This window comes from Sus scrofa, chromosome 8, assembly GCF_000003025.6.
Source record: "Sus scrofa isolate TJ Tabasco breed Duroc chromosome 8, Sscrofa11.1, whole genome shotgun sequence".
Classification (NCBI taxonomy): Eukaryota; Metazoa; Chordata; class Mammalia; order Artiodactyla; family Suidae; genus Sus; species Sus scrofa.
Genome location: NC_010450.4, coordinates 58,540,748 through 58,612,836, shown reverse-complemented (window position 1 = coordinate 58,612,836; position 72,089 = coordinate 58,540,748). Strand labels below are relative to the sequence as shown.

The 72,089-nt window shown below is 35.7% G+C and overlaps 1 long non-coding RNA gene across 1 annotated transcript; it reads left to right on the top strand.

Moving 5' to 3' along the window:
• On the top strand, positions 34,243-63,685 carry LOC110262011. Its single transcript, XR_002346494.1, has 3 exons — positions 34,243-34,362; positions 60,038-60,107; positions 63,304-63,685. It is a non-coding gene; the product is annotated as an uncharacterized LOC110262011 (long non-coding RNA).

The window sequence follows — 72,089 nt, the reverse complement described above, 5'->3', positions numbered from 1 at the left end:
GTGAGAGTAGTTACATAGAACTACTTTAGATAGTTGATAGATACAGAAAGATGTATAACATATAATAAAGTCTATATCTTTATTATATATAGGTGTATAGATACAATAGATATAGATTTCATGTACCATAATGAAACATCTATATATATTTGAGTCAAGCTATAAGCAAGGTATTTGCAGTTACACTGAGATTTATTGTTATAATACTGCAGAGAGTCCCAGGACAATAATTTGCTGCACAATTCAGCCTCTTTATTTATAGGGATTTGTTTTAGAGTTATTGACAGTTACAAAATACTGTTAATCCTAAACTGAGGAATAAGGAAGTTCAATGCTGAGCCTCAGGAATCACATAAAATACAATCACCAAATGACAATTTGAAACTTCCTATAGAGAGGAAGACAAAAAAAGGAGATAAACAGGGCTCCCACTTTATCTGCTTTGATCAGTCCTCACAGAGACATGTATAACATTTGAGGCCTTTCAGATGGACTAAAACACCAGAGTCTTATTCCTGTCTTGTCCTTCTCCTGTTCCCCCATTTTTCAAGTTTCTTTCATCCTTAGTGTTCAGATACTGCTACTTTTACAAGGTGACAAGGAGAGGTATGCCTGAGGCTGTGATAGGCAGCATATTGAATATATTTTTAAAAGGAGAGAGAGAGAGTAACAGTGAAATGTCATCATAATACATGCTCATTCCAAACTGAGGTCTATAGCTTGCGAGAAAATAGCTGCTTTTGCTCATCATTGGAACCTGTGTCTAGTACAGTGCCTGACATGATGTATTAACCAAAATATCTGTGATATGAATGAATAAATCCATGATGAAGAGCCTGGGTTAATGTATCATAACTGTGTACTACATGTAGACACCCCCCGCCCCCCAAATCTTAGCAATTGACAACAAGAAAGTTCATTTCTCACATGTTCTGCAAAACTATCCTGGGCTGGCTGTTGGATCTATTTTGCATTGACTGCTTCTGGAAATTAGACTAATAGGAGAAGTTCTGTCCTGGAAAATTGCTAACTGATAAGGTAGAGGAAAAGAGTGCTGATGATTACAAATTTCTGCCACATTTTTATTATCCAAATCAAGCCGTAAGGCCAAAACCAACAGGTGGAAAATAATAATACCACAGAAAAGGCAGAGACTATTTGTGAATGATTATATAAAACTCCATGTTTGTCTTGGCTAATACTAAAACTCTTTGAAAAAAAAATCAGAAAGATTTGGGTCCTAAAAAAGATTATGACTAGAAAGTCATTTTAGGATTTATTTTAATACTTTCAACTGCACAGTTATGAGAAAAGCTGAAGGATCATTTGCAGGCATTAATAGATTAAAATGAGAGTCTTTTAAACTGTGTATAATCACTTGCATGATAAGTAAATTTGGGATTTAGTTCTTTTTTTTTTTTTACATTTTTGGAAAAAATTATATGATCCTTTTCTATATTCCCTGTAAAGCTGTACAAGTAAGAATGACAGAGTTCCAAAGCTTAAAGTTTTGAAAAAAATTGAGGAAATGAAACAGAGCTAATTTGAGAGATTGAAAACACAGATATCCACAGATAACCTATTCAGTATGCATATAGTTCAAAAAAGTTGCATCCTATTACCAATATAAATACCTCCCAATATTTAAATCATGACAGCCTGTCTGGGCATCAGTAAAATTACTGTGAATCTGACACATTCAATAAAACTCTGTCAGTCTTTCATAACTACAAGTGGTGAAGGATAAAGTTTTAACCAATTTGAATTTTTCATTCTTGCTGCAGGTAACAGTCATTTTCCCATAAGGCAATTTCATGGGTGACACTTGTGTTAAAGAATGAGCATGTCAGTGAAGGTTGTTTCAGGTGAGCTTAATTAGCAAGGTGTTTAACAATTATTCAAGTTTGCCAGTTTGAAGAGAATGCATTTATGTTGCTTCTCTTGCTGTTAACGATAAAAATGCTGTGTTAAATGGCTGCCTGTCTCCATACAGTGCTCATCCTTAAAGATCTTAAGAAGCTTTCCCTTTTGCATTATGTCCTTTCCATTTATTCTGAATCCCAATGATCTCTTTTATCTGCACAGCACTTTAGTGTGTGAACTACTGATTTGTTGTTTAATAATATGCACCAGCTGAAATTGTTCCCAGGGTAACCTAGCTTCTATAAAATTTGTTTTGGCTCTCCCTACCTTTATTCATGCTAGTTAAAGCTAACAGTTGTAGGAAGAGCAGCCACCATAACCTTATCACCTACCATGAGGAATTCACTAGGCTAGACCTTTGATTTCATTAATTATTAATAAATCTCAATGAGACATGCAGGTCCAAGCATAGTTCTAATCTCTTGGAATATGGAGGTGAACAATACGGACAAAGTTGTTATATTTATATTCAATATTAATATTTAATAGGCACAAGAGCTTTGTAAGATTGGTGTTATCTTTTTTTTTTTTTTTTTTTTTTTGTCTTTTTGTCTTTTGAGGGCCTCACCAGCAGCATACAGAGGTTCCCAGGCTAGGGGTCCAATTGGAGCTGTATCTGCTGTCCTATGCCAGAGCCACAGCAACATGGGATACAAGCCGTGTCTGTGACATACACCACAGCTCACAGCAAAGCCGGATCCTTAACCCACTGAGTGAGGCCAGAGATCAAACCTGAGTCCTCCTTGATGCTAGTCAGGTTCGTTAGCTGCTGAGCCATGATGGAAACTCCTCCTTTTTGTTGTTAATGAGAGAAAGTAGTTGGGTAAGTAGGGCAGGAGTGAGTGACTTTCTCAGGTCAGCTACTAATAAGTGCATTAGTTTGCTTGGGCCACCATCACGTTTGTTTTCTCACTGTGTTAATATTGGTTGGCTGTGGTCTTCCTTTTCTGCTTTCCCACTTCCACCTTCATTTACGGCATGTTGGCCTGTGAGTCTCTTCCTCATGAAGGTCGTTTTCTCCTGTACTTTTTTTTAAAAATACAGTTTTATTGAGGTATAGCTGATATACCAAAAAAAAAAAAAAAATTGGGCATGTTTAATATATACAATTAGATGAGTTCTGAGATATGCTTAGACCCATAAAACTGTCACCACGATCAAAGTGGTAAGCGTTACTGTCATCTCCAAAAATTTCCTCTTGCCCCTTTTTGTTTGTTTTTGTTGTGCAAACACTCAACATGAGATCTACACTCTTAACAAAATTTTAAGCGTGCAATACTGAATTGTTAATCATAGGTACTATGTCGTAGAGAGGATCTCTGGAGCTTATTGCTTTATGCATATTGATGAACAGTTCTCCTTTGCTCCCTTCCCCCAGTCCCTGGCAACGACTAGTCCACTCTGTTTCTAAGAGTTTGATTATTTTAGATTCTTCATGGAAGTGGAATTGAGCAGTATCTGTCCTTCTGTGACAGGCTTATTTCACTTAGTTTCACCCATGTTGTCCCATATGGCAGGGTTTCCTTCATTTTGAAAGCTGAATGGAATGCTATTCCACTGCATGTAGAGATAGCAGGAATGTCCATCAATGGATAACTGGTTAAGGAAATGCTCCTTCACTTTTGGTGGGACCGCTTTCCTAACACCATTTCACCATTTCCACTCTAAGTCATGGTGAGACCCCTAGCCCTAACAGTCTCCCATCACTGATGATGGGTCTTTTAGAGACTTGTTCCCTATAGCACCATGGAAGCCAACTTAAAGATACTTATGAATGAGGGAGTTCCCATCGTGGCACAGCAGAAATGAATTCAACTAGGAACCATGAGGTTGCGGGTTTGATCCCTGGCCTCGCTCAGTGGGTTAAGGATCCAGCGCTGCCGTGAGCTGTGGTGTACGTCACAGATGTGACTTGGATCCCACGTTGCTGTGGCTGTGGTGTAGGCCAGAAGCTGTAGCTCTGACTGGACCCCTAACCTGGGAACCTCCATATGCCAGCAGGTGTGGCCCTAAAAAAAGCAAAAAATACTTATGAATGATACAGCTTTCTTGCTTCTCAAAAACAAAACAAAATGATCTTTCATTGTCTAATTGATCAGGACTTTTGCGAAACAATGTAAACCTCCTTAGTTACAATACTATGTGAACAAATTGAAGGGCATCAGCAACATTTTCAAATTAAAAAACTATATGCAGCTATTTAAGCCATTTTATTCTAATTGCATTTCCTCTCATCAGCATCACCACCACCACCACCATCATCATCATCATCACACATTGTTGAAAATCCATGATGGACCACATATCAAAAACATCAGTCCTAGTGTTCCCGTCGTGGCACAGTGGTTAACGAATCTGACTAGGAACCATGCGGTTGTGGGTTCGATCCCTAGCCTTGCTCAGAGGGTTAAGGATCCAGTGTTGCCATGAGCTGTGGTGTAGGTTGCAGATGCAGCTTGGATCCTGCGTTGCTGTGGCTCTGGCGTAGGCTGGTGGCTACAGCTCCGATTAGACCCCTAGCTAGGAACCTCCATATGCTGTGAGAGCAGCCCAAGAAATGGCAAAAAGACAAAAAGACAAAAAAAAAAAAAAAAAAAAGTCGCTCAAGATTCTGATAGAAATAAAAACCAATAAGGTATTTAAATTATATCTATATAGCTATACCTATCTATCTATGTAGTATACCTATCTATCTACCTACCTGCCTATCTATCTACCTATCTATCTAGAGGTTGGAGTGAGAAAGATTTTTAAAAATTGGCTCACATGGTTGTGAAGGCTGACAAGTCCAAAATTTGAAGGAACAGTGGATGTTGCAGTCTGGGTGGAAAGGTAATCTGAAAGCAGATTTACCTTTTCTTAGGTGACCTCAGTTTCCTTTTCTTAATAGATTCAACCTAGTGGGTGAGGCCCCATCCACATAGAATCTGCTTTACTCAAGGCTCCTGAGGTGAGTGTTAATCCATCTAAAAAAAAAAAAAAATACCTTCACAGCAACATCTGGGCAGGTGTTTGGCCAAGTAGTTAAGTGCTGTGGCCTAGCCAAGTTGACACATGAAATTAACCATCACACAGAACATAATTTCAGACCCAAGTCTGTCTCTCCAGAAAGTCTTAAGTTTTTCCATGTTAACCTGCTGACAAGCACAATGTTTTGCAGGCAGAGAAACAGTAATACTTTTGATTGAATGCATAAAATAACAGCCTCCCCCCCCCCATTTTACATGGTGTAGATTTATTATTCTAAGCTAAATTAGAACCTCAATGTGATATAACCATTTTGGTTTGTCTCTTGATAGTTAATGAGAGTTATTTGCTACCAAGACTACCCAAGTCAAAGTGATTATAATCAGTTCCAAAGTTATATTTTGATTGTAATAAATAGATCAAATGTTCATTAACATTGAAGCTAGAATGCTAAATCTACTGTTCTTTTCTCATTTACTTTTATTAGCATTTTTAAATTTTTAGATAAGGCCTAATTAATTTCAACTACATTCAGAGAAACTTGTTCTGTTAGAAGAAAATATAAGAAATCATGAAATGTATTGAGGGAAAAAATGTCTTGAGGAAAACAACCCACCCTGACTCTCCCATTCATTCACTCTTGAGTCTTTTGACATGATGAATTCCTCTCCTGTCATCCTAATGTACTCCCTAAATTCTGCTACTCTGAATGTTCCTTTGTTCAAGGTTGAACAGTTAACATAAAACTTATATCTGTGAGAACTGATGCTAAACTTAAATATTTCAATGTTCAAGAGTTAAATAAATCTAGATAAATTCTTCCTTTTTGATCCACTTTATAACAATCCATGTAGAAAACAAAACACCAACAAAAATATGATTAAATTATTATATCAGAAAAATAAAAGTAAATGAAGGGACTTTCATTTCTTGACTTGTGCTTTCAGGCATCACATCCTTTTTATGTTGAAGCTAAATATATATTTGAATTTATGAGATGTGGTGGGTGGTTTTTGGATAAAACAAATTTCAGCTCTTTAATGTTTCCCTTTTGTTTTCTTTTATCCATATCTAAAAATATAGTTTAATCATAGCTGAGCCTTCTTACATACAGTCAGATTAATAAAGCATTCAAATTCCTTTTAACTCTTGTATTCATCTATACATGCAAAATATTCATACATAATTTCCCTTTGAATGTTCCTTTGTTTCCAGTTTAAATAATGCCATTGATTTGCAAAAGAAAAAAAAAAAAGAATCTTTCTTTAGTTAACTACCTATCTTCAAACTCAAATCTGTTATATGCCTTAGTTCATGAAGATATTAGAAAGTTACCTTAAATGTTTAATGAGTAAGAAATACCATTCTACATGCTATATTGGCTTGGGTTGTTTTTAGAATTGGTTGGTTATAAAATTTATGCAAGTCCATCCTTTTTCTTCAGAAATGTAGTACAACTTGCAGAGATGTACGATAGTGGTTGGAGAATGATATATCTATTGTAGTCGACTCACCTGGGTTATTAGAAAAGAACAAATCTCCACACTGACTGTTTTATCCTCAAGAGTCCATTCTCCACAGTGTAGTCAGAAAGATCGTTTTCAAGTGGAAATCTGATTACTTCGCCCTCCTGCGTAATCATCTCAATAGCAATCCAGTGCTCTAATGATAAACAACAAAGCCCTTAACCCAGTCTCAAGGCTGAAGCTAACCATTTGCTATTTGGCTCCTGTGTTATTCTCAGTCATCTTCCTCTATTTCTCCCCTGATACACACACACCTCCACCGGGGAACTGCACACTCCCTCAGGAAGACCTTGGATCCTGCTGTTCCCTCTGCCAGAAACACTCTCACCCACCTCCTTCACTCACCTAGTTAGCTCCCTCTCCAGCAGGTCTCCCTTTAACCACCAGTTCCTCAGTGAGTCCTCCCCAACACTCCTTGGTGAGACAAAACCTTCCTATTGTGTGCTCCCTAACAATATTCACTTCCCTCTTGCACTGACAACACCTGAAACTTTTCATTTACTTGAATATTTAGAATGTTTATCTTTCCCACAGGTTTATAGGATTCATGGGAAGAGAGACCATGTGTATTTTGAACATCAGTCTGTATTTGGAATCCACTATATGGGGTATAATACATGTGTGTGCATACACACACACATATATATACACACACATATATATGTATATATAGTATATAGTACATGCCCATTAGATATTGGTTGAATAAAAACTTGTAAATGAATACAAGCATTAGTTGTGTTTGTACAGTTTTCGTTATGTGGAGGAACAGGTAGAGAAGAGTAAAAGTCTCCAAGAGATGTTTTCTAGAGAAGTTGATAAATGAAATTTCAAGAAAAATATCAATATTTCAGCTATGTTTCAACATAACACCTATATGAAAACAGAAAGACAAAGACAAATACCATATGATATCACTTATAACTGGAATCTAATATCCAGCACAAATGAACATCTCCTTAGAAAAGAAAATCATGGACTTGGAGAAGAGACTTGTGGCTGCCTGATGGGAGGGGGAGGGAGTGGGAGGGATCGGGAGCTTGGGCTTATCAGACACAACTTAGAATAGATTTACAAATGTATACATGTAAGGATAACCTGACCCCCTTGCTGTACAGTGGGAAAATAAAAAAAAAAAGAAAGAAAACTGAGATTATATCTGTCATAATGGAAGAATAGGTTATATTTTGTATGTCAAATATGAAGCAGGACATGATGGTGACCATGTGATTTAAAAATACTTCTAGTGTCTGAGACTAATTTTCCTAATATCCATTTATCCCTTCTTCCTTTTGATGTCTTGGACCATATCCTCCTACCTTATTGTTGGATGGTTCAGGGCTGCCCAGGTAAAGCTACATTTCTAAACCCCACCAGTGCCAACCAGTAAGTTCTGCCACTAGTAGGTAAAACTTCAGAGTCTTGCCTTTAAAATAGTCAGATGTTCTTTTTTCCCCCTTCCCCAACCCACCCTTCTAATGAGCTGTATGTGGATATGGCCCTGTGAGACTGTCCTGGTTCTATGGATGAGGAAAACACCCGAGTGAGTTGTAAATCAACAAGCTAGAAGAAACAGGAACAGGAGTCCCCAGATAACCTCACAGAACAGAGCTGACATTCAGGCTTGAATAGTCCCCCTGAGTTTGATGTGAGAAGGAAAATACCAAACAGACAAACAAAACCCACTTCTGTCTTTTTTAGGCTCTATATTTTAGCATCTCTTTGTTGCAGTCACTTTGTTTTTTATAGTTACTAAAACACCCATTCTATTTTTGTGAATTCATGTGACTCTACAGAAATAAAACAGCTCATAAATTGATATTCAATCTTTGCAGAAAAATAGACTTATAAATGTGAGGAATGTTCTGATAATCTCCTCTGGATTTATGCTGTTTTATGTATAAGCTTCCTTTTTTAAAGCCAGAGACACAATTTAACAAGGACAGCACTGTTATTACTAGCAAGGTCAAAATATATTCCATTCCCTAAGCTGAAGTCATGTACGGAGATGAGGTTTTTCCTGAAAAAGGATGAGAAAAACTGGTAGTCATGGGACATGGACTATATGACTGGGCCTGTGCAGTGTTTCCTAAGCATTGCCAGGACCAAAGCTATGTTTGCTATGAGTTAAGAGGTAGTGTAGCAGTGACACTAAGGTTATGATAATAATAATAATAAATGCTGCACCTAGGAGATCCCATCATGGCTCAGTGGAAACAAATCTGACTAGGATCCATGAAGACACAGGTTTGATCCCTGACCTTGCTCAGTGGGTTGAGGATCCAGCATTGCCATGGGCTGTGGTATAGGTGGCAGATGGAGCTCAAATCTGGCATTGCTGTGGCTGTGGGTAGGCCAGCGGCTGCAGCTCCAATTTGACCCCTAGCCTGGGAACCTCCCTATGCTACCAGTGTAGTCCAAAAAAAAAAAAAAAGACAAAAAAAATTATTGCACTTATGAAAGATGATGTGATTTCTTAAAGAAATTACTAGTTAACAGTGACTGAATGCAGCCTAAGGGACCCTCCTTCAAGAGTACCCTTCCACTATCTCTTCCCTTTGATTGGAAGCAAATAAACTCCTTTTGCTTCATTCTTGTCCTAATCTGTTTACATAGCTTTCAACTGTACCATTCATAGTATAGATTACAGAGTCTTAGTGTAGCTGGATCTTGCATAACTTCCTAATCTTATGTTTTTCCAAAAACCCCTTGACCATTATTATGCAAAAATATTGACCTCATTTTATACATTTAAAAAAAACAGGGGGAAAGAGTTCCCATCATGGCTCAGGGGAAATGAATATGACTAGGAACCATGAGGTTCGATCCCTGGCCTCAGTGGGTTAAGGATCTGGCATTGCCATAAGCTGTAGTGTAGGTTGCAGATGCAGCTTGGATCCAGCATTGCTGTGCCTCTGGCATAGGCCAGCATGGCTACAGCTCTGATTTGACCCCTAGTCTGGGATACTTCATATTGCCACAGGTGTGGCCCTGAAAAGACAAAAATAAATAAATAAATTAAAAAAAAATGGGGGGAGGGGGGAAAGCCAAGCTCTTTCCCACCCAGGATTTTTATATATATGCTCTTCCCTCTTCATGAAATGCTCTTCCATAAATCTTCACATCTGACCTGTCCATCTGATTCCTTCAAGAGTCTGGTCAAATATCACTTTCATGGAGAGACTTTTCCTTACTAATCAAACATATTTCCACCATTCTCCTTTCTTACCTGTTCATTTTTCCTCAATAGCACTTCACAAATTTTACATTGGCTACCTATTTAACATTTCTCTCCCTTCTATCAACCTATAAGTATTGTAAAGCCAGGCACCATGCCTCTCTTGTTCACCACTGAATAAGTAGAGTCTAACTAGTGTCTCATCTACTCTAGGTACTCAATAAATTCCTACCAAACAGCTAATTGACTTAACATGAAAAAATTAGAAACATATAAGCACTCAAAATGAAAGTTAAAGTTATAATGACTAATAAACAAGTGAAGTGAAAATTATTGAAAAATTCATAGGTGAAAGACATTTTCTGGATAGAGTGAATGTAGGGAAAATGACTGCCTGCTGCTAAGGATATTACTATTGAAGAGATGCTCAAGATTATCTATAGGAACACACTGAAATAAACCTTTTCTTCACTGATTGACAGCAGCATGTCTATCACCTTGAGGGTATGAGAATATTTTCTAGTCAATAGGGATAAAAGTCAGAAATGCAGAAGCTGGGGCTGGTGTAAGAGTCTATTTCGGGTAAAAGAGTTTATTTATAAAGATGCGTCAGAAAGACAGAAAATGAGAATGAGACAAAGAGAGAGAGGTGATTTCCCCATTTTGGTCCCACTGTAAGGACAGTATATTTGATGGAACTGGCCATGACACTTTCTCCTCTAAGAGCAGTGCCTGAGTTTGACTTTAGGCATTGTGTCTCTAGATTCAAGCTCTTAACTAGGATCTGTCATTGTGCCATTTGTTCTACAATGAGTACCTAAGTCTCATTTTTAGTTGCTTTTTTTTTTAGTTGCTTTTTTTTTTTTTTTTTTTTGTCTTTTTGCCTTTTCAAGGGCCACTCCTGCGGCATATGGTGGTTCCCAGGCTAGGGGTCTAATCAGAGCTGTAGCTGCCAGCCTACGCCAGAGCCACAGCAACGTGGGATCTGAGCTGCGTCTGTGACCTACACCACAGCTCATGGCAACGCCGGATCCTTAACCCACTGAGCAAGGGCAGGGATTGAACTCGCAACCTCATGTTTCCTAGTCAGATTCGTTAACCACTGAGCGATGACGGGAACTCCTCATTTTTAGTTTTAATTGAAAGAAACTGAGTATGGCCAGGAGTAAGTGATATTATTCCACTCTTACTAATAAGATTGAAGCTCTTAATTATTATAGAGGTCAACAACATACATCTATGAAGAAAAAAATTACAAACTAAGTAATGCATGACTGAAAATTGTAAAGTTTTATTTTTTTCCTCACTAGTACAATTTCATACCTTCTTGATACTTTATCCAAAAACTGTAGGAAATGACATATGGCAGGTGTTACTACAACTTGACTTTCATATTGTATCTCCACTTAAGAATTGACAAATGTTAAGGATTAAAGTAAATTCTAGGACACTATTAAGATTTAGTCTGCTTAGAATGTTGATCATCTTAATTTTTCATCATTTGGATAGTGTATGTGTCTATATCTAGTCCAGACGACTCTGCCTTCCAATCTTCCTTTTTCCTTCTTTAAAAACAAACAGATTGTTTTACAAAACAGCCAGACACAAACACATCTCATCAAACTACATACCACTTCTCATTTTACTGAATGAACTTGCTTCCTGGATTCTAAATGCTTTAACTATAGATCTGCTTCTAGTTCTGATTTTCAAAAACTACCTGAACAGACATGCCTGCTGATAGTGTATTTGATTTAGCAACAGAAACAAGTGAATATAATTTCTCTTGGAGAAGTAGTTTTATGGTATTTATGGAGATATATGAATATATTTCAAAAAACCCACTGATTGATTCGTCTACATAAAAAAATAGGAAATGATTCAATATCATGCAATACTATTTTTGTAAGCTCTCTGTGTTCTGTAATTCTCTTTTCTCATCTTTCTTTCACTGTGGGTATATTTGCATGAAAATAGTTTCTCTGTTGCTAAGAGTTCATCTGTTCCTGCTGCTTATTTCTCACCTGAAGTCACAATTCTCTGAATGTACATCATAATCATCTCTACATAAGCCAATTTCAGTGTCACAAACAAAGGATTATGCCTTCAACTGAGAAATAAACAGCAGGAGCAGAATAAACCTAAAAACCAAATACCCTGTTTTATGGAAATGTCCCAATTAATAAAAATTCAACTGAAATGAAATATTTTAGGTTCATTTAAGCAGAATTATCTTTCAACTGAACTTTTTCAGCTTTTCATAGTGTTTCAATGTGCTTTGTATTCAGGTGAGTTAAACCTGGTGTATTCACTCACTGTTCATTATGCCAGATGTCTTTTTATCCTTCTGTTTACGTTTAGCAGTCTGTCCCAGTTCTATCATTTTTAATTATCTAGAGCCTTTGTGCTAAGATTCATGTAGAAATAGGAACTCCTCCTTAACATCCATTGATAACAATTGAATAAAGAAGAAGACAACAGAAGGGCAGGAGCTGCTTTGCGGACTCCCATGGAGACTTGAATGAACCTTAAATATCTGTCTGTTAAAAATCATGCTCCATATTTAATTTTCCACTTATCATCATGGCTGCTCTGCCATGATGCCATAAATTACAACACTTCAGAGATTGTCTCATAACCTTGAATATATTTTGGTCCAATTTCTTTTTAGGTGGTTGGAGTACTAAATAAAAACAAAAAATAAGTGGGATTTACTGCCCATGATAGGATTATTTCCATGAGATCAAAACTTAGCAAAATTTACCAGTTTTTGAAATGAATTTTTTCCTATTAATTAGGACAAGTAGCATTTATTCAGCATCTAAAACTTGTCTGGCACTATGGCAAATAATAGAGACACTATAAAGTATGAGGCAATGTCATTTTAAGAAAGATAAATGAACAACTGGCACAATAAAGTTCAGTAGTTTTTGAGACACTTACGCAGTTGAAAAAAGAGATCTGAAAAGTAAAAAGTGCCAGATTCTATTTGGGAGAGATCAGAAAAGCTTCCTAATAGAAGTATAGCAAGATGCACATCTTAGAAGAAGAGTAGTCTTTAAGAGGAGTTTGGGGGAGAGGAAATAAGGAGATAAGTAGGAGAGAAACTGTAAGCAGAGCGAGCAAACATGAGTGAAATATATCATTGGGGTTGACGGGGCCTGTATATTAAGCTAGATAATTAGAGATAAATGCAGTAATTCTCAGACTATGATATGCATAGGAATGAATCACCGGGGAGGCCTTGTTAAAACATAAATGTCGAGGCCTCATAACCCCTATTCTGATTCAGTAAGTCTTAATTTTTCTTTCAAGTTCGCAGGAAATTCTTATTCTGTGAGTGCCTTAACCACTTTTTGAGACCTCAAGGAAACATGGCTGGAGCTTAGTATATTACCTTAAACATGGTGATGATTGCAAGATATTTTATATAAGCCTAGAGAAAAATCCTGTAATAGATACAGAAAAGATATAGAGAGAAAGATCGAAGTAAACCACCACTTTAAAAAAAGCATCAACTATCAAAGGAAGATAGCCAGAGTGTAAGAGAGACAAAACAGACAGAAAACAATTAACAAAATTGCAAGAGTAAATCCTCACATATGAATAATTACTTTAAATGTGAATAGATTCATCTCTCCAATAACAGATATAGGAAAAGGTGTTTAACATCATTAATTTTCAGATAAATGCAAACCAAAACCACAATGTGTTATCACCTAACTTCTTTTAGAATGTCTATCACTAAAAAGACAAAATAATAAGTGTAAGTGATGATGGGGTAAAAAGAGAACTTTTATATACTGTTAGATAAAATTTTAATTGATATAGCCATTATGAAAAAACACAGAGATTCTTAAATTAAACCAGAACTTCCTTACAGTTCCTTAACAGTTCCTAGTAATCCCACCTCCGTGTATATCTCCAAAGGAAATGAAATCAGGACTTCAAAGAGATCTCTTCGCTCCTGTGTTCATTGCAGTGTTATCCATAACCACAACATCCAAGATTTGAAACCACATAAATGTCCATTAATAGGCTAATGAGTTTTAAAAAAGTGTTATATGAATAATGGAGTATTATTCAGGCTTAGAAAAGGAAATACTGCCATTTGTGGCAACATGGATGAACTTGGAGTATAATATGCTAAGTAGAATAAGCCAGACATAGAAAGACCAGTACTGAACACATATGTGGAATTGATAATAATCAAATTCATAGAAACAGGGAGTAGGAGGGTTTTTGTCAGGGACTGAGGGAGAGAGAAATTGGGAGATGCTGGTCAAAGAGTATAAAGTTCCAGTTATGCAACATGAATAAGTACTTGAGATCCGACGTACAGCAACGCAACTATAGTTAACAATGAACTGCTATACACTCAAAATGGGCAGAGGGGCCATCTTAAGAATTTTCACCACAAAAAAAGAAGGAAAACAAAAACTATGTAAAGCAATGGATATATTAATTAGCTTGATTGTAGCAATTACTTCACAATACATTCCTATATCAAAATATCAAGTTGTACCTCTTAAATAAATTTCTATTTGTCAAGTATACATCAATAAAGATGAACACAGAAGCAAAAACAAAAACAAAAAAACCTGCTCCTTTCAGGAAAGCTATACAGTAATGAGAAGATAATCAGTACCTCTTCACCCTTGGAACTTAGGCTCCGAAAATGTTCATAGTAGCAAAATTTGCAGTTGAAGACCTTCTAGCGAAGAGAGCTGGGTGGGATGGAAGTGATCAGGGTTGTAGGAAAGCCTTTATAATTTGCATTCAAAAAGTAAAAGAGCAACAGAATCTTTAAAATATACTTACCATCACAAAAGGAAAATTAAATAATAGAATAAAATTATAACTTAATAAAGCATCAGCTTTACGGTGTATGTGTAAGATTCCTATCAACAACAAAGAAGAAAAGCAATGACATCAACAATGAGAAAAATCTGAATAAATGGAACATACCAATTTGAAAAGATTCGAAAGTATATAAATAATAATTCTACAAACACAAATCTCCACATTTACAGCAATTCTATTAAAATTTTAATTGATCTCTTATTCTATGACCTATGTGGAACATTAAATGTCAAGTGAATCATGCATCAAAATTCTTTGTATGATAATTATGACAGTGTAATGTCAGCACCTAAAAAGTAGAATTCAATTTATGAAACAGACTAGGCTATAGAAACAGATACTTTAAGAAAGTACATCATAATGGCTAAATATACATCATTTGTAATTAAATCAGTTGCTATACAATCTTCATGTCTGTGATATTTTTTTTTTTTTAAGGCTGCACATGGGCCATATGGAGGTTCCCAGGGTAGAGGCCGAATAGGAGCTGTGGCTGCAGACCTTTGCCACAGCCACAGTAATGCCAGATCCGAGCCATACCTGCCACCTACACCACAGCTCACTGCAACGCTGGATCCTTAACCCACTGAGCAAGGCCAGGGATTGAACCTGCGTCCTCATGGATGCTAATCAGATTCATTTCCACTAAGCCACAATGGAACTCCTTCATATCTGTGATCTTGAGTAAGTCCTCCTCACACACACCCCAAAAAACAAAGGCAAAAACACTTTAGTTTCCACATCATGCATTTTCCTTTAATAACAAAATTAGAGCTGTTTCCATATCAATGCATATATAACTCTCCTTTTCGTTCAGATGAATATTTGGTGATTTTATCAAGTGCCTAGTGATTAATATCAAATATGTTTCCAATTTGTGGATGATATAAGCAATGTTAAAGTGAGAATTTTTTACAAGCTGCCTTGTGCACATATGTAAGCGACTCTTTCAGGCAAGTGAGAAAGACTGAGATAGGATGTCACATGGCCACCACTTTAAATCATAATCATCAAAAACTTGTACAAAATTAGATGACCATCAGAAGTAGAGGTGTATATTTAATTTCCCCACATTTCCCCACACCCTAAACAACATTTGTTATTGGTAATATTTCATCTGTTTGTAACTATTTTAACCATATTGGTAAAAATTATTTCTTGTTTTCATTTGCATTCCTTTAGTTATACAGCGAATTGACCATCTGTTCATATGTTTACTAGATAGTCTTTTTTTTTTTTTTTTTTTGTAAATTATCTATGCATATACTTTGCCTATTTTCCTAAAGGGTAGGTTGGTTTGTTTGTTTTGATTGTCATTGTTGTTGCTGGTTTTTTTTTTTTTAATTTTTTGTTTGAATGAGTTGTATTCTTTCTAAAGATTAAGAAAATTGGCAATTTATTGTGTGTTCAATGTTTTTTCTAGCGGGTTGTCTTTAGATCTGTTCACAATGCTATTTGCCATTCAGAAAGTTTTTACTGATAAAAATTCCCTGGGGAGAACTTTATAACCCAAACCTCCTCAGTGATAGTACCATAGGATAGCTGGGAGATTAAGCAATTCCAGATAAGTAAAATAAAAATCCAAAATGTTTTCATGTATTGCCCTCGAGATTAAAAATCACTTCATATATTATAATCCTGAACCATTTGGGGGAACTAGACTTGCCAATGTTGTAGGGAACAAAATTTGCCAATTTTAATCTAAATTTCTGACTTTTCTTTTTCTTTTTTTACATATAAGTAAAGTGTAAGACTGAAAATTTTTCCAGAAGGCAATATTTTAGTACATCATCTAGATTATCTTGAGCGTCTATTTGGGAATGCCATAAGCAACTTATGGATGTATTCTTTCTTGAAAGCAAAGAGTGACCTATATGTTACTGAACTGAACTGGGCTGGCTTCCCCCTGCTTGGCAAAGCCAATCTACTGACACCAGTTGTGATGAAGGAAAGTATGGTATTTATTGAGGGCATCAAACAAGGAGAATAGGCAGCTCATGCACAAGAGACTGGAAGTCCTGATGGCTTCCGGGGAAGAGTTTTTAGAGGTAAGGGGGTGAGGGGCACAGCTCACAGACTTTTTCTGATTGGTTAGGGGTGAGGTAACAGGGTGATGTTTCAGGAATCTTAATCATCAACCTTTCAGTTTCAACCAGTCTGGAGTAGACAGGTATTTACCATCCTCCACCTGGGGGTGGACAGATTTTCTGCAGAACTTAACTCAAAATATGCGTCAGGTTCTTATGTATAGCACTTGAGGAGGAACTAAGACTCTATTTTAGCACTGAACTCTTGTTCAGTCTTGCTTAACTCCTTTACCTTGGTTTCTGCATTCCATCACTTCTCTAATTAGTAAAAGCCTGCTTTTTGGAACACAGAGAGGACCTAGGAGTCTAAAGCATTGCTCTTCGAATAAGAAATGGTGGGACACAGATGAGCTTAGAACCCAGGCAGGCCCCACAAGTTCCTGGGTTTCAACTCTCTTTTCTTTGATATGCCTCATTCCTGTGGGGAACAGGGACAGGACAAAATGCAGGGAATAACGCTTTGTATAGGGAGGTTAATCATAGACTCGGCAAGCCAACTCATCTTTGGGGGACTCAATTTCAGTCTCCATATTTTAATGGCCTCAAATTAAGCAGTTTTAAAGTTTAAATAACTTAGGTGAAATAATAAGAGCAAATGCTATAATAAAAACGAATTGATATATTTAATGAAATACCTATCAAAAATGCCAAACAAGTTGTTATTCTAACTAAAAAATATGAAACACCACTGACAGGTGCTTTAGGAGAACAACCTACAATTATTTAGAGTCTACCACGTTCCCCAAAATGTATACATTGTCATATTTACTTCTCATTTGCTATGGAAACTGATGACCCAACGTCATCCATTATTTCTCTTCATTTAACAAATATTTATTGAGCACCAAATATGAAGGCATTGTTTCCAGAACTAATACATATAGTGCAAAAGTATAAATTTTAAAAACTACTGTCCTTCTTAAAAAAATATAGGAGAATAAGAAAATTAAGATTATAAATAATAAATTATATATCTGGTTAAGAAATTAAAATCTTTTGTAAGAGGAAAAAGTATAAAAATATAAAAGCTAGCATAAAAGCTGAAATCTAAACCTAGGGTATCTCTGATTCTAATGACCAAGGCTTTTTCTAGTCTATCATGTGAGTGAAGTATTAAAATTGGATTCCTCCATATAAAAGAATTTTTTAAAACTTTAGGCCCTGCCTTAAATTTCTAGAATATTCATGAAAGAGAGAGCATTGCCTAGAATTCCCTTAGGCAGGGAACAAGAGACCTTCTTAGAAGGCCTTGGAATAGGGAGACATTTCAAGGCAGTTTTCTAAGTAATGTGATTCTATAATTTACCATCTAGTATAGCATGTAAGAGTGAAAGTAAGACCATTAATTGTGTCTTAATGGTCAGAACCATTTTGGACAACCACCCTGGCTGTTCCAGATAAACTGTAACTAATAGTCACTCTATTGACCACTAAGGTTGAGACTCTGCTGACCTCTAATCAATATAAGATTACACAAACCTCAATCAAATTGGTTTTCAATATTGCAACTTCAAGGAATCCATAGTTTTTGTTCTACGTTATTATCCATCTGAAATCTTCTTTTAGAAAAATTGTGATGGAGGAAGGCTTCTTGGCCAGCGTCAGCTGATTCACTGTCTTATTCTGTCCTGTGGGAAAAACAAACAAGTGAAAAATCTTAGAAGCCTAGACATAACTTTGCACCAGATATATCTAATAGAGGTCACAGTGGCACCAGGTGGATCCAGTTCACAATGCTCGAGTGGAAAATTTCATCCTAAAATGTATAATACTAATAATAACACCAGGATAGTGTCATTACATGGATGACTTCTTTTAAATTTCATGGAACTTTGACTACCATAAGGTCTCAGTGTATCAAGAGTGACATGTAATCTCCAAATCTTGATTTGTGGTAGATGCCACCAAGCCTTGTGAGCATGACATCCTGGCCAACATCACCCCTTTCCATCTGCTAGTGTCATTCCAGGTAAGCAACTGCACATAGACACAAGAATTACAGAAACTTGAGCACTGTGATCTTTTCAGATACAGGAGTTGAGTTTCAGTAATGTGATTCAAGAAACTTTCATAAATATAAAACATAGCTGTGTGTAGATTCAAGTATAGGTATATGATACCATAATTGGTGTTACATATCACATCCAGCCTCTAAATTGAATTGGGAAGTAAGAAATAAAAGTGCATGATGATTCTTGCTCTCAGCCAACATTTAGTGGGTTGTCAGTGCTTCTGTAATTAAGCAATGTATTAATTTTTACAAATATTATTCGGGAATGATAGTCATCTAAGGACTGCATGTAAAGTAATAGCTAAAATGTTCTACATGCCTTTGGTAACTTAACTTGCTCTTGCTTCTGACCTGAAAAAAAGTACTCATATAAAATTGCTACTACATCGATTTTTGATTTGTACTACAGCATATTGCATAAGTAAACATAGCCAAACAATTATGTTAAGTGAAATAAGTCATATAGAGAAAGACAAATACTGTATGATCTCATTTATATGTAGAATCTGTAAAAAAGCCAAACTCATAGAAACAGGGTGGAGTGGTGGTTATCAGGGCCTGGAGGATGGGCAAAATGGGAAGACGTTAGTCAGTCCAAGGAGACAAACTTCCAGTTAGAAGGTGAAGAAGTTTTAGGCATTTAATATTCAGCATAGTGACCAGAGTGAAAAATACTGAATTATACACTTACAAGCTGCTAAGAGAGTAAAGCTTAATTGTTCTCACAGTAAAAACAGAAAATAAATGAGGTGATGGATGTGTTAATTAATAGTACTGTGGTTATCATTTTGTAATACATGCATGTATCAAACCATTGTGCTGTACATTTTAAAACTACACAATGCCATATGCAAATCATATCTCAATAAAGCTGGAAAAATAGTTCGTAAAATAGTTAAGCATTGAAATATACTTTTAAGAAGTAACTATGAAATGCTTTTAAATGTCTTTTAATATTTAAGTATACACAATTGCCTTTGGGTATATACATTGCTAATTGGGCTTCTTATACAATTGAAAATAATCTGGGTTAGACAGTTGCAAATAAAAAAAATATATGAAATCAGGGATTTCTGTTTTGTGTGCATATTAAGACTAAAGCACTGCATAGACTTGGGATCAAATGCTATACTACTTAACATACCACCAACAAAATAAACAAAGCCCTGAATGAATCCAACTTCAGTTATGATCCAAGCATACATTTGTGCAGGCAAGGATAAAACTAGTCACATAAATTACATCAAATATAATTCTGTCAGAAATACCTGAAAAAATAGGATTTATGGTTTGCTATCTGAATATTATTATCAGAAAAACTTCTGTAGTTTCAACATTGAATACATAGCTTTAAAACTAAGACAATATAAAGTGAAAAAAATAAAAAAATTAATGTAAAAATTTTCTGTTAACAATCCTAAAAACTATCTTCATTGATAAATCGGGGCAAAGTTCTGTTTTTATTTACAGTTTTTCAGGAAAAAAATGTGTTGTGCTCTCATGCATGCTTAAGCCCAAGAAAGAGATGATAGAATTGGGTACACATTTCCAATATTATGCTATATCTAGAAGAGTGGCCATCCAGGGGACAAGATGCTTCTTCCCTTGTTCCACACTACCTTTTGGACACTTTTAAATAGTATGCACAGAGCCAACTTCCTTCTTCTCTGAATCGCCCTGAGGATATTAACTGACACAAGGAAAATGTCCTCTCTGATTTCCATAAAAACAATATTTAGTTGTGGCCAAGAAAGGTAAACAACAGTGATTACATATTTTTCACTAAGGTAATTATGTAAATACAATGTAGATGGTCTAGAGTCATTAAAAGTATGACTGCGAACCCAGTGGCAATATAAAAAATATTATTCAAAAATAGACCACCTAGTGATAAACGCCACATATATTGTAGTGTAAATTCGAATATAAGAAAGTTAAAGACATGTTTGTGAGTTTAAGACAAAATTTATCTGCAAATTGAGCCATCAAACCAACCCCTTACATAAAGAAGGTAAATGTGTTCATTGTATCTAGTAGACCAGAAAAAGCCTGTTTACCACCTGCCAGCTCATTCCTGCCACTCCCGTTAGCAGCGCAGCCCTTACCTGTGCATGTAAGGGGTCAGCAGCTCTCTCCATATTAGTGATTACCTTTGAAATAAAGGAAGTGGGGGTCATGCCACAGTTCTGCCAAAATGTGTGCAGATCAAAAGTAGAGTAGGGTAGAAATTATTATGCTAAGGGTAGTCAGACAGTGAGACACCAACATCAAATTCTATCACCTACATGTGGAATCTAAAAAAGGACACAATGAACTTCTTTGCGGAACAGATACTGACCCACAGACTTTGAAAAACCTACGGTTTCCATATGAGACAGGTTGGGGGGTGGGGGATGCACTGAGGGTTTGGGATGGAAATGCTGTAAAATTCGGTTGTGATGATTATTGTACACCTATAAATGTAATAAAATTCATTAAGTAATTAAAAATAATTTTATTTCTTTAGTGTGAAGAAATCGTTTGAAAAGTCTGCTTATTTTCCCACATAGAGGCTCACACTTCCTCTTCTTTCCTCTATTCAAAAAGCAAAATGATTATAGCGAAACAATGACATCTTTTACACACAAGGTACGAGATTCTTCATGAATATTGAAAAGTCTTATAGTAATGGTTAGATTAGGATGGAATTACAGCAGACGTGAAGTTTGAAGTTGGAAACCTACAGGTTTAGATCATGACTTTACCACTTATCAGCTTAGTGAGTATGTGTGAAGGATTTAGTCTTTAATGAGCCCCTCTATCCTCTCTCATAAAATTTAAACAGTACTATCTTCTCTGAAGAGGATTACAGAACACATGTAAATCCATATGGGTACACAGTAAATGATCAATAAATGGTAGCTATTTTATTTTTGAACTTTTCAATATGTGACATAATCATTTTCTCTTGTATAGAAATATCGTTATGTTTTAGTATACCAGGAACTAATGTACTGTTGTATGTCAATTAAATTTCAGTAAACAAACTCACAGAAAATGCTATTGAAGCTTTGGTTGCCAGAGGAATAGGATGAAGGCAGTCACACACTTTCAGTTTTAAGATAAATAATTACCAGGAATGTAAAATGATTGCCTTTCCCTTTTATTTTGTATCTAAAGACAATAATGCTGACTACTCTTATCAGGATGAATGAAATAGTATTGCTTGATTTATACTCATAAAATCTACAGCCAAAAGGACGAGGTAAGTAGTCACATAGGAAGTGAGTGGAAAATATAACTTAGGGCCATACTTTTGTTTTACTCAAACAGACTTTATTCTTGCTGAAGAATCTCCTTTTCTGCTATTAATGCCCGTTTCTCTAATGCTTGTGTCTAGTCTCCAAGGTATAATTTTCATAGTAAATTAATACCCAAACCTACGATTTCTAAATATGGCAGCTTCTGTATCTTTATTTGGATCCGTTTTAACATTTGTGATAAAATGAAAGACAGACATTTAAAAAGATACTAGTTAACATATTTATATGTTCTTCCTAGAAGATAATACAATCTTTTCAGCATTCACTGTAGGAAGCAAGGAGATAGCAGTGAAGTCAGCCATAAACTACATATTAAGCATTAGACAAAATATGAGAATTGTCTTTTGTATATAAATTCAATTTCAATAGAATTTTATGTTGAATGGCTACTATTTTCCAAACATCTTTGTTACCATTGATTATTTGGTTCACAAGCTAATATAAACATAGAAAATTAAAAGGAGGAAGTCTACAAAAATCGAAAATTGAAGCGGGTCCATATTTACAATATTAAGACATTGCCTTCCTAATTCTTTGCTTTGAGAATTAGAGCCCATTATTCATATTACAAAAAGCAGATGTCCATCGTGTAACCAATCATTGTCAGCTTGGGTGCCTATCAGCGTACGTCTAGGTCTATGTACGGCAGGTGTGGTATACACATTACAAGCAACTCTGCGAAAATCTCTGGGATTTGTTGGAATGTTAGCATTCTATGTGTTGGCATTCATTTCCTCATTCCCACACACACATGCAACTTCCACATATACTGGCACATATATGTACCAATTTATATAATTATTTGTATATTTAAATATTAAATACATATTAAAATTTCAAAAGCATAATTTTTATTGGCTAGGAAACACATTCAGCGTATTACTTTTGCAAATATGTACTTCCATTCGAAAGAACATTCATGTCTTATGTCCCAGAATATCAGACTCTACAACAAGGCTAATTAAAATTTGACTACAATACTTAAGCTTGAGTTGGCTAACCCTCCATCTACTCATCTCACATAAATTTTAAAGCAAGTTTTAAAAAGAAGGAAAAGACACCTTATATCTTTTAGAGAGAGTGAGGCAGTCTCGCAGTGACATAGCCCATCTCTGTTGGTTACTCTAGTGAACTGATCCCAAAGAACAAGAACTTTACTATCATGGATTCAGCGGTGGCAGGGAAACCTCCAGCTACCTCGTCACATTCTTATCCTTCAATGGAGGAATTGAAGAGAATTCTGGAATGATAAGGGTGGAACTAATTTGAAACTGGAAGTGAAAGTTTTTGCTCACATTTCCAGATCTGGATCTGTTAGGAAGAACCAAGGATTACAGTGGCCATGCAAACTTTTCTCAAGGATACTAGTTAGTTTAGTCTATGACTGAATGTGGCAAACTTTTGAAACCCTTTTGAGGTCCATAACCAGGGTGATTTCTCATGCAAAGACATCAGTGTGTCCTTAACAGTCACGTTTTAAGTCATTACACAGGTTTCTCATATGCTTGGACCTGGGACGCAGTTGGGAAGGATTGGCCATGTCAGCAATGTTACTTCCAACCTGCGCATGTGCTGAATAACAGAGTAACTTAATAGGGAACAGGCTATAAAACACTAAAGAGGAATTTTTGAGAGAAAATCAACCTAGGAGAAGGATAGACTTTTCTGTGTAAGATAGATGCAACATAAGATACCAAGTATTGTGATGGAGAGTATAGTTTGGTACCTTCTGCCTTTCTCTGGAGCAGCCATTCACCCTGAGAGGTAAAAACTCCAACAAAAGGGTACTCTTCCTCTTTAAATGTGGCTCCACATTTAACCTAGGGCTCTTAGAAGACAGATGCTGAGACAAAACTGATGTGTTGCACTTATTTAGGGCAAGCAATCTCAAAGGATCCAGAATAAAGAAGGAAAGTGAGACAGAGAAGGGAGAAAGAAGATCAAAGTTGATGTCTTACCAGCTGACATTATGGTCATAGGAAATATAGCTGGTTGTTCAGTCATACTTAATATCTTCAGATAAGGTAAATAAGTTTCCTGCATCTCAAAAAACTCTGTGTGGGGAAGAAAAAGCTACCAATTTATGTGCTAACTTCTTCATTTTCCCTTTCATTGATCAAAGATCACCCACCAGAGCATTTACTCAACCGCACAATCAGGATGTGGCTTAGATCTTGGGAAAGCCACAGCCTCGATTTTCTCTGACCTGAGCGCTGAAGCTGATGTGGCTCCTGCTACAACAGATGTAATGTAATGCAATTCTGTCCTAAGCTTGGATTTGACCTCTGAGGGAGTCTAAACATTAAAAGTGATTGATTGCAATCATCTAAAAAAACTTAGAGAGGTTTAGCAAAACACACAAAATTACTACTTCTATAGCTGGTCCTAGGGTCATGTTTAACAGTCAACATCAATCTTCTGTACCACCCATTATAGATCTTCCTAAGGTGACCCAGACCTTCATCATGAGGTACAGGAATATGTTTTTGCCTTTTGTATGTTGCTGCAGTTGCCCGTTCATGGTTATCATTGTGCAGAAAATTCTAGACAATAATATTATGAACTCCTGTGTTGCAAACATACCTTCCTTTGTCATTATTTATTCACAACCACATCTTATAATTATCAGGGTTGATTACGACAGCCAATAGAGAAATTCTTTTTCTGCCACCTGGCCTGTTGGCATGAGGAGTCCAAAGTGGGCAGGTGGTAAATATAGCCTCCACCTGTATTTCAGTGAAGCCTTGTAAGTATCCGCTGATAGAAGTGCTGAACTCTTTGTAACATGGACTTCAAATCTAGCAGCATACAGCTTTGCACTGATAGGAAGCACAAATTCCACAAACAGATGAATCATGATAGTGATAATAAGAACCCATCCTATTTCATCCTTTGATGTAAAGGAAAACTTGTAAGTTTCCATTATAAGGAGGGACTATGCTATATTGTAGATTTTGATATTTTCTTAACCATTCCAAATGTTCTATCCAAGCTGCAGATTCAGCTGCTGAGGCTGAGACCTAGTAGACCCTTCCATACTTTATTAACCCAGCTGCTTCCAGGTTAAGAGTTACATGTTATATGCCATAATTCTACAGTTTTGAGCCCATTGATCCACTCCTGTGTTATAAACCTCTTGGTTCAAGTTCATTTATAGGATACCATTTTGATCAAGTGTTCTGAACACTATCAGTAAGTGACACTGATAAAGTTACTATGGACAGAGATAATATTTCGATATCCACGTCACAGGCTGATTCTGTTAAGAATAAATCAATTATTTGTAGTGCCCTTTGTGGCTCAGTGGTAATGAACCTGACCAGTATCCATGAGGATGCAGGTTTGATCCCCAGCCTCACCCAGTGGTTTAAGGATATGGCATTATTGTGAGCTGTGGTGTAGGCCAGCAGCCGTAGCCCCTAGTCCTAGAGCTCCCATATGCCATGGGGGTGGTCCTTAAAAAAAAAAAAAAAAAAGAAAGAAAGAAATCAATTCTCCTTCTAAGTGGAAAATATGACATTTTAACTAACTAATACTAGTTCATGGCTGGTCTCTCCAAAATACAATGGTGTCTGAAGAGCTTAACACAGCCTCTACTACTAGCAGACTGACAGTGTCAAGAGCTAGACTAGCTGTGGTGAGAGAGCCTGTGCTATTTTTTTTTTTTTTTTTTTTTGTCTTTTGTTGTTGTTGTTGTTGTTGCTATTTCTTGGGCCGCTCCTGCGGCATATGGAGGTTCCCAGGCTAGGGGTCCAATCGGAGCTGTAGCCACCGGCCTACCCCAGAGCCACAGCAACGCGGGATCCGAGCCGCGTCTGCAACCTACACCACAGCTCACGGCAACGCCGGATCGTTAACCCACTGAGCAAGGGCAGGGATCGAACCCGCAACCTCATGGTTCCTAGTCGGATTCGTTAACCACTGCGCCACAACGGGAACTCCAGCCTGTGCTATTGATGGCAATCATGGCCCATCCCTGTCACCATTTCCACTCTGTTCGTGGGTCCATGACCACTGTAGGGGAAGTTGCAGGAAGAAGTTGACAATACTGACAGGTTGAGTAATCCTGTCTATTTGGTTTTTGAAAGCCTCCTCTGTGTTGGATGATCTCTGAATGACATTAAATGAGAAACGTGAAGTTCCACATGTCTTGTTCCATAGGTTCATTCACATAATTCTTACACAAGCACCAGACCTCAGATGAATGAACCATGTTATTCTTCATCCCCCAGCATCACAGCATATCCACATCTTAGGTTCCTTCTCCCTTCATGTTATGTAGCAAATAAATGTTCTGCCAGCATCCCTGGTGATTGGAAGTATTTCCCTTCACCTCTGTTTTCATGACCAACTTATGGAGGGCCAGTCATGGTGTAGATATTTCTGTCCGGCTTACTCCCACATTTAATACTAACCTCTCTGCAAAGACTCATATCCTTTCTTCTTCCATCAGTTGATTGTTGGGATCATTCCATAAATCTCTATGTGTGGCATGGATGCAGAAATCATTGGTGATATGAGAACTGTGAATATGATCAGTTTATGATTATAATGGCTTTTGCATGCTTTCTGCACCTGATCAGGCCAGTTTCTGATCTACCGTCATTCAGCAAATTGCTGCTCTGTCTGCCTAATGTTATACACTGGGGAAATGAATGACTCATAGCTCATGATGGCTAGTCATAGCCACCTAGTCAATGAGGTTATTATTATCAAGGGCTCTTCTCTACATGGATAACAATAGCTCTTTGGAAAAACAAAAAGAATTCTCTTCTGAGGAGGATATCACTTTGTTGCAGAACACCAGAGGTCTATTCGGCAGCATTTCTGACACCACAGGCTGTCCTTATTCATCATAAATATATCTATCAAGACTGAATCTATTGAATCTTAAGTCTCAAGTGGGATAGCAGCTTTCCTGCAGCCTGAACGTTAACAGTTGTTTTGTACTGGCCCTCCCTGGAAACTGAGCAACTGCTGAAATCACCCAATAAATGACATGGAAGAGGATAATAAAATCCCTAGTGCTGTGCCCCTTTCTTAGTGACAGGAGATGCAAGGTACAGCCACTTATATTTAAAAGGGGGATATCTTAGACCTCTAGGTTCCAAAAAATCTCACTCGCCCTTGGGTTTTTTCTGGAACTTTTTCTCATACATTCCATCATACCTGTGTCTTCCTATGAAGTCTATGGGATTTGCCACTTTCTGCTCAATATGTCCACTTGGTATTATTCATTAATATGATGGGCCACCATAATGTTCTGCCAAATGGCAAGAAGTTCAGGATGACATAATTACAGGCAGCAGGAGAGTTAACACAAACATTTGTTGCACTGCTTTTCTTACTGTGTAATTGCCAACTGCTTTCAATCACCTCTGCTAGTGAGGACTGAGAAGAATTTTTCTGCATATAAATGGCTTCATGCCAAGTGACAAAGTTTGTACCGATCAGTTTCAACAGCAATACTATATTTAACAAAATGACTATAATTAGGGCTGCTACCTGAATATGTTTACACATGATCACTACGATTCATTTCTGTGGCTTTTCTTTCCTTTTATTTTTTTCCCTTGAGGATGCCAAGTGAGAAAAATCAAATCATGATGCTGTGTGGACCACCATCCATGCATGTTCAAGTTTGTGTTAATCTTGATAATCTTTGTGTACTTCCAGGGTTTCCATATAACTTTTTGTTTTACCATGAAGCATGGAGAAATTTGAGATATCATTGCTCAGTCCCACAGCAAGCAAGTGTAATAAGCCTCTTGATCTCTTAGTCCTTTCATCTCATCACAAGTAAATGCAGGTGAAAACTTTTGTAATTGTGATGTCATGCATGTCAGGGATTTTTACCTCCATGGTTGACACAAGCTTTGCAGCAAACTTTACCTGGATGTCCAGCAGAAGACATCTTTCCCTTCATAGCAAGAATGTCGAGGACCCATTGCTAAAAAGTGAATGCTGACTTGACAGCATTTCATCAGAAAACCTTTTACCACAAGTGGAGGAGATCGAAATTGAAAGGACAAGAATATGCAAAAAGGCTTTTACAATTCTATAAATGTACAAACAGATTTGAAGTGAGCCTTTTTCTTACAATTTTCTGCAGAATCTCTAGAGCTGCAGAGCTTGGAGGATGGGGAGGATAGTTCCAGAGGCAGGAACAAGAAGTGCCCTCCTATGTCCAATCATTTTGAAATGCAGCTGCATCAGTGTATCTCCTTTGAACATCAGATATTCTTAGCTTTCATCTAAAAGAAAGTATGTTTTTAAATAGCTGGTCTGATCCAATGTTTTTATGTTCACTTTGGGCAATAATGCATGTATTCCAATCTAAAAACTTTTAAAGCTTATATACCATAGGACTATAATATATCCAGTATCATCACATATTAAATATTTCATTTTAAAAAACCATAGTGTTTTCCACTACTTCTTTACCTAGGTCATTTGGGAAAAAAACCTAACCACCTAAACCATTCATCCTGAATTCCTAAGATGTAGCTGATATTTCCTGTGTTTCAGGCAATATCATATTGGTGAAGTGAAAGTTCTAATTATGTTCTTTCTATATGTTAGCATATCTCATAGCTCACTTTTTTCCTCTGATCATTTGAAAATGTATGGAATCAAGTTTCACAATATATAAAATACTTTTTCTGTTTCCCAATCAAATCAATCCTGTATTTTTAATGTTTTTAAAGGAGTTAGTAATAATGACAAGTAATCAGGCATATGTCTTGTAATCTACCTGCTAATGTAAAAACTTATGCTGGATAGGAAGAGTGGACTGGAGTAAACCATGGAAGTAATGATTAAGTTTATACACTTGTCCGTAGACAGCACATATTTTCACAACTCAGTGAGATATTCTCCTGTCAAAGATATGCATAAGGGTCTCTATAAAACTAAGCAAAATGTGAAGAATGTTGAATGCAAATTTGCAAAACTGACAAATCAGTTTAGAATGACATGTCAATGAATTAACTGTGGGACAAGAGAGAAAGTATCTAAATTAGACAGACGTGATGCAAGTAACCAACTCCAAAGCTATGATAAAAATAAGTAGAATTGAAAGCTTTGCAGGAACACAACTGAAATGGGCAGAAGACCAAATGGAATCTGACATTATGACTTTCTGTGGCCTAGATGTCTGTGACTGGAAATATCAAAAGCAATATAGAAACTCTGAGGGAAAAATAAAGTGCTAAGCCCGGAATTGCTGGAAAGCAAATAATTTTAAAACAAAACAGTTACCATGGCCTAGTGTCCTGGCGATTTGCCATTGTCTTTCAAAATCTGCTCCTGGTAGAAACATTGAGGAAAAAAAACTGAGATGAAAGTCAAATGTCACTTTAAGTTTCAATTTTAACTTTATGACAAATAGCCTATCTATATAATCTTGGGTAAGTCACTTCTCTGATCCTAGAGTTCTTTGAATAAGATAAAGGTGTTGGGCAAAATGAGGTCTGTTCTGTTTTTATTATTATTATTATTATTATTACTTTAAAAACTAGTATTTTAAGAAATCCAGGAAAGGCTGGATTTGATTTGATTAGATTTGATTCTATCTCCACCATTTACTAAGAATAGCTTAATCTTTCTCTGTCTCAGCAACCTTTTTTTTTTTCATTCTTTTTTCCTTATATGAATGTACTTGCAGCATATAGAAGTTCCCAGGTTAGGGGTCGAATCAGAGCTGAAGCCGCTGGCCTACACCACAGCAGTGCCAGATATGAGCCATATCTGCAACCCATGCCACAGCTTGTGGCAACACCGGATCCTTAACCCACTGAGTGAAGCCAGGGATTGAACCTGCATCCTAACAGACACTATGCCAGGTTCTTAACCTGCTGAGCCATGAAGGGGAACTCTGGCCTTAGCATCCTTATGCATCAATTGTGGTTAATAAAAGTATCTACCTCACATGGTACTATAAGGAAAAAAAAAATACATGAAAAGCATTTTCCATAAAGCCCATTGGAAAAGCACTCAATATATGTCAGTAAAGGTTGATTTACCAAGGAGTTAACATTACTTAAGCTTCAGGATCTTTATTTGCTGGGATTAAATAGCCTATACCTGATTTGGGATTAAAATGTTATATTATTTTTAAAGTGCACCCCAAATATTCAATAAGCCTCAAAACTAAAAAGTAGAAATTATTACTTTTTATTACGTATTTTAAAATGTCTTCATTTAATTATTTACAAAATAATAGTTATCTTAAGGAGCTTGGTGTAGCCAAAAAGTAATCAAATTTATGATCTAAAATAAAATTAACATAAAGCGAGTATATGGTTTATAACATTACGATGTCATAAAACTGACACTGATTCAAGGATGTCACTGTTTATCTTAAAGGAACTTAATGAATTGACAAAGTCATCTGGTCGGCATGGCAACCTGAGTACTTTTTCTCTTTTTGGACACCAGTTTGTGGTTACCACTGGGAAAATATAAGACTAGGAAGAAAGAAATTCCTATCTGTGCTGGGTAATTAAAAAAAAAAAAAAAAGCAAGTTGTTCTAATGAGCTACATTGCTGAGGAAAAAGGAAAAATTGTACTCATCCTTGAGTTTAAAGCTAACAATTCTGTCCATCTCTGACTCCCGAATTACAGGGAGTTTGGTGTGATGGAAGATATAAGTAAGCTTCTTACTCTCTTAAATTCCTGCTCTTCTTCCACCTGAAACCTTCTTAGAGCAGAATTCAGAAACCTTAATTCTCTGGGGAAATTAAACACGATATTGCTCAGATAAGGCAGCCCAACAGAGCATACAGAGCGAAAGGCAAATCCAGGTGATATCTCAGCGAAGCTGAAAGGCAAGAGGGCGACCTGATAGGGAAGGTTCTGATTCCACCCTCCCTACTTCCTGCAGCTGTGACCATGAAAAGGATTTAGCCTCCTGAACCTCAGAGTGGTTTGTTTGTTTGTTTTTTAATTGTCAATGAGTGATGATTCCTACTCTACATATCTCAGAGAATTTACTGTCAGTATCACAAGAGACTGTGATCCACACCATTTTATTACAAGAATCTGAATAAGGGATTAAATAATTACTACAGGAGAGTTTAAACCTTACTTCTTAGTACATAGTATTAATGAGGTTTATTTTTTCAAAATATCTTTGGAAAAAAATGATTTTTACTTTTATATACTGTGTAATATACTTGAAGCATAGATATATTGGATAATTTCATGAAATGAGTTTTTTGTACATTTATTGCCCGTTATTTAATTGGTAGTGGCACTGCCATTAGCTATGTGATCTTGAGGAAGTTTTCCAAACTGCCTGTCCTTTGCATTTCTTTATCTATAAATCTAGGTTAATAATAGTAGTAAATATGCAGAATAGATCTCTAAATTTTAGAAAGTGCCTCTCACATGGTAAATACATTGTGAGATTTTTATGCTATTATTATGCTATGCTATAATGCCAAGAGTTCTATTTAGTGCACAGATAAAATTTTACCATGGGACCTCATCAAACTGAAAAGCTTTTGCACAGCAAAGGAAACCAAAAAGAAAACAAAAAGACAACTTATAGAATGGGAGAAAATAGTTTCAAATGATGCAACTGACAAGGGCTTAATCTCTAGAATATATAAGCAACTTATACAACTCAACAGCAAAAAAGCCAACAATGCAATGGAAAAATGGACAAAAGACCTGAATAGACATTTCTCCAAAGAAGATACACAGATGGCCAACAAACACATGAAAAAATGCTCAACATCGCTGATTATAAGAGAAATGCAAATCAAAACTACCATGAGATACCACCTCACACCAGTCAGAATGGCCATCATTAATTAATCCACAAATAACAAGTGCTGGAGGGGCTGTGGAGAAAAGGGAACCCTCCTGCACTGCTGGTGGGAATGTAAACTGGTACAGCCACTATGGAGAACAGTCTGGAGATACCTTAGAAATCTATACATAGAACTTCCATATGACCCTGCAATCCCACTCTTGGGCATCTATCCGGACAAAGCTCTACTTAAAAGAGACACATGCACCCGCATGTTCATTGCAGCACTATTCACAATAGCCAGGACATGGAAACAAGCCAAATGTCCATCGACAGAGGATTGGAAGATGTGGTATATATACACAATGGAATACTACTCAGCCATAAAAAAGGATGACATCATGCCATTTGCAGCAACATGGATGGAACTAGAGAATCTCATACTGAGTGAAATGAGCCAGAAAGACAAAGACAAATACCATATGATATCACTTATAACTGGAATCTAATATCCAGCACAAATGAACATCTCCTCAGAAAAGAAATCATGGACTTGGAGAAGAGACTTGTGGTTGCCTGATGGGAGGGGGAGGGAGTGGGAGGGATCGGGAGCTTGGGCTTATCAGACACAACCTAGAATAGATTTACAAGGAGATCCTGCTGAATAGCATTGAGAACTATGTCTAGATACTCATGGTGCAACAGAAGAAATGGTGGGGGAAAAATTGTAATTGTAATGTATACATGTAAGGATAACCTGACCCCCTTGCTATACAGTGGGAAAATAAAATAAATAAAAAAAAATTAAAAAATAAAAAAGACTGCCTGCAAAGGAAAAAAAAAAAATTTACCAATAATGGAAATAAAAAAGAACATAAGTATCCACAGTTTCAGTATTCCACAAAATGGGTATTTTTCTATTTTTTCATGTTTTTCCAGTTCTTGTTTATATCCTGGGGAATTTTGATAGTATTACAATCTAAAATTTTGTAGTTTTTATGTAACCTAACATTATATTATAAAAATTTTCTGTATTTCCTCTTAATATCCATACCTATAATTAATAGATATAACATTTCACTCAGTGTAATATCAATCACCATTGAACTTCTCAGTGATGCTGGTACTCTACTAATCAGTGTGTTCTTATAGTCTTTTTTTTTTTCCTTTTTTTTTTTTTGGCCATGCTTGTGGTGTATGGAAGTTCCTGGGCCAAGGATTAAATCTGAGCTGCAGCTGCTATCTATGCCACAGCTGCAGCCACACTGGATCCTTAACCCACTGGACCACAGTGGGTACTCCCATTCTAATTTTGATGAATAGATCATCCTTCAGGATCTCCTGTGCAAGACTGTCTTCTGTGAATCTTCGGGCCTCACACTGTATATCTCTCTCAGCATTTCTACTACTCTCAGTTCTTTATTTAGTACTCTACCACCTGCCATAACTCAGGTGCTTATACTTTACTCAGTGTTGGCCATCACTTTCTCCATGTTTCTAGAAGCCACTTCAGCAATGACTTTGCCCCATCTGTTGGGCTTCTTATCTGTTAAAGTCTGGTATCTCAAGAAAATGCCTTCCAATTAATGACTTCTTGTTTATCTAGTCTTATATACTGGTCTAGGTAGTTAAGATATATGCTAAATAAGACTCAAGGATACTCTCTTCTCCTTATTTTATCACTATAGCTCTTCTGGTATATAATTTCTTTCTTCCCTTAATAGGCTCTGCACGTCTGGAGCAGATTTTTCCTGGAATTTAACCCTAGTCAGCCTGGAATCCAAGAGAGGAGATGGAGAGAAGTCCTGAGTTGAGTGTTTGTTGTCTCCTGGGGAGAGTCTTCCATAGCATCTTCCAGAATGGGGGTGGTGCTGGAAGAAAGGGGTCAGCCATTTATGTGAGCTCTGAGGGTTTCAAGGTTCCTGTAGAGACCACATCTTCTGTGGCCTTCGTTTAGATAGCCTTATTCCATACTGGGGCCCAGGTTTTAACAATAAGGGCCTGAATTTAGCGTAATGACCTACTTCAGTCGGAAATTATAGGTCACATGAGCTCTGTGATTCTACCTGGGCTCAGCTGTGTCTAAGAGAAAAGTGCCTCTGTGTAATTTAATAAAGAGACCCCTCTGAGTTTCATAGGTAGCATTTAACTGCTCGTTAATGGCTCTTAGTTTCTCATTATTCCTTTGCAATATGTCATCACAACTCAGCTGTAACCCAGAGAGAGACTACTATCCTTATAGAGATTGTTCCCCCTTGTGATACTGTGATTTATAATAAGAAATATATGTTTGGTCTCCAGCCCAGTTTCTGGCAGAGTTCCTAAATTCACTGGAATTTCCTACCTGCTGGAAGCTATGGAAGTGTCTTTTGTTAGGTTATTGTGGTGACCTTTGGACCCCATCTAAGAATGTGGACTGGTTGTCAGAGGAGCCAACCACAGGATTAGAGAGTAGGACGTTTCAATACACACCCCCATCCCCGCACATCCCCAACCCACCCCCAACCTCCTGAGACAGGGGAAGAGCTGGTAATTGAGTTTGAACAGCAGCGGTCAGTGATTTAATCAACCATGCCTATGTAATTAAGCCTCCATAAAAACCTAAAGGGATGGCATTCATACAGCTTCCGGGTTGGTGAACATGTGCAGATTCAGGGAGAGTGGTGTGCGTGAAGAGAGGATAAGGGAAACTCCGAGACTCTTCCCCATACTCTGCCCTATGCGTCACTTCCATCGGCTGTTATCTTGTAAGTAAAATGTTCCTCTGAGTTCCGTGAGCCATTTTAGCAAATTAATCAAACCAAAGAGGGGGTTGTGGGCAACCCCCAGCTTACAGCTGTTTGGTCAGAAACATCCACTTGTGACTGGCACCTGCAGCGGAGGCAGTCTTGTGTGATAGCCCTTAACCTGTGGACTCTGACACTATTTCCAGGTAGATAGTGTCAGAATTGAGTTGAATTATGGAACACTTGTTTGCTGGCAGGGAATTGCTTGGTGGTGGGTGACCCCCCTCCCCATCCACACACATTGGAATCTGGGATCAGAATCTCCCTCCCCATCCACACATGTTGGAATCTGAGATAAGTACCCATTTACCCCCACATCTTTAAAAGCTGGCCTCACTACACCTACAAAGAGATTTCTCTGGTATAACGTTGTGGGTCATCAACAGTGAAATCTTTAGTAATTAGAACATCACCAGCTGGGGCCTTGCCAACTTTTTGTTAACCTGCTTGTTTTCTCAGATCTCTACTGGCAATGCTTCTGTTTGTAAGGTTCCTCTGAGAAATATATGCCAAGATAAAATTAGATACATGAGTGAATTATTGCAGGGAATGGGGGTTAAAAATAAAAAGGAGGGAAATGAAGAAGGTGCAGAGAGCCTTGAGCAGCAAAGATGCTGAAAAATATCAGGAAAGAAGGAGGTTTGAAGAGGAAAAGTCTCAGGTTGCAGGGCATGTTGAAGAAAGGCTTGGCAAGGTCAGCTGGGAGTCTGAGCCAAAGTCTGTCTCATCAGAGAAGTCCTGCAACTCAAAGCAGTGATCCGTATTTGCACTCGTGCTCATACTTTGGCTAGAAGGAGCCTATGACAAGACTGGCTGGGAGTGAATGTGGTGGGGCTATAAAGGGACAGCAGTGGTATCCTCAGCCAAATTATGCAGGTCATCTAAGTCGGGCATTTCCTAGTCTGCCACAGAGGCTCTCAAAGCACAGTCGATATTAAGTTCTTAAAATTCACCATTCTTAGGTGCAGCAATTTACCTGGTCCTTAGAAAGCAAGATTACCTTCTTAACCTATGGGTACGCAGTAATTTAAGTACGCCTCAGTGGTAAAGTGGAGTTTGGCTGTGAGTAGAAGATCACAAGGTCCTTTGGCAAAATGATTGAATCAACAGCTGTACACACACCTGATTGTGGTCAAATATCAAATAGCTCTTGGTGATACTTATTTAAATGAGTAAATACTATTAAACAACTCAATGTGACAACCCATTTTTTTTTTTTTAGATATCTCTCATACTCTATAGTTAAAACATGTTTTCATTAAAAATATATATGAACTGCTATAGTTAATGGATCATATATTCTTTTTGGTTTATAATCTAACAATAGTAGATAGCCATTAACTACTATGGCCCTGCTTTGAGAATAATTATATAATAGAGACAAATGGATATCCTCCTCAATGACTTGTGTGACCATTTTTTTGGCTCATAAATATTTCTAAATGATAATTATCCTGCTGGTCACTCAGAGCTGCCCCTTCCTGTATTTATTTATGCTTTTAGGGCCACACCCATGACATACGGAAGTTCCCAGGCTAGGTGTCAAATTGGAGCTACAGCTGCCAGCCTACACCACAGCCACAGCAATGGAGGATCTGAGCCGTGTCTGCAACCTGCATGAAAGCTCATGGCAATGCCAGAACCCCAACTCACTGAGTGAGGCCAGAGATCAAACCTGCGTCCTCATGGATCCTAGTTGGGTTCGTTAACCACTGAGCCAGGAAGGGAACTCCCCGCTTCCTGGATTTCTTAAGGCACCATCACAACCATCATTATCATAAGGCATGCTTTCAGCACCATTATATGTGGTTTCTATCTTACAAAACTTCTGATCTAATCATTGTTTCCTGTTACAACTCTGTAATTTGCCATATGGCAACCATATTTTTTAAATTAAAATCTGATTATCTCCATCTATTCTTGAAATACTGAAATTCCTACTCCTTGTGTGATGAAGCCTAAAGTTCTTGACATTATCTTCAGGGTCTGATACTGTGTGCTTCTGCCTCTTTGTCTAGGTTTATCTCACCCCACTTTGCTCCCCCTTCACACACATTTCTTTCACACTGGCCTTGTGTTCCTACAAAGTGTGCGATGCAGTGTTCTGTTATCCTCCATGATCTACTCTCTGTGATACCTCCATACAGAGCAGAAAGTATACGTGTTTTGTAGACCCAATTGCCACTGGTCATTATTGTCCTACAAGGAATTAGGTTAGTTAATTGTCTTATCTCAACTTCTCCACAAATAATATATTTAGGCTATAGCGAATCAAAAAGACTGAATTTGTTATTTTAATTATTGGGAGGCAATTATAAAGTAGAAAGGAAACTAAGCATAGCAGGGAATACTGTGGTTTTAATCTCTGCCTCTCTCTTCCTATCTGATCTAATCCTTTGCTTTTTCAACCACACATTTGCTAAAAATCAAGTTTACTGTGTAGTAAGAATGGAGTGGCATGCTTTACTTTAACAGAACTTGTAAAATATTAATAGAGTTCAAGAAACTCCTGGTATCTTATTATTCAGGATACGACTGGCATTCAGTAAGTACATATTGAAATGATCTAAATGTTCCATTCAAATGCACTCATGTAGAAAAATGATCTACCTGATTAAAATAACAAGAAATTTCATTTTTTACTGCATATGGCATTCTTTGACTGAGCCTATAAATCAAATCGTTATGTATATTATAGTTTCATTGCACAAATATTTAAAACCCAGCAGTTCTTGAAATAAATATACTCCAAACTAATATTTAAGCATATTATTTTGTTATAAAATGTAAGAATAATGAAGAGAATCTTAATTTCCCTGAGATAGGCATTCTATACTTTGTTCTGTGTCCTTCTGGTTACTTTCCTTTAATGCCCATGGGTATGTACAGTATTCATATATTATTTCAGAATCATTCTGTGTATTTTAATGCATTCTTTAAAAAAGAATCCTTTTTTGTAGGGCCATGTTGGTTCCAGCACATTCTGAAGAAACCAAATGCCTTTGCTCTTTATTGTCTGATATTCTGAGGGTGATATTATGATATTTCAAATAGTAACACCTAAATATAGGGCATTTGTCAGAGTATTATCCATTGTAACTGCCTTTGTCACCTGAAACATATGCCTTTCCTAAAATGATCTGTTAGGAATAAAATTAAATCCTCAACAGCTTCATGCAATTTCCTGATAATCTTACTCCCCCATGATGATGGCATACTAGATTTCCTGGAAATAAATCTATTGCTCTACATGACAAAGATTGAACATTAAGAATTGTTTTGTGAAAAATGCTGTTCTAATGTTCTGTTCAAAAGTTCTTGATTCAGTTATCTGTTCAAGAGTATGTGCTGCTAAGGAGATTGGAATTTTCATTTCTTTAGGGAGAAATGTCTCCCAGGAGATTCAGGTGGCCTGCTCTTTGTCTGAGGGTCACCTAGCAAATTGGTTCCTCATAGCATCTTGTAAACACCTCACTTTTCTCACCAAATCATATTAAATTGGTTTGAGTAGAGCTGAGTCTGTTCACCTACATCTGTACATCTTAAAGAAGGGTATGTCAATAGAAAGATGGCTTGTCAATCACAGGTGATGAAAATAGGTGCTCTGTAAATGCTTTTCTTTTTGGTATAAAATATAAGAACATTTTAAGACAAAGCTAAAACATGCCAATATCTGGAATGAGTTTGGCCACCTTTTGCTTTCATTTATGTATATCTTGACTTCATCAGGAATAATAGACAACTAATAACAGAATTTGGCCCATTGATTTTAAAGCCTCTGATCACACTTTAATAAGCAGAGTTAATTCACTTTTCCTCTTATTGTCACTCATGAATCATTTATTTCCTTCCTTCTCTTCCTTCCTTCCTGTGGCTGTACCTGTGGCATACAGAAGTTCCCAGAGCTACAGCTGCAGGCCTACGACACAGCCAGGGAAACACCAGATTCCAGCTGCATCTCCAACCTATACCTCAGCTAGTGGCAACACTGGATCCGTAACCCACTGATCGAGTCCAGGAATTGAACTCACATCCTCACAGACACTATGTTGGGTTCTTAATCCGATGAGCCACAATAGGAACTTCACACATGCATCATTTTAAAAAATGCTTGCATTCCTCAAACAATGTCCAAAGCAGGAACCAATTTATAAACTGCTGGCTCTCATTCCATGCCGACAGCCACTGACCTCATCGAGGTTTTCGGTTAAGTGCAGTGGATAGCTCTATCTGCTGGTATCATGGGTGATTGCTCTGGGAATAAGAAAACCTGGACAGGAACCCAGGATTTTCTGCAAGCTGCCTGCAGTTGAGAGCAGGTAGTCAGTTGACTGATAGGAACGTTTATTTTCTCACATGTAACAACGTTTAATAGTGAGCAAATGGGAAAGTAGAGATTTTCTTACTCCTCTGTGTCAGAGACCTGTATTTATAGCATTGATGTTTCGGGGAGTCAAATTTTTTGAAAAGTGATGCTATCAAACAAATACGAACCACCTAGAAAAATTAAATTTTTGTGTGAATCTATCTTTCCTGCTTTAAAGTTTTGATAAGCAGGATAACTTATTAAGTGTAAGCTGCTGGTTTGAGCAAAATTATAGCAATTTGATTATCCTAATTCCTAAAACAATATTTACTAAGTATCTAATAGAACCCCTCAACATCATCTGATTCTTGGCAAAATTATTGTGCCCTGGGGTCATAGAATATTTCCAGAAACCATAATAACTGCATAAAAATATCAATTAAATATTCCAGCAAGGAAATAGTTCAGACTTTGATCTTTTGTGGGTTTTCTGTATAGAAATAAAAAGCCATTATTTAATTGTGCTCCTTGTGACAACATTTAAAACACAGCTTTGAAATACAAAGTGCTTACCTTAGGGAACTTTTTTTTTTTCCTCTCTCTCCTGCATCTGAAATCCAAATTAGATCCACTTCATTGATTAAAAATATTGCTCCTAGTGATTTGCCAAAAACTATGTTCTGAAATTTAAATTAGGTTAAGTATTTTGTAGCAGACTGCCATAATAATTTTCCAAAGCAATAGAATCAGTTATCAGAATTAATGATACATAAAATGCATTTTATGATTTTACTTACATTACCTTGCATCTCTTTTTTTCCTATTTTCAAACAAACTCTTGTCCGTCTCTGTGTATCTGCACTACCCAGCTACCCTAGCCGTGGCAGAGAGGAAAACGGGATTCAATATAATTCTTTTATATGTTCTTGTTTATGTTCAAAAGTAGTGTGGAACATATATAGGAAATAGACTTCATAGCCTGCTATCTCTGCGAATATGAAACACCCCTAAAGTGGCAGTTACCCCTTAAGTGGGCTTCCCTGGGGCTATCAGTGATGGAGTAGCTGGTATAACCTGCTGAGTGAATGGAGTAGTTGCCACTTGAAAAATCAAGCGATGGGCCCCTGTAGCTTAATGTCTCTCGCTGTGCAACTTCTAGGGACACAAGTTCCCCTTCTTCCCTTGTTAAACTGATGACAAATACAATCTTTTTTACTTAAACTATTCAGTCTACCATTCATTCTGTCATTTTGCCAATCAGTTCTTCCCTATTAAGCAGGTAGAGAGCACCTGCTGAAAACAAGCATGGTGCCATGGATTAAAGCTGCAGAACAGAGTGCTGGTCTCTGTTTTCATGGTGCCTGTCTTATGAGAAGACAGACACATAGTGCTCCAGGCAGGAATTACGTTCTACAGTAGCACAAATTAGAAAATTAACAAGTCTAGCTAGGGTTTACCGAGGACATTTCTCCAAGGTTCATGACAGGATAGGTTTTAGTTGCCTGGTGGCTTTGTTATTTATTTATATGTTGTCATAAATGTATAACAGAAAAACAGATACAGTTGAGATTGTTAAAAGATACCTTCATACATTCAGCTGATGTACAAAAAATGCCATCTAGGTCAAGTGACTGGTAGCTCCAGAATGTGTAAGTTTATTTTTCCTGATTGAGGGGCAACTTTTGAACATCTTTGAATGCTCCCAGAATCACCAGGCATCTATTCTAAAGGAGAAAAACAATCAAAGCAGCACATCTGTCCTACTGCTTCAGTTCATCCTCCACTACTGCTAGACTAACTGTTCAGGTGTGTCTCTTTTTAACCTGCTATTCCTTTTAGCACTTTATCTCTCATTTTAATTTTATCTCATTGTTTCAATGGCCACAAAATTCCATATTATACAACTAATATGGCCCCCTAAAGATCTTTTGAAGTACATGTTCAGGACGGCACTGGAGATTATCCATTTTAAGCAGATTCCCAGGTAATTTTTTTAACTGAATCTCATACTGCCACAGTGCAAGTGGCAGATTGATATTCAGTTCATACTCATTTTGCCCATTATATATAAATACAACACTTTTAATTGTTTTTACTTTTATTTGCTTAGAAGTTTGAAGATGACTATGCATATTTTTCAGGCATCTGATGGAGAATGTTTTAACGGGCACGTATAATGAGTGTGATATGAAAGTAGTGTGCATTTATAACTTTAAAAAAGTTCATAACAAATTGTAGACAAAATTCATTAAGATGAGTGTCGCATATATAAATGAAATATTTAATCCTTCTCAGGTCATTAATTTCTTAGCTAAGAGTAAGACTCACATGTAGCAAATATGTGATGGACCATGTTTTGTTAATAGAAAACTGGATAGGAAAAAGACCAAGAACATGGTTAAAAAACAAAAAAATGTTGTGTGCTTCTAAGGATGACTGATCAACATTTCTACATAAAGATAGATGAATAGGAGTTCCCACTGTGGCTCAGCGGTAAACAACCCAACTGGTAACCATGAGGACACTGGTTTTATCTCTGGCCTCATTCAGTGGGTTAAGGATCTTGCATTGCCTGAGCTGTAGTGTAGGTTGCGGACACCACCCAGATCTGGTGTTGCTGTGGCTGTGGTGCAGGCCTGCAGCTGTAGCTCTCTTTGGACCCCTAGGCAGGGAAATTCCATATACTGCACCTGCAGCCATGAAAAGAAAGAAAATGAAGAAAAAAGATAGATGAATAGTTAACCCAGTGGTCATGAAAATATTGCTTCTCTGTGGAAGAAGAGAGGTGGGTAGTTAGAATATATGCCATAAACATTAAACTTTAAAATGGAGAGTTTCTGAGGACGTATTTGAATACTTCATCATTTTGCCTAAATGCTTGAATAAGCATTATGCATAGTTCACATTAGTAATCAAGAGTGGTATAATTCACACATTCATTCAAAGAATAAATCCTAAAAAAAAAAGAATAAATCCTATAGTGATATAAGTATGTAGATTGTATTATTTAAATTGCCTGTTTCTACAATGCTGATTTTGGATGCTGTAAACTATGCTGTAGTCAATTTTTTTAACTGAATAATACAACTTCTATCATATCCTAGCACGCAGAGGCCATGTCCGTTGCATTTATGTATTCTTAGCATTTACAGCTGTAACTGAAGCATAGGAGGTTGTAGTATACATTGTGTATCAGTGGATGAATGAATGAGCTATTTCCACAAACATTTCAGGTTAGAAAATGGGACATAATGAAGCCTCTAAATAAGCCTAAAGAATGGGTGTTGCTTTTAGAATATAGATTATAGAAGGAAAATGTTTCACTTTTGTTCAGACTATGGCTGGACATGTTGTTAGAGATATTTCTAGACAAAACATATCAGCTATTTCATTCATTAAATGTCTTAATTGGAAACACATTGAAATTATACCTTGGAACAAGTACAAATTCATCATATTTTACTAATTTTCTCCTGAAATATTGTGCAATTATGAATCCTTAAATACTGCATTCATGTTTTGCTAGACTACAGAAATACTACTAGAGTAACATAATGAGTCAAATATTTTTTAATTGTTTTTTGTATTCAAATGCAGTGAAAATGAAGTACACAATAATTTTAATGAACTGGAAATCTATCCAAAATAATAATTACTTTTGGTGGAAATATTTTTCAATAAATATTTTTATGGGTGCCAATTCTGGAATATATAACAAATTTAGCTGTGCATTTATTTACCTAGACATTAGTAAAGTAATCTGATAAATGAAGAAAGACATGTGTTTGCTGGATTTTTAATGCCTTCCAATTTAATTGTTTACCAAAGGAGGTTTAGGCGAAGAAAATATGTCCATTCGGTGGGATGCTTTCCATTTATAAAAAAAGAAATGTTTTCTATATGCTGCCATAGAAGAATATCCAAGGTACATTGTTAAATGACATAAAATTATATCAGGACCATATACCATTATTTAATTTCCATAAAAAATGAACAATTATTCATAATCTTTCATTTAAGAACGAGAACACCAGTTTTCTTTTACTTTTATACAAAAAAGTATATTTCCCTTTTATAATACATATCAAAATCATAGGTATATTTAGAAGCTTTGTTATAGCAACCATGTCAAATTGACTTTTGATAAGTACTCAATTTTTCTAAATTGAGTTTGATTATGCAAGAAGAATACTATGAAGAAATAAATTCACAAACAGAAAAAATAATTATCATTCATAAAAAAGTGAGTTTGTCCCTGCATGTAATATGAGACATGTGCTATGTTTTCTAGTGTCTGGTGTTGTCCACTGTGTTTGCTCCAGGAGAAAGCTAGGGTCAAGAGCAAGTGGAAAAAAGAGCTGTTAGACTGAGGTCTCTGTGGGACAGTGAGGGTGCTGCAGCATCAGCATCCTTAGAGCCAACAGTCACTGCAGGTATGGAGGCAGCGCCAAGAGCAAGCGGGTCCTCACAGAATGCATCAGTGCTCAGAGCACCAGGAGCTGGCATCTTTCCTGACAGAGGTACCTCTGAGCATTGTTGGGCCACAGTGTGATAGCAATAAGTTTGGTGGAACCTGTGGCCAAACAACTGTGTTAGCCATCTACAACACCAGATGGTATCACTGATGAGGATGATAGAAAAGTTGTTTGGTGCCTTTCCACGAGTCTACATATACTGACTAACTGAATCCTGAGACTTAAGGGCACTTGTTCAAAGTCACATGTAACATATGCCTAGCCAAGATTGAAACTCAAAATCGGTCTTTAAACACTAAGCTATGCTGGGAGGCAGAGTGTGTAATTAAAGAAACACATTTGAGATTTCGAGTGATTCCCAGAATGAGTTGAAAACTTTAGACATTGGCGGAGAGGTGGGTAGCACAGAGAGGAGACAGCATTACCAGAAAGATCGTTTGGGGTCTTGGATGCAACTTTGTTTTATCTCTCATGAGAGTTCTTGGGAAATGTAGGTTATGGATTTGTAGGTAAAATGGATGCCCTGAAGTAATGAAAAGATAAGTTATATGCCTATGAACATAATCTTGACCATATTTCTGTTATAAAATGGAAACATTTCACTTTGTTTTTTGCCTTATAGACACAGGAAAGGAGGACAGGGAGCCCAGATAAACAGACTTACATCCCAAGTTTCTGGTTAATGTACCTTCAGTTTGAGAGTATTTATCTGGAAATCAAAGAAGTATTTACACATGTAAATAACATCACATCCATGGTCACAGGTACAGATATTTTTTTCACAGCATTGCAGATGATAATCAATTTTTTCAGATATTGCATATCAATTAGGTAATAATGTAAAGAACTCCAGTTTCCAGATTGTATAATTAGTATACTTCATTTTAAAAACTGTGAGATTTACAGGCTCCATGCTAGATTAATTTTGAGGTCCTTATTGGTCAACTAAAAATAGATTAAACCCGAGTTCACATTCTCATTAAAACCCTCATCAAAAGTGTCATTTCCTAGAATAGTCCTATTCAAACTTTCAAAAAAAATTATAGACCTTGTTTACTAAATAATTAACCATCACTCCAAAACATAAATATGTTAAAAAATTATAAAAGGTGACTATCCTCATATGTTATATAATTTACAAACATAAGCTTCAATATAAACATCTTTAAAATGAAATAAAGATGAAATATATTTTTGTAAGCATATTTCTAATCATAAGAACTTCAGAACATTCTTAACTCAGAAATTAAACCACAAGCTAGAGCATTATTCATTTTTAAATACAGTGGCTATAAACCACTCTTTCCAATAATCTGATTTGTTTCCATCTGTTCCCAACCTTTTATCAGATATGATTAAAATCATCATTGTTTTGTCTCATGATATAGGAGATGAAGAGCTTTAGCCAGGATGTGTTAAATGTCATATCTGCTTTTTTCTCATTGTGTTTGAGTCATTGGTGCTATTTTTAATAAGCTGTTTCCTTACAGGAATATTTTAAGGTCATTATCCATTTTGAGATTTATTTAGCTTAAACCAGCCATTATAACCCATAAATCATGTTACTCTGGCATATGTACACTGTACTTTGTCAAAACACATGGAAAGGAAAGAAGCTGTTGAATGTACCATTCTTACCTACTGCCACCTGGAACTTCACTCTTCCTTAAGGATGTGTGCTTTTCTGTATATCACACATAACCCCTGAGAGATGTGGCCTTAGTTAAGGTGCTAGTGCCACTATAGACATCAAATATAGTAAAGCATATTCCTTTTTATTTTTAAATCCTAAATGTATTAAATGCATACTTCTGATCTTTGATAAATTCTATTTAGGTCATTGATATATAATTATTTTTATCTACAGTCATTTAGTAGAAAGAAGCAATAAAAATACACATATACATATGTCTTTTAAAATATTTTGAAACAATGTGTATTCTGTAAACTATGTGGTCTAGTCACTCTGAAAAGTCTTTTAGGTCTTCTGCCTAAATTAAAAACATAATTAACAACATATATTCTGCCTTTAAAATTCCCTGAAGTCAGACATAAAGCATCAGCAAGGCAAAAGGAGATGTGCAAAAGCAGTTGTATTTTCTAATCGTATTCTTTATATCATCATGGAGCAATACCTAAAAGTCTAAAAAAGTCATCCACAACGGTGGTTGGGAAGTCTGTTTTCAGAATGGAAAACGTATGCTACTCAAGAGGTTGACTTCTGTGATTACGCTACATATAGCAATATTCACTGATAAGTATACTTTGTATTTTGAAAATAAGGCAGTATACATTACCTTTTTATTAATATTTATCTCTATAACGGTTTACCCACTCATCCTCATAGCACATTTGTGTTATGCTCAACATCAAGTGAATGATTGCTTCTGTCTCCTAAAGCAGGAATAGTTGGATCTCAAACAGAAATTCTCAAATATATCATTCAAACTCATGTTTTGTTTCTATTAGGAACAACTTTTCTCTCTTTCTCCCTCCTCCCTCCCTCCCTTTTTTTATATAATGAAGCCAAAGTGATCAAATCAAATCTTTTGATTAATAATAACTTTCAGAATATAGATGGTATAATGATTTAAAAATTAGATTTTCCTCCTCTCTATTGCTAGTGATTGGTTTATTCTATATCTCAGACACTCCAGAGACTCCATTTATAGCTGTTAAGATTTTCATCTGGAGGCCTGAATTCATATCAGAACATTATGTAATTTCTCAAACAGCATACATTTTAACCAAAAGTCTGCTCTAACTGACAGTATTCTTTTAATCTAAAAGCTAAACATGACTGATGTCATTCTCTAAGATTTTTAGCTTAAGTATGTCAATAATGCAAGTTTGCAAAGATGCTTTTCTGTAGTAACTTCAACCATTGAAAAGCTGTGGTTTATGAGAGGAGAATAAACTATAATTTGAAAGATAAAAGATGTTTATATGACAAAGATATATTTTACAGATTGAACCATTTTTATAAACAATCATTAATCTCCAGGGTATGGATATAAATTTGGCATGATGATAAGCACTCTTCTTTGGAACAAATGAAGAAGGGCATAGAGTAAATTAACATCTATCTGTTGGGAGTTTCCTGATAGCTCAGTGGGTGAAGTATCTGGCATTGGCACTGCTGTGGCATGCATTTGATCCCTGACCAGAGAACTTGTAAATGCCATGGGTGTGGCCAAAATAAATTTGTTAAATCATTTAATACATTGTGTAATTAGTAATCTAGATAAGAGGTTTCTTGTTTTGATTCTTGACTTCCTGATAAAAAGCACTTGAATTTCCTTATTTCCTGAGTGTGAGGTTTTCCAGTGATGAACTTGACATTCAGTACCCTTCGACCTTCATCTTCCCACATCTGAGTTATAGTTCTTGAACTTAATTGTGTCTTGGTAGGTCACACAGTGCCTAATATCTAACAGTAAGGATTTCTGCTTTTGTGAAGGTAGCATACTTTCAATTTTCATGTCATCACATTAAAGTGGTTTTTATTTCAATTTCCAAATGTAGTAATGAAGGCACAGGAATTTTAAAGTTTCATTGATGCAGTACTGAGACTCTCAACTGGGCCACATTTTCTACTGGAAATTAAATATAAGTTCAAATAACAATTATTCCATTCAATTTTCTTGGTCGGTTAGTTCATAATAGTTGTTCCAAGGCAGCTAAAGATATCATATTCATAAAAATTTATACACATTCACCTGCCAATGCATCCATTTTCAAGTACTCTGTAAATGATGATGGAAGTGTTTCCTATGTTTTAGGCTGAGTGAGCTGCCCCTTTTGCAGAGGACTAAGTTCTTTAAAAGGGGAGTTTGTTGTGGAAGGTGAGGTCATCACGATGTGAGTGGAGGGAGAGTGAAGAGGTGCTTTGTATTGACACCTGACAATCAATAGAAAACAGGGGAAGGAAGTTGTCCTTCACCATAGATGTTAGGATAGTTGATCCCTTCTAAGAAGAAATAATAAGCTTTTGAAATGCTATTGGCCTCAATACGTGGTTCAATTGCTGTTATCTCATCCATGGTCATGCCTCTTAACTGTGAATGCAGAGACTGGCTTTGCACCACTTTCTCAGAGAAATGATCTGCTGCTGTAGGAAGACAAAGGGAAAATTTTCTCAATGGTCAGTAAAAGCTTAATACTAATAATGTGTACGGCTGTGTCATGATACTGTACAGCAGAAACTGACAACACTATAAATCAACTATAATTAATAAAGTGGTGATTACAATACCAAAATAATAATAATAAAAAAACATAGTATTCGCTGGGAGAAAAGAGCAGAGTGCCTAAACAGCTTCATTAAAATGGGCAACATCTTGGAAAATCTGTATCTAAGACCTCCAATTCCAATATGTTGTGTCTGACAGGCCAACAGGAGAAACCTAACATGAGGGACTATCTCTGCTCAGGTGTGTTTCTTACCAGATGAAGCTCTATCACTCATGGTCATCAGCATTTCAGTTACCTAGGATCCCTTTCACTGTAAGAAACATAACTGACTTGAAGTTGGTTAAATAATAGAAGTTTGTATTTCCATGTAGCAAGTAGTCTACATATAGGAAATTCCAGAGCTGCTACATCAGTTAAAGAAGTTAGGCCTCCAAGTTCGTGTCTCTGGCACATTCTTGATTTACTCCTTTGAATTATAAGAAAACTATAGCAGCGTCTGAACACCATCTCTTCATTTCAGGGACCTGTTTATCTATTTTGCTCAAAGGAAAACCACGCCCTGGAAGACCCCCCCACCCTACTCCCCTTTGTAATTAAATGCCACAGGTGTGTAATATGTTCACTCCTAATTACCAGCAAGTGGGGAAAAGATACCATAATTGGCATACAGCAAATATGATTCATCCCCTGGCAATGGAACATTGCCCCTCACAAATGAAAAAAAGAGGAAGTAGCCTTTGTTGAAGGGTAGCTAATCACATTATCTGGCCCATTATTGTATTTACTTTTTTTTTTTTTTTTTTTTTTTTTTTCCTCTTGGCTCTCATCCTCTATACCTTGGGGGTAACATAAACTGTAGGCTTTGGGGTGTCATTTCATTTTCCACCAATTGATTTTGTGTGCTGGACACTGCAAATACAAACATTGTTATAAAACAGTTCTTAGTAACGGATTCACCTTACCAAGATATAAAAAAACCATGACAACAGAGGTTTTTGTCAAGGTCAGGTGAAGAGCAATGGCATGTGTAGGGGGAAGGGGAACAAAATTATGAAGGACATAACTGGCAATCAGCCAATTTTGCTTAGAGGAACTATAAGCTGATTCATGTTTCTGGAGAGTTTCATCCCCAGAGTTGTTCCTTTGGTACAACTGATGATTCTGTATTGACACCTCATCATCACTCAAAGTCCATGTTTTCTATGTGGAATCACAGTTAGTGTTGCATATTCTCTGGTTTTGGACAAATTTATAATGACATGTATCCACCATTATACTATCAGAAAGAGTAGTTTCACTCCCTAAAATCTCTAATGGTCTGTTTTACAAAATAGGGTGTGTTTATGCCTTTTGTCTTGGTAGTGTAATTTCACTTTACTGTGTTTGTGCTCCCCCCAAATAAAGCACTTTCAAAGACTATCATGCCTCTCCCACAGTGGGCAAGAGACAATTTCAGAAGACCTTGTTGTCTGTCTCACCATCACTGAAAGCATTTCTTCTCCTACAGTAGTTAACTCAGAAGAGGGAACAGATGGTAGGAGAGACATAAACAGTATAGACCTGACTCATGCAGGATTGCACCTGGGCACATCACACCTTTGACCCTATCTTGGAGAACAGGAGAAAGGAGTTCAGAAAACGTTTTCTCTCTTTCTTGTTTCCTGTCACAGCATTATTAATCATCTTTTAAATCCCATAAATTAACTCGAGCCAGTCTTAGAAAGATAGTCTTTATCTTGTAACTTGGGCCATGTAAATGTCACCAGATCAAATTCATGCTCATAATCACTCTATAAAATTATAAAGTCTGGGTCTTTACTCTGAAAGCCCTTTTCACTTGTCAAGGTGATAGGTGACCTGATTAATTGAAGTTAGGTCTTTAGGACAAAGGCTTCTGACTTCCTTCACTGCTTTAAGCCTTGATTTAATAGCTGTCAACCTTAAAAAATCAGTTTTCTGTATCTTCAAAATTATATGTTAGAGATCTATCTGGTAATAATGTTAGAGCAGGTGAAACATATGTGAGCGACTTTAAAAAATTAGAAGTAATTTTGAATTGTTGAATAAAAATCTGATTGTTATGTAAACCATATTTTTCTGTCAGTTTTTATGCCAAAATAGGTCTTTTGGTCTACAGTGAATTATAAATTAGTAACACAGAAAATATCTTTTTCCAGGCCAAGGGAGAATCTGTCTTGTATTTTTTTAAAAGAAATGGAAAGAATATTGTTTTTTGTAAGACTACCAACTAATTAAGAAAAATCAAATATGTTTAATGAAATTAAAATCTTAACTTTATTGTATACTTCCAGGTTTTCTTTCAATACCTAAGATTTAAAATCATCTTATGTTTCTTTAATGATCTCTAAAAATGAAGGAAATAAACATATGCCATGATAGAATTTGCTCTCAGTTGATATTTGCAGCCATGAAATGGAAATATTCGACTTTTTATTATGTTTTCTAGGAATGTTTGTGGTAAAATAAAAGAGGTAGCATTCTGTTGGAGAGAAAACACTCGCCATGACACTATTTATTTGTGTGTTTGTTCATTTGTTTTTGTTAGTGTTGTGATTGCCTAGATAAACATATGGTAACCAGTTTCTTCAGACTTTCAGAGTATTTACTCTGTAGATGTGAACAAGGCCTTACTGCAGAGAGTTTCTGAACACTGAGTCAAGAAATATGAAGTTTTCATTATTTTAACATTTCCTTCTTTCTAACTTTTAAAGGGATTTAGTTAATAATCTTGTATATGCATCTGCCATTCTCTTGCTGCCCACAAAGTTTTTTTTTTTTTTTTTTTTTTTTTAAGTGCTTTTCAGGATAGAATCCAGAATTATTTTGTTACAGCTGAAATCATTCATTTAACTGGAAATCTGTAGGCTGGTTGTCAGAAAAGATATATGGTTAAAAAATATGTAAACAAAAGTCATCAATATTAACACAAACTCTATTTGGGGCAAAATCCTAAGTAACGGATATATAATCTTTCCTATAGAGTTAGCTCCCCCTTGTTCTGCAGTTCCACGGAGCATGCTAGTTTTTTTCCCAGGGTTGCAGTTGTCCATTTGCCAGCAAGATTCCCTTTAGACCATTCCTCTAGGTCATAAGCTGTGTGTCGTACTTTGTAGATGCCCCAGTGCCTGGATAGTGGATGATTGAATGAATAAAGATAAGAACACATGAATAAATAATACCAGTAAGAAAAATTTGACATCTAACTTAGGGCACATGATTCTTCAAGTGTAAAAAAATACATTTATAATGTTAATGTTTTTTAAGTTATTAGGCAAGTAGTAAAATGTATTGTTTGTATTTTGGGTTTTTTTTAGTAATACTGAGTTGTACGAGATGAGAGGAATTAATATTTGCTGACTGCTTTGTTAGTTAGGCTTCTTGGATAGAGAGTAAACAGATCTAGCTAGTCAAAGAAGGAGCAGCTAGAGGGAGATAGAAGGATACTAATAATCAAATCTTATTAGTTAGAGTTTGAATTTTAACCACAGAAACCTATTTGGCTTGTGCATTCAATAAATCTGAAAATTGGCTTTCTGCGGTATCCACTTTGGAATTTTTTTTTTTTTTAAAGTAATCTCTATTATATGTAGCAGGTCGCAAGGCAGCCTACATTCTTTTATCTATTTCTTGTCAGATAACTTGAAACATGAACTTATTCTAACTTCTGTTTAAAGTGTCCAAATTGAAAATAAGCTGACTTCTAAGATTAACCTAAAACCAATTCCCAAGATTAAGCTCTATTTAGTGAATTTCATAACTATCGTCATGCTGGATAACTCAACTTTCCTTCACCTACTATGTAATATATTCTCATGGCAGTAATCTGTCATTAAAGGGCTACATTAGAGGATATCTGGTGTGAAACACACTGGGGAAAATTTAAAAAAATATAAATGCTAAAGAACTGTTGCTGAAACTTTTATCCTTTGAATTCTTCATGGAATGATGCATAGTAATTTTTGAAGCCTATTGAGCATAATCCAAGGCCAATTTTATTTATAAACAGATTTTTAATAAGTTAATGCCATGTAACAATTGGTATATATTCATGGGCTTTGATGCTAGAACAATTAATTTCAAATCTTGGCTTTGTTGTATGCACATTATTTGATCTTGAGCAGATTACTATAGTTTCTCTAAAATAATCCCAATTTATCTGTAAGAGAAGGACAATTATGCTTAAATCATGTAGTTGTCATGAGACTTATTCAAGAAAAAATATTTCAAATGCCTACCACAATGCCTGGCACCCACATCAATCTGTAGAGACTTTAAATCCTTGGCCTATATCATGCACCTGATATGTTAAGCTTTTAGCCCATGTCAGATAATAAAGCCCCCTTCTGTCTCGATAGGTTGTTTTCCACTACTTTCCACTGGCTTATCTAACATATGAATTTGAAAAATTAACAAACCTGAAAAACAAATTTAGGCAAGTTCTCCATCTCTTAGCAACAGGATTTTTTTTTCTTGCCATTTCAGGTTATTACAGGTTATACAAGAATGATAAATAATGTTTGTCTTTAAAAAAGAATGAGAGTTTTCAGCAGCTGACCTACTCTAGTAGTTGTTTGTAACTTCCACTTGAATTTTATTTTTCTGATTCTTAAATTATTATTGACCAAGTATAAAGGCAATTATCAAATGTAATTGTGTCCTCTTAGAAGGAACACTTTAAAATGTTCCTTTTAAAGAAAGAATCACAATTTAAAATCCTCAGATGACTTCACTCTGTCTCTTCTATTTAATGGGAAGGGGGTTATTTTCCCTTCTTAAATAATTTTGTTCAGTATTTCAATTTGTTCAGTATTTTCTGGGAAGAAATTGTTGGGAGTTCAGGATGAGAGAAAGCATAGAAGCTATGCCAAGTTCCCAGATTGCAAACACCACCAGGAATTAAAGAAAAAGAAAGGATGCACCAGTGTTACCTTTTATTCATTTCAAATATTCCATAATAAGATATAGGGAAATAATAACTATTTTCCATCTCAGGTTCTAATTCTCAATAACTATAGAATTATACTTGTCCTAATCGGAGTTTGGTCCTATAGTTGGATGGGTATATTTTTCTTATGTCTTTTTGATCACGAAAAACATTGGCTTCTAGTAAATTTGAGGACTCAAAGGATTCAATTACCATACCAACAGTAAGAGAAAATAAAGGATAATACAGCTCACCTATTATTATAGGAGAGAGATTACTTGTATATTGCAGTGTAAGTCAGACCAACCAATGTTTGCTAAAGAAATAATAACTTGATTTACATTAGGACAGATAGGAGACCTAAATGGTATGAACACAAGGAATGGACTTGTCATCTAACATCAAAGGACTTTTCTTTTGAAAATATTAAGTTGTAATCAAGAATTTTTTACTTTACCATTTCTATTATATATGAATTTATGAGTACATACATTTTCATTGAAAGAAAATAAGGACAAATGAAAGGATAAAAACATTAAATATAATATTCCCATTAATAATTTTCAATAATTGATTTACAGTTAATATCACTGGGGCCTAATAAAGCCACAGATTTTCAACGTGTCATTGTTACTGCCAATATGCTAAAGATTCTTGGAGATTGCACATTCCGTACTCATTCTTAAGATTTTGTTGATAAGGTTTATTGTCTTCATTATTTCTGTCAACATTTTTTCTAACTCCATTAATTTACATAAAGCCTTGTTTTTTGACTACAGAGAATACACAGAATCTTTGGTCGATAATCTGTTATGTCTGACTGCAATTGTTCACCTTATAGAAATGTGACCAATTTTCGAGGTGCCTGAAAGATCACTAAGAAGCAAAGCAAGCTCAGTGTATTAGACCACAAGAACAGCTGGTTATATATGAAGGTGATCTTGTTTCCCAGCACAATTTTGTCCTAATTTATTAAATAATCTGCTAAAGAATCGTTGGGCTGCTCTGTTGGAATTATCCCTATGAACACGAAGCAGAGGTATGGAGTTCATGGCATTATCCCATGGGATAAACTGACGCTTTCTTCTGGAATCTCTCATTTTCCCCTAATATAGGAAATAGTATTTATAAGTAATATTTAATATTAGGCTCATTGTTCATTATTCTTAATGAAAAATAAATGAATATACACACAAGATCATTTAGATAGAAAAAGGGTTTGGATTAAATCTTGCCTAGACCTTGAAGAGAGGTCTTTCTTTCCTCTCTACTTCACAATATATTAATCCTAACTTTTGAGACTCTCGGATGAAATATAGTTAATAGCATTATTTCCTTTAACATGGACCTCTAAAGGGAGTGCGCAGGCTTCTCCCCCTTTCCACCTAGTGCCATACTGAAGGGAGGAGCTCTGCTGATTGAGGAATATAAAGAAGACTAAAGAAAACAGGTCATACATAAATATTTTTGATAGAAAGTGTGGCACATAATTCGTCTCTATAATTCTTTTGAATTTTGCCAAATTTAGATGCTGGGATATCAAGTCTTTCTCAAGTTTATTCCAATGTTGATATATATTCAATTGAAAAACTCTTCCCAGTGACTTATTTTGCATAAACAGAAAAAAAAAGATGTTTGTTCTAAAATTTATTTGGAGTCTCAGAGGATCCCAAATAGACAAAATAATCTTGAAAAAAATTTTGAAGTTTACAACAAGGTTATAATAATCAAAACAACATTACTTGCATAGAGGACAGACATTGGGATAGAATAGATAGCTCAGAGATAAACTCTTGCAAATGGTCAAGTGATTTTCAACAAGGATGCAAAGAGTTTCAATGGGGAAAATAATACCATTTTTTAATAAATGGCTTTAAAAACTGTATATCCACATGTGAAAGAATGAAGTTGGATTCTTAACCTTACTCCATACACAAAAATTGATTCAAAATTGGATCAAAACTTTAAAAGAGTTAAACTCTTAGACGAAAACGTAGGATAAAAGCTTCATGATGATGAAAGTGGCAAAAGCTTCATGACACTGAAATGGGAAATGAATTCTTGGATATGTCACCAATGGAAAAAGATGGATGAACTGGGCTTCATCAAAATTAAAAACATTGTGTACCAAAGGAAATATCAACAGAGTACAAAGTCAATTGCAAATAAATAAGCAAGATTATTGCAGGAGAATAGTCATTTAAGTGGAAAAGTCAAATTGCACTTGATAGATCATCACCTTTGACTGTAGTGTTAAAATACCTCATTGGATGAACCCCACCTCCTTTATGGAAGATAATCAGCTTACTCAAACTTTGATTTAAATCTTAATTTCATCCCTCACGGCAACATCCAAACCAGTGATTGACCAAATATTCAGACACTGTGGCCTTGTCCAACTGATATATAAAATTAACCATCACTAGGCCACTGAATGAAATAGGACTGCTATAATGAATATGCAGTGTATTTCCCCAAAGCATAGTATATATATATTTTTTTGATATGACTGTCTCGTCAGTGAAGAAAGTAGTTTCTGCTTAAGAAAATGGGAGGCATGGATCTTATTCTAATGTTCTGAACAAGCACTGGCAAACTAGTTCTTGAGGGTCAAATTGTATTAGCTGTGTCTTTTGTAAATAAAGTTTTATTGGAGTAGCCACTTGCTTAAGAATTTTCCATAGTTGCTTTCATGTACAAATGCAGAGTTCAATAGTTGTCACACAGACTGAATGGCCCAAAGCCTAGAATACTTACAGAAAATATTTGCCAATCCTTGGTCTGGAAGCAAAACTTCCATGTATTACCTGAACTTCTAGAATTTAAAAATATGAATCAGATCAGGTCCAGGAGAAGTAAAACTATAATATTTGAAGATATTTTCATCAGGATTTCACTCTGTCAAGCAGTGGGAAATTACTTCAGTTGGTGCTAAAGTTATACTCTCAGTAATTTTGAGGTAATTATAGTGTGTGCTTGAATGAAATGGGCATGAGAATATCTTATTAACTTTACAAATTGCAACCAATGTTTTCAAGGGACTACTTTTGTATTTGAGATGTTATGTTCATTGCAAGAGCTTTACTAAATATTAAAAAAGCCAAATTTACTACTCTCAAGACTTGTAAAATATATCCTTGGAACAAACTACTGAATTATGCAAACTGAGTGGGTTTTAAAGTGTGACCAGATAGGCTGTTAGGAAATTAACTCTCAACTAGTTTTCCAGTTGGAGGCAACTTATGCTTTTTAATCACAAACTTGCCACATCCCACTATATTTTGTATGGAGAATAATGCATTGAATAATTTGGCTTCAAAGGCTAATGTGGTCATGAAAATTCAGTGTTTGTAGCCACTCAAACTAATTGTTCCATTGAAAATATAATGAAGAAGCTGTAAAGGAATTTCATAGATTTTTCAAAGTGCTGGAGCAATAAATGATCCCTTGTGGTTCTTCTGAAACATTATTTTCTGTGCTTCACAGCTCTTACTAACAGAATGAGAAATATCCAGGATGTATTTATGCATTAAAGGAATATGGACATTCCTGGCCAAGGCACAGATGGTGAGGATTAAAGCTCATTCCCAGGAATAGGATTCAATATATGAATACAGAGATGCTGATAAATGATTTAACAAGGAGAACTTAACTGCAGAGTGTGAAATCTTTCTAAGAAACACGTGAAGTTATTACAGTGTTGCAGGTGATTTCTTCAAATGTGCTTTCATAGATCTCTTTAAAGATAGATTACATTTATTTTCGAGATAGAAAAATTTTGAGCTGGTGCTTGTTTCATTTGGAAAGTAGTAGGCAAAATATTTGTGCCAATATTTATCAGGGAAAAATGAAATTACATTAAGATAAAAGGTTATATTATATCTGGTATTTTAGCTAAATTGCTGTCGTTGAAGGCAAGTATTAGTTCCCTCCATCAAATCAACCCAGCTTGACTAGAAACATTTTGTCTGTGTTCAAATCAGCAGCATTTTGGTGGCCATATTGATACTAAGGCATGAATTATGTTATTTTCTGTTTCCTAATGATTGCCAAAATTGCTGATCCTCGCATAAATAGCCTATTAAGTGTTTTTTTTTTATAAGCATATGTTACTTGCCAACTATGTCTTTAGGGCATTGGCTTTGCAAAGGAAGAATAATGCTTTGTGGTAGACATAATTCTGAGATGATCCCCAATGCCAAAAACCATTGAATACCCCTGGCATTGTATGTTATCAGGACTCAATAAGATGGGATATCACTTCCATAGTTAAATTATCTTATACATCATAAACAAAAAATACCCTGGCATTTTTAAAGAAGAAATGAAAGCTAAGTAGTAAAAAATAATAGTAATGTTTGGCAATTAATCCAGAAAATTAATTTTATTAATCCAGAAAAAATAAAGTAGTATAAAATTCATAACATAGTTTTATCATCAAACTAATTGAGCTATAATTTACAAAATAAATTGTTGGGACCAGCTTCTGATAAAGAATTGAAGATAAGTTTTAAAAAAATGTCATGTTCCATGAGTGAAGATAAAATAAAACAAACTGTTTAGTTACAGAGTGTCAGTTGTCATATCCCTGTCATCAATACAACTTAAATAAAATGAATTAATAAGAAGCAAACTTATAGTTTAAATTTTATACATCAACATGCATAGTGTTCAAAGTGTGAAAATGTACCTTAAATATGGATAATTTCATTTAACTCATGGCTTTTTATTTATTGACATTGCAGAAGATCAAATAGTTGTGAATATAAAACCATTTTTAATTGCCTATGTATTATTTTAATATATATTTTATGGTAAGTTTTTATTGTATATTTTGAAATGTAATTTTCACAGTAAAATTTGGGATTTATAATTTGAGTATACCTTTTGAAACTTCATTTTCTAGTTGTTATTTTTGTGTGTGTGCTCTTGTATGTTTTAAAAAAAAGTCAATTCAGGAAAGATTGGTCGAAGAAATCAGGCATTTCTTCATGGATGATTTTTTGAGAACAATATCCTAGCCTTAGACATGATTTTTTTAAAGTTATATACATAATATAGAATTTAAGTAAATAAATATTTATATATAAGATTTAAGCCCTATCTGGATAGGACTCTTAATATAGGGCTAGGTCAAGAACTGTGATAGGACTGAAGTGCTAATGGTGGGGCCATTCATAGATTCAGCTGTAAAAACAAAGTAGTAGAGGCATGAGTTACAATTTGATATTTATTACAAATAACTAAAAAGGAAGATAAGAGTAATGGAAAACAGGAGAAATACACATCTAAAAATATATTCAGGAAGTTCCTGTTGTGGCACAGGGGAAATTAATTCAATTAGTATCCATGAGAATACGGGTTTGATTTCTGGCCTTGCTCAGTGGGTTAAGGATCTAGTGTTGCTGTGAGCTGTGTTGTAGTTCGCCGATGTGGCTCAGATCCTGCATTGCTATATCTGTGGTGTAGGTCAGCAGTTGTAGCTCTGATTCAACTCCTAGCCTGTGAACTTCCATATGCCACAGTGTGGCCCTAAAAAGCATGCAAAATATATGTGCGTGTGCGTATGTGTATATATGTATGTATATATAAGTATGTGCATATATGTATGTGTACTTATGTTTATGTATATGTGTGTGTGTGTATTCAAAAGCTATCTTAAATAAAATTTAGGAGTTCTCTTGTGACGCCAAGAGTTAAGGATCCAGCTTTGTCACTGCCGTGGCATGGGTTCAATTCCTGGCCGGGATTCTGCATGCTGTAGGTGCAGCTAAAAAAAAAATAATAAAGAGGAATAAATTTAAAAAAGCAGGGAGGAGGATGGACTGGGAATTTGGGGTTAGTAGATGCAAACTATTGCCATTTAGAATGGATAAGCAATTAAGTCCTACTATACAGCACAGGGAACTATGTCCAGTCTCCTGGGATAGATCAAAATGGAAATTCTTAATATTAAAGAACATACATATACCTATGACTGAGTCACTTCACCGTACAGCAGAAATTGGCACAACGTTGTAAATCAACTATACCTTAATAATTTTTTTAAAGCTATTTGAAACAAAATCTTAGGGAAAGAGACAGACGCAGCAGTGGAGCCCGAAGAGGGAGTTATTCACAGAAGGTGGGGATCAGGGTGTCAAACTTTGTCTTTTTGCAGAGATCCCCTTCCTTCCTCTGGCCAGTGCCTTCCTGCTCTGAGTCCAAAGCCAAGTCCCCTGTGGTAATGTTAGAGCTGCAGATGGATGGAGGGCACACTGGCTTCCTGGCACTCGGAGGCCGTAACAATTCAGGGTATCTGAGGAAACTGAGTTGCACAGGAATCTCCATTTTGGGTTCCCTCCTAAAGGGCCCTTTGCAAGGAGAAATTCATACTTATGCTTAAATACCAAAAAAGGCTTAAAGATATAAATCCAGACTATTCAATGACCTTTACTTGGCTTTTAGAAAAAACAGTGAATACATGAGCCGATTTGAGGATCACCGAAACACTGGCCACTCAGGAAGAAAAGAGACAGTTAGAAAATTCCTGGTGATCCTGTACCCTGAAGCCCAAGGGCCTCTGAAAAAAAGGCATCAAGGAAACAGAAAAGGAGAAACTGGTTTAGTTGCTAGACATTAAAGATGCACATTGCTTAGAATGCCCTAAAAATTTAAGTCTTCATTGTTTGTTAAAGAATTATTTTGGCATTCACTGGTGGCTCAGCGAGTTAAGGATCCAGTATTGACACTGCAGAAGCTCAGGTTGCTGCTGTGGCACAGGTTCAATCCCTGGCCTGGGAATCTCTGCATGCCATTGGAGAGATTCCAAAAAAAAAAAATTGTTTTAATGAAAACAACAGTCTTAAAGGACACTACAGAACTTACCAAGCTGGAGTTGTGATGGCAATATCCTATGAAAATGGGAGGAGGGCAGTTAGAACGCCACAGTTTGTAGTCTATGCGAAGGATCAACATCCAATGTGAAATTTAGAAGTAAAAAGATTATCTCATTAGAAATTTGCCTCAGATTTTGCATGTGAACCTGCAGCTGCTGGAAGCCCTGGAGCGAGTTTGACTCCAGGAAAGTTTTTTGTCTTCTCCCTTTGTCTGCCTGGCAGAATAAGGGGTCATCCAGCCTGTGCAGTTCACCAATGCTTTCCTTGCATGTGAAGCTCAAGGGAAAAACCAGTAATCACAGTCTGGCCAAAAATCAAATCAGATGGCAAATGCTACAGATGAATTTGGTCCAAGGGAACAGACAGCCAAGAAGAGTCAAAGGAATGGCCTAGAATTAGAAGTAAGGAATAAAAGAAAGTAAGAAAGTACAATGTTAATAAGAAAATAGCAATGACAACAACATCTAGCATAAGGTTGATTACTTGTTCATGGAGGTCTCATTGTGTTAAGAACCCAACATGTTGTCCCTGAGGGTACATGTTAAATCCCCCGGCCTTGCTCAGTAGGTTAAAGATCCAGTGTTGGCGCAAGCCACACTGTAGGTTGAAAATGTGGCTCAGACCCTGTGCGGATGTGGCTGTGGCTGTGGTAGAGGCCAGCAGCTGCAGCTCCAATTTGATCCCTGGCCTGGGAACTTCCATATGCCTCAGGTGCAGCCCTAAAAAGAAAAATCGCTTACTATTTTAGGCACTGTCCTAGGCACTTTGTGTATTCATTCAATTCTTTCCAGATATTTAAGTGATGGGGCTTATTATTTCTATTTCTGTTTGTTTATAGATACAGAGACCCAGGGACACTGAGGATAAAAACATGTTCATAGTGAGAGAGGGAAAGAACTAATGTGATGGTGAGTTCAAGATATTTACTATGATTATGCTTGTAAATGTGTCTAGGTTCACTTAAAAGGGTAAACAATGAAGCAGTAGACCAGCTATTTGGATTCAGTTTGTAGACATGTTTGAACAGCATACTAAGTAGTTTGGATTTTATTATGTTTCTCTGCTCAATTATTTCTATAATTTTTTAATAAGAAATGAAGAATGGTCTAATAATTAGAGTTTTTAAAATGCATTAGTCACCATAAGAATTCACGATTACTGCATTGTTGAACATGCTTATGCAGAGTCTGAAACTCTGTCAAAGGTTGCTGTAGAGGAGAACTCTACATTGCCTAAGATTTTCTTAAGTGTCACCTTCAAGTCAGAAATCCTAAAATCCACTCTTCTCCAAGGTACTGTCTCTCAAACAGATATTCTTCCAATTAAATATATGACTGATTACAAATTATTAAAATTCTCATCCTGGAGTTCCCGTTGTGGTTCAGTGGTAATGAACCTGACTGAGATCCATAAGGATGAAAGTTCAATGCATTAAGGAACCAGCATTGCTGTGAGCTGTGGTATGGTTGCAGATGCAGCTCTGATTCAACCCCTAGCCTGTGAACTTCCATATACCATGGGTGTGGCCCTAAAAAGCAAAAAGCAAAACAAAAAACCTATCCTATATTGTAATCTAAATTGCTATGTGGAATTTTACTCATAATTTAGAATAAAAGTCTAAATTATGAGATACCCTCCCAACCTTTAATGTATTTTCAATTTGCTCTAAGGAACCCCTGCCTAGGAAAGGAATAATTGCATTGAACACCAATTATGTATTTGTAAAGGGATGTGAGAGGCACTCTTCATTGTGCTTTTTCTTCTAATCCAGCTGACCATTGCTGATTGTTAAAAGTTCTGTATAAATTGAAAACTCTTTTCATATCTAGTTTTTAAAACTAGTATGAAACTATTTTGTATGTTTACAAAACATTGCCATCACTGAGATGGCAACCAGAATAGAGGAAGCATAAATTTAGCTTTTCTGTGGGTATTAAGCAGACTTAATGTTAGCAGGAGAGTATTAAATATCAAGTTTAAAGTTTGCTATGCCTGAGAATGAAGAAGTAGGTGGTATTGTTTTACTTCGTTTTGGTTTTGTTTTTGTTTTGTTTTAGTAGGAAGTTGTCAACCATCTTAGGGAATGTTGGAAAATTTTAAATGGAGTTATAGATTTGCAATGTATCTGTGTCCAGATGATTATTAAGAGAATAGAAGTGAGCTTTCCCAGGAGAAGACTGCAGAGTGAGCTGTGACCTGGGAGGGAGCATGAGATCTGGGGCATGGTGGGGAACGGGGTTAGTGTAACTAGGTTCTTCCTCTGCTGGAGAAAGACTCAGTTATCTCATGGGATCCTGGGGGTTAGGAGATAAGCCTCTTTGTTCCAAATGTGGTCACAGACTTAATGGGATTTGAAATTAAACAGGCCCAGGCTAAATTTAGTTTTACCATTGCAGTATATGCAGGTTCACACCACTTATTCTTACGTCAATCTGTTGCTCTTTTCTGAGCAATTACCAGTTCTCAAATTACCCTCCAGTCCTTGTTGCTTTCACACACTTCGTCTGCTTCCCATACAGGCTAACAGGCTATTTAAAATGATAACTTAGATTTTGTCATCAATCATTCTTAAACACTCCCAATAAAGCCCAAAGCTCTTAGGGTGTACAGACTCTCCATGCTCTGCACTCTTCCCCCCAGCCTGCCTCTGCACTCCAGTGACCTCCTCTTCTGCTATTCTCACTTTCTTATCTCTCACTGTATCAGCCACACTGTGCTCCTTTGTTGTTCCTTATACTGTTCAAGCATATCCCTGATCTGCTCTTTTGTGACTTGTTTTCTGCCATTAAAGAAATCTCTCCTCATTTATATTAGGTTTTGCCTCAAATCTTAATATAATAAGCAGTAGGCCCATCTATTGATCACCTTCTAAGACATTTATCTGTTTAGCATTCTCAATATTATGTCTTCACTTGATATGGTACATATTTACCAAAGAAGACATGCAGGTCACTAATAGGCATCTGAAAAAATACTTAACATTTCTAATTATTATATAAATGCAAATTGAAAACAATGAGATATTAAATCACAATAGTCAGAATGGTGAACATCAAAAAGTTTACAAATAATAAATCTGAAGAGGATAAAGAGAAAGAGGAACTCTCCTACACTGTTGGTGGGAATATAAATTGGTTCAGTCACTATGGAAAATAGTATGGAGAGTCCTTAAAAACATAAAAATAGAACAATCATATGATCCTACAATCCCACTCCTGGTCACATACCCAGAGAAAACCACAATTTGAAAAGATACATGCACTCCAACATTCATTACATCACTATTTACAATAGCTGAGACATGGAAAAAAATGTCTGTCATCAGAGGAATGGATAAAGAAGCTGTGGATATACATGGAATGTTATTTAGCCGTAAAAAAATAATGAAATAATGCCATTTGCAGGAACATGCATATACCTAGAGATTATCATACTAAGTAAGTCAGAGACAAATATAGGTATTGTTTACATGTGCAATATAATAATGATACAAATGAACTTATATACAATACAGAAATAGACCTACTGACATAGAAAACAAACTTGTATTTCCAAAGGGGAGGGAGGAGATAAATTTGGAGTTTAAGATTAAAATATACATACTACTATATATAAACTAGATAACAAATAAGGATCTACTATATAGCACAGGGAACTATACTAATTACTTTATAATAACCTATAAAAGAAGAGTCTGAAAAAATGTATATGTACATGTAACTGAATCAATTTGCTGTACATCTGAAACTCAACAACATTGTCAATCAAATATATTTCAATAAAAATTAAAAAAACATTATAAGTCAACTACACTTCAATAAAATTGCATTATAATTACAAAAAGAAATCACTACCCAGAACTATTTGAGAAAGCCCCCCAAAAGTTGTTCCCTTTTACTATGACTTGTATTTTTAAGTTTGCATTTTCAGGTACTATATCCACAACTTACTAGTTATGTCAGTTTGGGGGAAAAATAAATTTTCTAATAATAATGATATAATTGTTTTGCTTTGATATAAAATTTTAAATAAACATCTATATTTTTATGGTAAAAATTTAAATATTCCACCATGCTTACCATTTCCTATTTTTTCAATATCTAGGACCACTGGATAGAATTTCAAATGACAGAAATTGCTTAAAAGAATAAATATAATTGAACCTAAAATAATATTTAAGATATTCTACCACTGAACTGTATTGAAGAGGAAAAGGAAATAAGAACATAATTAACTATTAATTAAATGTTTTATTTAATCCTCACATTAAGACTCTGAGGTTGATTGTATTGTTTTCATTTCATAAATGAGGAAAATTGGGCACAGAGACTGTAAGCTTAAACCATCTACATATTCAGGGCCAAGTCCAGGAATTGAACCCACATACACCTGGCTTGAAAGCCAGAGCTCTTGTTCCCAATCATTTTGTTACGTTGTGTTTAATGAAACTCTTTCAGTCATTTGAATGCAAGTTATCTGCCTCAAATATGTAATAGACATTATGCCTTGGTTTCCTTCAGGTATAAATAATTCAAATATACCCTGTTATTTAAGAGACTAGTTGTTCTTCATAATTTTTAAAAGTCATCAATAGGGTAGAATTCATATTTATTTAGAAATAAATATAGATACATATGTTTATTTTACATATAATTTAATATAAAATTAGAGTTATAATTCTTATAAGAAACAAACCAAGTCAATATATTTTTTCAAAAATATACTAATCTTTATGGATAGTTCCCTTTCTAAACTCATAAAAAAACACAATTAGAATTTAAACAAGATGTATATGATTAAGCAAAGAGTAGGAAAACAAATAAAGTTATGACTTAAGGCAGATAGATCTGTGAGCTCTGAAATGCATTAATTCCAGAAAAGTGAAGAGACCTTTAGACTTACAACAGTTTTACTCATTACCAGTTTCAGAATTTAAAGACAGATGTGTTAGAATGTGCCTTTGTTGGCAATATTTTTTTTGTTTTCTAATGTGAAAATATAACTCAATTGAATGTGTTGTCTTAATTATTTTCCTACGTGAGATAATTAAATTTTGTACAACATCTGTAGAGGTCACAAGCTCAAATATTTACAAATTGAGAAAATCAAAGTCAAAGTAGGCCACTTTCTTCCTTTCATCCATTGCTGAGAGAGATGTTTGTATAGTAGAATAATTTTCTATACTATAAGAAAAGCAGCAGGGCAAATGTGATGATGTAATACAAATTACCATCAGCCTTAGTTACTAGAACTACAATAAGGTCTGGTAGAGACTGGAAAATCAGAAGGTCTATGGCCTTTGGTAAATTAGGCAGACACTAACCAGCTCCTGTTGTTGATCCTGGTCTAACATTAGCAAAGTGTCTGACATTTCAAAATAATCTGGAAAACTATATTTAATATGAATTCTTCCAAGTTTTAAGCTCTTTAAATATGGGCTCAAACACTTAAGTGCCAAATGAAATAAATCTACAGACTAAATCTGTCATTTAGATCACTAGCATGAAACTTCTGAAATACCGGCTTTGATTTCAAACAGTCTGTCAGCTGTTTTTCAGAACAGAGGAGAAAATTCTGAAGTGCCATCAATCAAAATCCTGTTTGTAACTTAGCTGTCCAAGTTAGTCATTTATTTGTTTAATCTTATATTTGGTCAAAGGGTACACAGTGTCAGCTAAAGATGAGTAAGTTCTGGGAATCTAATAAATGACATGATTATAGTTAACAATACTATATTATATACTTAAAGCTAGAAACTAGATCTTAAAGATTCTCACCACAAAAAAGAAATTATAATTATGAGACATAATGGAGGTATTAGCCAATGCGTGGTGGTAATCATATTGCAATATACAAATATAGAAAATCAACACATTGTACACCTTAATATTATTCAAATTTACTTTTCAATTATATCTCAATAAAAAAATAGATATCTGTTATGATAGCTAAGCTATCTTCACCTTTGTCTATTCTTCATAGAAAAGCCACAGTGACCCCATCTGAGTACAAGGGAGATATTATCAATCTTCCGCCCAAAATCACTCATGACTTTCCATTTATAATAAAAGCCAGAACCTTCCAAGTTCCCAGATAATTTGTTCCCATTAGCTATCCAATTATGATCAAGCCTCTTATGGCTCCCACCCCCCTTTCTCTCAATTTTTTCTCCAATTCACTGGTTTCCTCAAAGTTTCTCCAGCACTTCAGAAAGGCTCTTCCTTGAGGACATTTACTATTTTATTTTCCTAGATTTCTGTTTTCATTTATGTCCTCTTGGGCAGTTCTCTCATTTTTCCATGTTTTCACTCAAATGACAGTCTTAAAATAAGGCCTTTCTTGGCTCCTCTATCTTTATGGTTAAAATGGCCACACTACCTAAAGTAGTACCCAGATATAATGCCATTCCTATCAAAATTCCAATGGAATTTTCCACAGAAGTAGAATAAGTTGTGCTAAATTGTGTGGAAACATAAAAGATCCTGAATAGCCAAAGCAATCTAGGGAAAGAAAAATAAAGCTGGAGGCATCATGCTCTCTAATTTAAAACTGTATTAAAAGCTATAGTAATTAAGAATTCCCTGGTGGCCTAGAGGTTAAGGATCTAGCATTGTCACTGCTGTGGCACGGGTTTGATCCCTGGCCCAGGGAACTTCCACATGCCATGGGCACAGCCAACTAAATAAATAAAATTTTAAAAAGCTATAGTAATTAAAACAGTATGGTATTAGCATAAAAACAGACACATGGATCAATGGAATAGAGAGTTCAGAAATAGAGCCACACATGCATGGTCAACAAAGAAGCCAAAAATATAGAATGGGGAAAGGACAGTCTCTTCACTAAATGGTGCTGGGAAACTGAAGAGGCACCTGCAAAGGAATAACAGCTGGACCATTATATTACACCACAGACAAAAATTAACTCATGAATTAAAGACTTGAATGGGAGGCCCCAAACCATAAAACTCCTAGAGGAAAACACAGGTGGTAAGCTTCTTGACATAGGCCTTAGCAATGATTTTTTGAAGCTAACACCAAGAGCAAAAGCAACAAAAACAAACAAGAGGGACTACATCAAACTAAAAAGCTTCTACACAGCAAAGGAAATGTGCAACAGAATAAAAAGTCAACCCACTAAAAGGAGAAAATATTTGCAAACAATGTATCTGATAAAGCACTTATAACCAAAACACATAAATAACTCCTACAACTCAATAGCAGAATAATAATCTGACTAAAAACATGCAGAGGGACTGAATAGACATTTTTTTCAAACAAAGCATACAGATGGCTAAGAGGTACATGGAAATATGTTCAATATCACTTATCATCAGAGAATTGCAAATCAAAACCACAAGGAGATATCATCTTACACTTAGTGTGGCTATTGTATAAAAGACAAGCAATAATGGAGTTCCTGTTGTGGTGCAGATTAAGGTTCTAGCATTGTCTCTGCAATGGTAAGGGTTTGATCCCTGGTCATGTGTAAAAAGGATCTGGTGTTGTCACAGCTGTGGCATAAGTCACAGCTGCAGCTTAGATTTGATCCTGGCCCAGGAACTTCCATATGCTTCAGGTGCAGCCATAAAATTGAAGAAAAAAAAAAAAACAGCAAATGCTGGTGAGGATGTGGAGAAAAGAGAATCTTGGTGTACTATGTTGGAAATGTAAGTTTGTGCAGCCACTAATAAAACAGTAGGCATATTTCTCAAAAATCTGAAAATATAACTACCATATGATCCAGCAGTTCTACTTCTGGGTATTTATCTGACAAAAAGTACAGTAATTCAAAAAGATATATGCACCCCCATGTTCACTGCAGCATATTTACAATAACCGATATATAGAAATAACCTAATTGTTTTTCAGTAGAGTAATAAACTGTGGTGCATACATGTACACAATGGAATAAAATTCAGCTATAAAAAAAGAATAAAATATTATTCTGCTATAAAAAAGGATTAAATCTTGCCAGTTATGACATAGATTGACTTTGAGGGAATAATGATAAATGAAATCAGGCAAAGAAAGGCAAATGATGCATAATTTAAAATGTCTAAATAAAATTGAAATTTTGAAATTTGAAAATAGACTTCAAGTAATTCTTAGCAAATATGACTCCAGAATATCATGGAAGTAATTGAACAAAATGCCTTTTAAAAAAATGTTTACAGTTTGACAAATACATCAGTTTCTGAATCACTAGGAAGAATCTTGAACTTAAGTAGAGGTAACTGTCATTGATACAAAATTCAGTTACAAACCATAATTTCTGAATTGTCTATGAATTTTATGTTGTAACATCGCAACTAAAATTCATTCACCAATAAAATTTTGCATTGTATCTGTCAGGGTTAGTTAGGAGGTACTGTGGTTTCAAACAAATAAAATTCCTAGCTGCTAAACATGTTAATCCTTTATTTTTATTCATGCTGAATATGAAGAGTGGGGCTGGAGGGCCAAAGAGGCTCTTCTCACTATAATCCCTCAGGGTTGTGGAGTAAGAGATATATTTATTTCAGTATAAATGACATATATATTTAGGTATATGCTTTCAATATCAACTAGACAGAGGGAAGGAAAGGACCAGGTACATTTACTTCTTTGCAGTTTCTATGTAGAAGTGAGACTCATATTCATTAACTATTGCAGCAGTAGAGATATGCCTAAGTTTCTATGTTATGATCCCTATTCTTTGATGGAAGAGAACAGGGAGGAGGAGGATGAAAACATGTCAATATGTTTGAATAACACTAAATGACTATGCAAGGGCATTTACCATGTGAAATAAATTTTTGGCTGTAGATAACTCTAGTGAAAATAGAATTATGGAAAATATCTTAAAGAAAATCGTTCAACTTTTGAAAGATCATTGTTAACTCTCACTAAACAAATGCCCCAAGAAACACATCATTATATAATAATAATGATAAAGTTGAGTGAGCTTGCTGCAGCAAACACCTCAAAGCAAGCATGGGACATCACGTAAGAGAGAATAAGAGATGTAGAAAGGGCTTGTTGGCTTAACAGGATCTGCTCTTGGGTTGGAAAGGATGACAAGTTTTCAAGGTAGTAGGGGCTACTTTTTGAGTGAACACTGTCAGGACAAGAGTTGGCAAGACTGGAGGAAGCAGCTTGACCACTGTCAGCTGCGCGGCTGTGTTGTCTTGCCTGGAGTTCAGTTCAGCTCATATCATGGTCTAACTGAAGCATTTCTTGTATTCTGTAAGCATTATTGATGCGTGGTTGAGAACATTCTGTCCTGGTTGCCAGCAGAACCATTTCTGCTTTTCACAGAATTAGCAGTTGAGAGTTTATTATTTTAAATAAAACTTAGTCATCATGAGAGCCCAAAAAATAAATGTTATTTTAAAATGTTGCTAATAGGTGACAGTGGACAGATGTGGTCTTGGGTTCAAAGCCTTGACTGTATCTTGGTTCATTGCTTAGGCTAGTGATAAATAATTAAAAAATATAGACTTGGACTGAACAAGTGCAGGCTGGTAAAAATGAACAGACCTGAGAATCAAGGACAGTTAAAGACTTGATACAAATGAATTATACAAATTCAGCAACCATTTTAACAATCTCTCTTCAGTTTCTCTCTTGTAAAACCGAATGTTAGTAATTAATTCTACGACATCCACTTAGAAGTCAATGAGTGTTACAATCTTAAAAACACATAAATTAAAAGTTTTCTCAAAGTGCAAGATTGGTCTTTCTTGCCTTCTCTAAAGAGTCTGTGATTCAGTCAATAAATTCCCTGATATTTAAGGTAAAATGTTAGCCTGATCAGATATTATATGCATAAAAATTCCAGGCCATGTCTCTAAAATAATATCAACAAAAACCTCCATGTCAGAAGTGTGCTTTTTACCTTTTGGTCTCTTTTGCCTTTTTCCACCAAACCCTACCCACACCTTTGGCAACCATCAATCTGTTCCCTGTATCTATGAGGTTTTTTTTTCTTTTCCTTTGATAAAAAGGTAAAAACTTCAAATTATAAGATAAATAAGTTCTGGAGAGGTAATGTACAGCATTATCACTATAAATAATAATACTACATTGCATTATTAAAAGTTACTTTTGATAATAGATCTTAAAAGTTTTCACTGCAAGAAAAATATGCTTATAACTATATAAGGAGGTTGATGTTAACTAAACTTCTTGTGGTGATCATTTTACAATATACACTAATATCAAACCATTACTTTGTACAGTTTGGACGAGTTCAATATCACATGTTAACTATATCTCATTATAACTGGATTGTTTTTGAAAAAAGAAGTGTGTTCTTTTGTAATGTCAATTTGTAACTAAAAAATTTTTGGCATTCTTATCAGGTGTAAAGGGTTATTTCCCTATTTCTAAATCCATCTGAATAGCCTGAAAATAAACACACAGGTACACATACATCTACACAGATATACATATTCATGGTGTCACTATGGAGAAGGATAAAAATTATTTATGAAGAAAATTATACAATAAAAGTAAAATATATTAAGAATAGAAATGTTTATAAGATGTGGCGTGAGCTAAGTATAGAAACTACTAAGCATAGAAACTATCATATTTAATATTATTTCTACATGAAATAAGAGATGCATTTTTAATCAAATAAAACAAGCTTAACTAAAATCTCTTGAAATTATTTTATGTTAATTTGGACATTTATAATGTGAAAAAGTGTGGGTGCATCCTTTGCAGAGACAAGGTTTTGATAGGCATGATTTATTTTTTGTAAATTGATAATAATTATATCTCAAAAAATTAAAATATTTATAGAAAACCTCTAATTAATATTACCCATTTCCACTTTTAGAACAGTTTTTTCCCCTAAAAGGAATTACTTGAGTGATAGTTGTATTTAAAACTTAAAAAACTAGTTCCACATCTGAAAAGCAGGAAGCATAATTATAATAATCCATTCTTGAAAATAACATAAATTACCAAAGAAATGTTATGAAATCTTTACATACATACTAAAATGCTAAGACATAGTCACAATCTCATACTAAAAAATTAGAACATTATCTGCCAGGTAAACTACTGTTTGAGTCCAATTAAAAGAGGATGCCTAACATTTGAGCAGACAAGGCCATCATTTAATAATATGCATAGATAGAGGGAGAACCAGGCTAAAAGCATAATTTTTTTTTGGTCACACCTGTGGCATCCTGGTCCAGGGGTTGAACTCATGCCACAGCAGCAATCATTCCATAGATCGAATTCATTTTCACTTCAGTGATAATGATGGGTCCTTAACCTGCCGTGACATGAGGGAACTCCCTAAAGCATAATTTTTAAAAATCTATTTTCTCACAGTAATTTCATTAGGATAATTTACCTCAAAATTAACATAGAAAGTGGGCAATTTAATATACATCTGAGCAGTTCAATCAAAATATAACTTTAAGACACTCTGGTACATTGCTAAGATTTGTGCTAAGACTAGGAAAAGGCTACATATAGAGAAGAGAAGGGGGTCTCATGAGAAAACCAGGCATTATGTCAACATTTAATATGGAGAATTAAGTTTAGATGGACTTGACCTCATCCAAACTAAAGAAGAAAAAAGAAAAGGACACATGCAAATAAAATGCCGGGAACATAGATATTTTGCAAAAGTAAATAAAGAAAAATTGGAAAAGATTTACATTCATACTCTATAAGAAAAGAAACTCTGTACAAAAGAAAAAAAGATAGCACAGTTGGAGGTGATGAAATTGAGCCAAGCAAACTAAGGGAATAAATTAAGGAGAAATAACACAATTAGATACCATAAAGTGGAAATGAAGCAGAAAAGGGAGAATCAATAGTGTAGAAAGACAAATCAGTTCCATGAAGGACAAGCTTAAGAAAATCATGTACAATGTGAGGGAAAAGGGCAAAGAAAGTCAGTTAGTTTATAAAAAGACCACAATAACTAGAGCAGACAAGGAGATCCAAAATAGTGATATTCTAGTTTATCTGAGAAGATGGACAGAGGCAATGAAAGAGGAAGTATTCAAATAAAAAGAAGAAAATTTCAAGGAAGTAAAAGAAAACTTGAATCATTAACAAACTATTTGCATTTATTACTGGGAAAAATAAATTTGACAATGACAACTTGCATCACTGATCCCAATTCCCCATTCCTTCTTGGGTTCCAAGATGTTTTTTCATATGATTCTGTAGCGCTTTTCTCTGGAGGTGGTATTTGCCTAGCTGATGATGGGCTTAACTGTGAGACATGTTTGACCACATATAGATGTGAGGAAAGGCAGCACATAACCAGTAAGTTTTGCCTTAATAGACATCACACATTTCTTCTTGCTTCTCTTGAGTTTCTTCCATCCCCATGAGAAGATTGCCTGTGCCATGGTGTTCACACATCTAACTGGTCCCTTCCAATCCTCAGATTGCTCAAGGGTCCAGGAAGAAAACAAACTTGGAGGGTGGGGTATGGAGAGCAGCTAATTTCAACTGATGCCAGCCTGTATGCCAATCAACCTGGTTGCTAGGTTGATTTTTTTTTTAATCTGGGACTTTTAGGTGATCTCTTATATGGTATTTTTGTGGCAATAGTTGACATATGCACTGACCAACAAGAAAATCTCCTACTGATCCAATTAAATCCAACTTGAAGGAAATGAAGGCATGCACACTGGACATATGAAAAATCACTACCAACAAAACAAATACTTTGGGGGCAATGAATAAACTTGAAAATAAGACATTTGCCTTAAAAATTTTATTAAGCAAACTGATCTCAGTCTTCTAAGTAACACTGAGTGATTTCAAAATCTATAAGACAACAGCTGGAGAAATTTTAGGGCCGCACCTGCTGCATATGGAAGTACCCAGGATAGGGGTTGAATTGGAGCTACAGCTTCTGGCTTACAT